The following is a 72,089-nucleotide window of genomic DNA, read 5'->3' on the forward strand; positions in this document are numbered from 1 at the left end:
CAAACTGAAATTGACCCGACCGGGTTAGGTTGTGAAATTGTTGAACCGAAACCCACCAGAAATACTAGAAAACAAACCAACTTGATTCAAGTTGGGTCATGTTGGCCAGTTTCACCGGTTTGATGAACAACCTAGCTGAAATTAATTATTGTTTTTTTAGTGTTAAAAATTATTAAAAGTAGTATATAAAATATAACTAATTATTAATTATTTAAAATGTTAAAATATAAAACAATTGTATACTCTTATGTGCTTTAATTGTTTAGCTTTTGCTTAACAAAGCTTGCACATCACACGGGTCCCTACTAGGTACAACTTGAGTGGGTTGGGTCAGGTTGAGGGTTAATCCAATCCAAGTTTCAAACCCCAAGCTTAAGCTTGTCTAATTCAAGGTTAAGCCTAATCTTACCAACCTAGGCCCAACTCACCTTAACTAGGCTTTTCAAGCTTAGGGATGACAATTTCTACCTTACCTGATGGGTATCCACCCCTACCCACATCGACAGGGTGGGTTTTTTTTGTTTGATGGATGGGTTTTGGGATTCTACAACCCGTACGTTATGGGTAGGGTAAGGTATCAGACTAACCCGACCCCCTTAACTTGCATATTATTGGAAAGCATATAAACTTTATGTACTAAGTGTTGAATTTAATAATATTTTGAATTAGATGTAAAGAATAATTGATAGTTTATGTGTTCTTTTACATCACCCGCTAGGCGGGTAGAGTCTAGAATTTACAAACCCTCCCTAAGCCCACTTTGTTTCCATCCTTGATCGGTCTAGGCAAGGCTTGGGCTTGGGCATGTTGGGCAAACTTAAATTGCATCAAATTAACACCCTAGGCCTCAATGTAAGCCCAATTTGAGTTTAGATTAAGCCCGAATTTTTTTTGGCTCATGCTCATCTTAAAGTTCAAAAACTCAAACCCAACATTTACAAAAGATTTGATTGAATCGGGTCGGGCTTGAATTGGGTATACCTAATTAATTTGCACCCTAGCTCCATTGCTTGAAATTATTTTAACAAAGCCCGTGCATCATACGGGTCCCTGCTAGTATATATATACTAAATTAGAGATTGCCATGTCAACAGTCCCCTCCTTGCTCTGTTAAGAAATTCTAGAGGGGGTGCAAGATTTCCTCTACAAGCACTCGGAGTTGCCACCTAAAATGGCTTATCTCCTGTTTTTTCCTCTCATTTTTATTAGGAAACTAACTGTCCTCCACTTTCTCCTAAATTATCTTTATCTCTCCCTAATTCCTATTTATCTCCTAAATTATCTCCAATTCCTATTTATCCTCTCCCCCACTTTTTATCTATATATATCTAAAGAAAAGTTTCAATTAAAAGATTTAACAATTATTTAAATATCATAATGAAATTATGTAATAACTTTAAAATATTTATTAAAAACATAAAAAAAATAATTATAATAGGTTTAATAATATTCATATCATTAATAATTTTATATTTTTATGAAATTCATAATGAAATTATGTAATAACAATATAAATTATATTTTTATGGATTATTCAATTTAATAACTAAATAATATGTTAAAAACATAAATAAAAATTATCTAAATAATAAATTATTAAAAATAGCTAAATAACTATGTAACAAAATATTTAAAATTAAATAATAACTTTAAATAAATAAAATTTAAATAACGAAAAAGATTAAAGATCTTACATATTATTTAAATATTTAAATAATGAAATATTTAACATAACTAAATTTTAAATAGTTAAAATAACGAAATTATGTAACAAATTTCTGTACCATTTATAAAAATGAGGATGGTAACAATTGTTTAGTCAAAAATCCTAATTTTACTTTCACTTTTCACCCTCTACCAGTTTTGTTTTTCAGTATTTAACTATCATGAGGTCATATGATGTCCATCAAAGTTTTTCCAACATAAAAAAAATGGGAATGCAAACTATTAACATGGTTGTATATCTTATAACCAATTACACACATGACACATAAGGACTGCTAAATGGTGGTTGGAGATCCATAACCAATAATTTATCATTATTTCTGTTTTTGCTAAAATCATATATCAATCAATTATTCTATAAATTCACCCTAATATTTAGAATAAAAATTAAAAAATCATGAACCTCACTTAGGATTAACATAGTGCATGTGAAATAATCTAAACACCAAAACTTGAAAAGAATACAAAAGACACCTCTTATTGAATTAATGTTAATTTTAGTTAGATAATAAGAATCCTATTATGGGCTTAATATTAATTTAGGGTTTGTTTGGATATATTTTTCTAGCTATGGGTGAAAGATAGCAGTAGACTCAGTAAAAAGGATTCAATTATATATTATAGTCATGTTATGGTTTTCTAGTAAGGGGTTTCCTTCTTCTCCAAAGAAGAAATCATAATTAAAATTATATGAATGTTTAATTTTTTATCAAAAGTGAAATATAGAAAAGAAAAGCAAGAACTACTTACAGGAAGAAACTTTCATATGCTTTTGGAAGAAAATAAAATAATTTAAAAATCTTAAAAACAGGACCTAACCCTCTCCCTCTCCTTACCACGGTAGCAGAATCATCGGTGAAGAGGAAGATAACAAACAACTAAGAAGACGAAGGTGTGAATAGTGTGGCGGGATGGTTTTGGAGCAAAAAGCAAGATTAAATTTTGATCTGTTGTTTAGTTACCAAAAAGAATAAAAGTTCAGATCTGTTTTATGATCCTTTGTTAAAAAATATCAAATCGTTTTCTTAAACTGATGATATCCTAGAAGATGAATACCATGCCTAACCAATGGTATAAATTGGAAAGACATACCCTATTTCTTCACCTAAACCCAAATGGTCTAAGTTATAATCTGTTAAGAACATTCATCATTAACTTGTTGGTCTTGAAGATAGAAAAAAACTAATCAAAGACATTTTCGTTTGAGTGAGGGAAAGAGATAAATAGAGAAGTGAATTTGAAAGTGAAGATCATAACTAATCTTTGGAGGGAGAGGAATGGTGATGAGTGTTTTGAGGAAGAGGACAGAAGATATTCCGAAGACCATAGCTAATACAATTCAATAGCCTAGACATTGTATTAACTATTAAGGTTGGATTTTTTTTTCAAGTTGACATATAAATTTATTACATGTTTATAAGTTGAATACTGAGAAAGTGAACTCCCATAACAATATTCTACGTTAAAAATGGTTAGGTAGAATAAAGAAATGTTTTTGGCCCTCTAATAGTATCAACTTAAATATAGATGGGGAAGTTTCCACGAGGTTAAAAGTTCCATAGTGCCCCAATCAAATGTGAAAATATTATATTCACTAAAAAAGTCAAAATATTATTATACTATAGTGTCTCCATCTTGTTACCAAAACCATTGATTAAAAGTTTTTTTTTCTTATGTTTCATAGGGCTACACAAATGGGGGTAGCCCATCCCCCATCCCTTAACCCCTAACCCTGGGGGCAATGGGATATGATCATCAAAAAGTGAGACAATTGACAAGGTATAGGATGCCAAATGCCAATATGGGTTTGGATTAGATTGTAACTACTAAAGACCTAAATCTAAGTCCTTCCCAAGTTGAGGTTAATACCATATTTTCATCCCAAATTAGATTTTTGTTATCATACTTGATTTGCATTAGTGAATTTAATTATATTTTTAATTATTGATTTTTGCATTTATTTTCACCCATGCATCGCATGGGCTTCTCAACTAGTTTTTTTAAAAAAGCTTATGAGTAGAATAATAATTACAATAGATTTCACAAGTTTTGAATTAATAATAATTTTATATTTTAATTATAATTTCTTAGGAGTAGAATAATAATTATAATTCATGGATTATTCAATTTAATAAATAATTAATATTTTAAAATTTTAAATAATGGTATTACTTAAATAATTAAATAAAATTATAAATAACTAAATTTTAAATACTTTAAATATCATAATATTAATAACTAAATCATATCTTATATATTATTTCAAAAACAAAAAAAAAATAGATTAAATAAAAAGTTATGTTATAACTTAAAAAAAAACATTATCAAAAGCACAAGAGTAATTATAACTAATGAGGCCCCATGTGTTGTAAAGGATGTGGCACCCCTCCCTTTCCCTTGCCCCCGTAATCAAGACATTCTACCCCATCCCTAGTCGCAGGGCGGGTTTGAGGTGAGGCACCTAGGGAATCCCTAAATTTTCCCACCCAAGGCAACAAACTAAAAATAATCTAATTTGTGGGATCCCAGGATTATAAAAATATTAGGAAAAACTTAGAGATATTTTAAAAGTCAATATTAAATCTATTGATATTTTACTAATTTACCATCGGGTTTGGGGAGTTATTTGCAAACTTTGTCCCTTCCCCATCCCTAATTTGTAGAAAAAATATTTTCCCCATCGCCACCCTGTCTCTTCCCTATCCTTATTTAAGATTTGAGAAAACATGCCCCATTCGGGGTGGGGCAAGGTATTATTTATGTTTTATATACTATTATCAAATAAAACATAAATATTTTCAATATAAAAAATTGAATACTAAATCATATTTTAAACATTATTTAAAAAACAAAAAAATATTAAATAAAAAAATCTATTTTAACTTTAATTAGAATATAAGATATAAATAAATGAAAAAATAAATATTATTGAAATAGTGGAAGTAGATTAAATAACTTAGATGTATTAAATATTTTTATTAGTTATTTATTGTATTTTCTTTATAAATATTTTTCAACAAGTGTGTATTTTCACAATAATTTTTTTAATAATTATTGGAGATTAAATCAGTGTTATTTGATAGAGATTAGACTATTAATTTAGCTGAAATCTGGAGTGCTCATGAGGCAATTCAGTTTAGTTGGAGATTGTTTGGCAAGCCAAACTGATTTGGTCGGGTTAAGGAGTTGGTCACTCGAAACTGACCAACCATTAGTGAAAACTAACCATTGGTTAATTAATAAATGTTCAAATTTTTAATATTTAGCGTAATTTAATAAATTTTTATAACAATTATTTATTCATAAAAGATATCACCAATTAGCATAATTTACTAATTTCTATAAAATCAATAGTTCACAATTTAAATAATAGTTCATTATTATTTAGGGGAACTCTTTAAATAATAGTTCATAAGTTTTTAAATAAATAATAATTAAAAAATTAGGAAAATAATCTACCAAAAACTATTTAAATAATAGTTCATTATTATTATTCAACTAAATATTTTTTAAAAATTTTAGGAAAATTAAATCAGGAAATTTATCTATGAGAAATTATTTCATATTTATTTAAATAACAATCCATTATTATTGTTTTAATGAACAATTATGAAATAATTTAGGAAAATTATTAAATCTATCTACATTGATCTAGACCACTTGGTTGACTTCAACTGTACTTGGTTTTACATTAACTAACTATAAATAATATACTTTTAATTAAAATTAATGTAATTTACCATAATTACATTAATTTACTATAATTACATCACTTTGACTAATAGTAAATAATTTAGGCTTAAAAAGTAAATAATTTACATTAATTTATTATTGTTATAAAGAAATAATTTAAACAACAATTTCAATAATTTTTGGAAATTATCATAAAAAATTGTAATTCATTTTTATTTAATTTACTGTTAGTTAATTAGTTATAGAAAATTATTAGAATTGTAGGGATGGAAATTTTTCTTGTAAAACTAGGGCCCTACTCTACCCCACCACAAATGGGGCAAGTTTTCTCGAATTTTAAATAGGGATGGGGGAAGAGAGAGGGTGCGAACAAGGAAAAAAATTTTGCTCCAAATCAGGAATATCCACAAATTAGATTATTTTTAGGTGGTTGCCTTGGGTGGGGAAAATTTGGGGATTCCCCATCCCTGATAGGGAATGGGTGCCTCGCCTCAAACCCGCCCCACCACAGGGGACGGGGCAAGGATGGGGTAGTGTGTCTTGACTACAAGGGCGAGGGATAGAGAGGAATGCCCCATCCCATGCATTGCATGGGCCCCACTAGTTTTTTCTAAACTAAACCATATTTCTCTGTAAGCAGCTTCATAATAGAAAGAGAAGTGGTGTATGGCGTTGGTGTGTTAAATCCCTAGAGATAACAGTCCACAACAAGACCTGCATAGAATGGTACAAAGAATGCAAATGGAAAGGAGATGAATAATTTGTTAAGCACTTGTATTGTTTCATGCTATCATGCAAGATGATATCCAAGGTGAATTGGTTCGTTCGTGTATTGGCTAGTTTGTTCCAGATTCAACTCGGAATCGAATCCTGAAACTAACACTTTGGGGGAAAAGGGGTAATGGGGGAAGTTATTAATGGTGAATCGAATCCCACAACCAACACTTTGGGGGAAAAGGAGTGAAGGGGGGAGTTATTAATGGTGCAGGGCACTGAATACCAAAAAAATGTCGATCAGTGTGAGACATGTCATACCATACACTGATAGATTGACAGTCCTCGAGAAAATCCTCATTGAATCTTCTAGGGAGATCATAAACATAAACACAGCGACCTGAACACTTATTAGTGACATCAAGTTTTCCTATGTGCAATGTGATGGGCAGTTGATTAACGAGCTCCTCTTTGTTCTTAATTGCAAATGTTAAGTTAATACGTTCAGCCTTTGTAATGATAAAAGCCACGAGCTACTGGTCCATTATTAGTAGAGAATGATTGTTGATTAACCGCTACTTTCTCACTTCCCTCATCAGACAATCCCTACTGATTTCTTCCTAGTTTTGTATCACAATTATTCCATTGGCATATTCAAACTCATTTGTCATGACAACTTCTTGTCTGACAAGTTGTTGGAGGGAGATTCAAAAATTCAAGAATCTCTCCTCCCTTCCTTGTGCTCATTTAGTTTTGTCTTTTTCCTCTTCCCACCTTTGAATGCATGGGAAGACTCCTTGTTCCACATTGCTTGGGAATGGAGTTGAGTTTTAGTATATCCATAGATTTGCTCTCTCTATGGGTAGGGACCCATAGGAGAAAAGTACTATAGATATTTCCATGCATGTGAGGGGGGGTTGGGGTGCTTTTCACACATACGCATCAGGCCGAGCCGAGTCGGGTTGGGTCGGGTTGAGGTGCAAGTTAACTACAATTAGAGTAATTAGAGTCTTATTTGCTATAAATTCATTTACAAACTAGTAAGTCATCAAATGGATGTAAAAACAACTTTCTTAAATGGAGAATTAGAGGAAGAAATATATATTAAGCAACCCGAGGTCTTCATAATGTCCGGACAAGAAAATAAAGTATGCAAACTAATTAAGTCTCTATATGGCTTAAAACAAGCTCCCAAACAATGGCATGAAAAATTTGATAATGTGTTAGTAACTAATCGATATAAGAAAAATGATACTGATAGATGCGTCTATAGCAAGTTTGTAAATGATAAAGGAGTCATGATCTGTTTATATGTTGATGATATGCTAATAATGGGAACAAATTTAGAGGTAGTAAAAGAAACAAAACAATTTCTAATGTCTAAATTTGATACCAAGGACTTGGGTGAGGCTGATGTAATCTTGGGGATTAAAATCCATAAACAACAAGGAAATTTTATTCTCTTCCAATCACATTATGTAGAGAGTATTCTTAGAAAATTTGGACACTATGACTGCAAACCTATTAAAACACAGACCATTGGACCTTGTTGGATTGCAAAACTGAGCCTTTTTTTCATTAAAGAACTACCAACCATACCAAAACTGAACCAATCCATGCTCATTCCTATTAGAAACCCAATTTGTAATTAAGGTTGCATTTGGTTGCAATGCAAATAAAATTTTACTGATGTAAAACCATGGCAACACAAATAATTTGAGTGTAAATTCTGACCTATTTTTGTTTCAAATTTTAGCTTATTTTGTTTGATTTTAGTACAAATGAAGTAAATTAAGACATGAAGCAGAATAAAATAATATCCAAAACAAAATTAAACAAGAATTTGCATTCCGATGCATTTGTACTAGTGCAAATAGATTTGTATTGCAACCAAATACAACCTAAAAAATATCTATGATGTAACAGACATGATACACGAAGAGCTTTGACCAATTGAAAGCCTCACACAATTTTTTAAGGCTATGTTTTGTTTAAAGGAAAATGTAAAGAAAGGAAGGGAAAGGTAGGGAAGCCTTTACAAACCTTGTATTGATTTCCTTGTCTTTCCCTTCCTTTCCCTACTTTTTCCTTCAAACCAAAAATAGCCTAAAAGTAGCACATGGCTGGTTACCACCTTTTGTGATACCAGTTGATTAGTTACAAGTTTTGTTGATATCATAGTCAAACCCATTCAGTGCCATTTATTTTCTTCTCTCTCCCCATTGGATTAATATTTCTAATTTCTCATATAAATTCATGTGCTACCCAATTACTCCCTATCAAGTTTATGAGGTATTAACATTATCAATATCAAATTTTAAGAATAAAAAAACAAATATTTTCGATTTAACCTTTATTATCATCCTCGATGCTGTTTGAAGGTCTAAAAATGCCAATGACAAGAAGTAAAATTTCAATACTTGAGTAGTGATAAAAAAAAGTTCGATGCATGATGTGTTTGTGGAACTTTATTTCTTGGCTAAACCACTCCTATCTAAAATTTGGTCTCTCATATTTTTAACTTGCCTCTTTTGCCCAAGCAAGCTTGGAGAATTATGTCCAAGCCTTCTCCCCTACTTTAATTTATAAAGTGAAGTACATGAAGAATAAAATACACTATAATTGCCCATGGCTGCTCTTGGGGTGAAGAAGTGTTTGTGGTAGAAGGGAGTTAACTTTGAAGGAGTGCTTTTGGAAAATAGAAAACGATGAAAGTGTGGATATAGAGAGACCGGTGGCTTTCCTCCCTAGTTGTCAATGGAAGGGGGTTATTGATCTTATCTCTAACATTGGTAGACCCTAGAATTTCGAAGTTCTTAGAGAGATCTTCTCATCTAACGTAATTTCAGAAATTATATGCTTTCCCATGGCCAACTTAGACAAAACATATTGAGCTTTTTGACAAGAAGGGTTTCTTGTCAATTAAATAAGTGTATAGAGTTTGGGAATAGGATAGATTCCTATAATGATTCTCTCTTCCATATATTGATCTAAAAGTTGTTATGGCAACTAGGGCAATGTTTGGTTCATTGCTCTGTGTCTCATTCTTTTAATTCTTTCTCATTCTAGGCAAGAATGAATAACATTAGTGTTTGGTTACAAAATTCTTATCATGGCTACATTCCTTTTAGAATGAAAAATCAGCCCCATAGTATAAAAATTGAGTAGCCTACAACATGAAAAATAATCATGTCCCATCTTGCTCATTTTCGTTCTTTGAGGAAACTTTTCCTATAAAATTATTGCCATAGATGTTTACTTTTGCAAAATCACTTTTACAAAAGTACTTTTATGGAAGCACTTTTTAAGAGACACTTTTACGAAACACTTTTATAAAAGTACTTTTACATTAAAGCACTTTTAAAAAAATACTTTTATTTAAGCACTTTATGAAAGTACTTTTATGAAAGCACTTTATGGATGTACTTTTATGAAAGTACTTTTATAAAAGCACTTTACAAAAGCACTTTTGCGAAAAGTACTTAGGGTCCATTTGGTTCACAGTTGGAATCGGAATCGGAATTGGAATGGGAATGGGAATCCTTCGGAATCGGAATGAGAATGGTCTATTCCCATAGTTTGTTTGGTTCAAACAGAAATGAGAAGGAGAATTGGAATAAGTAGGAATGGGATTTCATTCCCAAGGGAGGGGTAGGGAATGGCCATTCCCTCAAGTGGGGGAGTGCCATTCCAGCACGAATGGGAATGGGATTCTAATTCCACCCAACCAAACAGTTGGAATCGAAATAACCCATTTCGATTCCGATTCCAGACCCCTATTCCCACAAACCAAATGGAGCCTTAGTCTGAAAATAATTCATTTTTAGGAAAAAAAAGTGTGTGGTTCATGGCAATATTTTCTCATTCTGCCTATTTTTACCCATTCTTGTCCATTTTAGAATTTCATCTTGGGTAAGAATGAGAATTGAACCAAACATGGCCTACTTGTGCCAAAAAAAAAATCAAGTTATTCCTTTATAAATATCTTCATAATGGTCTTCTTATTAAGGAGGGTCTTTCGAAAAGAATCCAAGGTCTAGATGGCCTTTACCATCTATACCGTTTAGAAACAAGGCCATATCTCATGCTCTGCTCTATTGTTCAAAAGTTAAGCTCATTTGGTTTGCCTCTCTTTAGGGTGGTGACTAAACTCAAATACTCTTGAATCTATTGAAGATTGGACCACAAGTTGGCAAGAAACTCTTCTATTAGTAAAGAAGATTCTAAAAATACATGTTCTTTATTTATCTTTACTTTTTTATTTATTTGGATTACAAGAAATATTAAAACCTTTGAAATAAGTCTGTTTTTTTTTTGGGTTGCAATCGAATTGCACTCTAATCGAATAATTTGGGTTCAAGTTTGAATGTCGAGGTAAACTCCATTAGTTATTTGAATTCGAGCTTGACCAATAAAAAGTTCGGCTTGAAAGGTCGTGATCCTAGCTTGATTAACACATACATACATTATAAAAATATAATTTCTAATATATTTTATGAACTATATATTTTTTATATTCTATATCTATCAATCGTTCTATATATATAGCAAGATGGTCCATGTCACCTTGCTTCTCCTTGCTCCATTACCCCAACCCTGCATTCTCCTTGACTCTTTCTCCTCTCCCCCTTCCCACCACTCCCAATTTGCCATCTCAACACCCTCTCTCTTCATTCCTCTCCTTTCTCATTGGGTTCTCTCTCTCTCCCCCCCCCCCCCCCCCCGAACTCATGTCTCTCACTTTTTATAACAACCTAACTTCTCTCCTTAATTAGCTCAATATATGTTTTGTCCTCCTCTTCACTTCTATTCTCTCCACTCTCCCATAAAAAATAGGGCCATAATTTATTAAGATTTGGTTTTCCAAATCAAACAATATTTATATCTATAAATGTGATTTCAAGAAAAGAGAGGGAAATAAGGGGAACTCGATGTTTCCTATATATTCATGGCATCTTCCATTATTGTTAAATAATATATTCTTAAATAATAATCTATTTTTAAATAATCCATCAATTATGAAAATTATTAAAAAATTTTGGAAAATATTCTACCAAAAATTATGAAATAGTTATTTCAGAAATAATCCATTATTTAACAAATGTTAAATAATTTAATAATCTACCAAAAATTAATAAACAATCCATTATTTAATAATTTTGTGTTATTACTAATGTTTAGAATTTCAACGTTTAGTGTATTTTACATTAATCATTGTAATTTAATAAACTTTCATTAAATTTTTACAATAATAATTTATTGATAAAAGATATTACTAATTAATGTAATTTACTAATTTCTATAAAATCAATAATTGTAGGTAACAATTATCAAATAATTTAGGGAAACTCTTTAACTAATAATCCATAATTATTTTATTAATAAGTAATTAAAAAATTAAGAAATTAATATATGAAAAATTCTCCAAAACTGTTTAAATAATAATCCATTATTATTTAACTAAATAATTATTATACAATTTAGGAAAATTAAATTCGGAAATTAATCTATCAGAAATTATTCCATAATTATTTAAATAACAATCCATTATTATTATTATTTCAATAAATAATTATTAAATAATTTAGGAAATTATTAAGTCTATCCAAACTGATCTAGACCACTTGGTTGACTTCAATCATACCTGGTTTTACAGTAATTAACAACAAATGGTTTACTTTTAATTAAAAACAATGTAATTTACGATAATTATATTTACTTTGATTAATAATAAATAATTTAGGCTTAATGTATTGTAAATAATTTACTATACATTACTACTAATCAACAATAATTTTCAATATTTTTTTGGAAATTATCATAAAACATTTTAATTTATTGTTATTTAATTTACTATTAGTTAATTAGTTATAGAAAATTATTAGAATTATAGGGATGGCAATTTTCCCTATAAAACTGGAGCCCTACTCTGCCCCACCTCGAATGGGGTAAATTTTCTCAAATCTTAAAAGGGGACGGGGTAGAGATGGGGTGAAGGACACAGAAAATATTTTTGCCCCAAATTATGGATGGGGTTTGCATATAATTCCTTGAGCCCGATGGTAAATTAGTAAAATATCTGTAGATTTAATATTGATCTTTGAAATATGTGTAAGTTTCCCTCATATTTTTACTATCCTAGGATCCCATGATTTCATTTATAAAATACTCCCAAATTGTCACAATCCAATTCTTAAAATACCCCCAAATTCCCATAATCCTATTTGTAAAATATCAATAAATTAGATTTTTTTAGGAGGTTGCCTCAAGGTGGGGAAAATTTGGGGATTCCCCATCCCCAACAGGGATTCGGTGCCTCACCCCAAACTCATCCTGCCACTAGGGATTGGGGCGGGGATGGAGTAGTGTCTTGACTTACAGGGGGGGGGGGGGGGGGGTTCCCCGCTAGTATAATATAAAGATATTTTAAAAGTATATTCATTTTCGAGCTTTCGAGCCAAACTCAGACTCATCAAATATTTAATTGAACCAAACTTGATCCATAAAATAGAGTTTGAGTCAAACTTGAACTTAAACTCAAGCCTAATAATGGTATAGTCAAACCGTTGGCTCAATTGCACCCCTAGTTTCTTTTAACTCATATGAAGTCCTTGGTTATGCTTCCAGGATATTGCAAGACATGCACTAGTTGGAAGCACTAAAGATCCCTCGACAAGGGGTACTAAGTATTGCTAGAACCCTAATTGCTATCAATGATGCTCCTTATGTATGTTTTGCTCAAGCTTGGATAGATGGAAACTTTTTTAGTCAATGGTCATGCTGGTTTTGGTATTTGGACTATAGGTTTTGATGCACTCACCTGCTGTTAGTGCATCGTTAATGTTTCTTAACAGAAATGGCCATGTCAGCATAAATAACAATTTTCATGACCAAATTACCCTTGAATGGTGAGTTAGAGGAAAAGGGTCATTTAGGTTAGGGTTAGACCGAAATTCTCTCTCTCTCTCTCTCTCTAGCTGCTCTGTTTTGCCTCTCTCGCTCAAATCTGGCCACTGCACCAACTACTCTCGCTTAGATCTTGAAGGTAGTCGTTGCATCACCCTCTCTCTTGCTCAGATATTGTTGTCGCCATAGCACATTCTCTCTCGTTCTTGAAGGTAGCCACACCACCCTCTCTCTTGCTCAGATCTTGCAGCCATCATACCACCCTCTTTGGATCTTGTCGTCGTTGTAGCACCTTCTCTCTCACTTAGATCTTGAAGATAGCCATTGCACCCCCCCCCTCTCTCTCTCGTTTGAAGGTCGATGCTGCACAAATCTACTATTTGTAGATCTATTGGTTTGAAGATTTGAAAGAAGACGATGTTTTGAAACATTTGCAATGCATTCTTTTGAATCTAGAATGTAAATCCCCATCGAGGGTTCTACAAATTTATGCAAAAAAATTATTTTTGTAAATTTTTATTTGATTGTCTGAAATATTTTTTGAAAATTTGTTGTAATAATCTTTGGATTCAATGTCTACTTTTTTTTTTGAAAAATTTTATCATTTTATTAGTTTGTTTGTAATTTTTTATTTTTTTAAATATATAGTTTAAAAAATATCATTTTTTTAATTTTTGTTTTTTTAGTCTGTATTTTTATATTTTTATCATTTTATGTATTTTTGTGTAGGTTTTTATTATCTTTTTTGAAAATTTTATCACTTTCTTGTGTATTGTACAGTTTTTTACTTTTTTTCTATAATATATAATTTTTGAATTTTTATCATCTTATGTATATTTGCAATTTCTGTTTTTATCCAATCTTTATATTTTTTGAGTTTTTTTTTTGTCTTTTTCAGTTTTCATTTTTCTTGTTTTTTTTTTGCAATTTTAGTGTTTTATTATAATTTCAAATGTTTTTTTTCACAATTTTTGTTTTTTTTACATTTTCTATTTTCTACATTCTATAAATTTTTCTGTATTTTTTGTTATTTATTTGCAATTTCTATATTTTTTCTATAATTTTAGGCATTTTATCTACAATTCTTATTTTCTAATTTTGTTTTTCAATTTCTATAGTTTTTTTTTTATTTTTCGTAATTTACGTGTTTTTATGTATTTTATATTTGAAAATATTTTTTCAACATTTTCCTTTTTTCATGTTTTTGTAGTTAAAATATTAAAATATATAGGTACATATTTTATATTTTTCTATGAAGGGTAAAATGGTAATATATTAACTCCCGTTAGTCTGTTTAACGTAAAGTTAGTGACATGGTGAGTTTTAGGCTTTATGAAAAGTTACGTTAAATTAAAAAAATGCTAAAAACTCATGGTAAATTTTAGACAATTTCCCTAAAAAATAAAGAAATTTCAAAAGATCTATTTTTTTTAATTTATATATATAATATATAATATAAATATAAAAATTAAATTTCCCAATTATAAGTCATAGAAATATATTTATCACTTATAAACATTATATAATTATTCATAATATCAATAAATACATAATTATAGTATATATTCCAGCATTAACGCGGAATCGAATCCCGCAACCAGCACTTTGGGGGTTATCAATGATGCATGGCACCGAATACAAAAAAAGGATCTTGTTATAACTTATAAGTTATAACATCTAATCCGGAATAAATCGGATTCGGAGTCGAATCAGTTACTGGACTTCCAAGTCCATTGAAGCATTGACAGCCCTACCGCCGCCCTTGACTCTTCTCTGTATCATAGTCGATTCCTGTGTGTTATTGAATCGCCGGTTTACCATCGTAGTCTGTTAAACTTGAATCGCCGGTTCGCCACTAGGTTTTCAGGGTTTTGCGCAGAAAGAGAAGCGCACTTCTGAAACTTCTTCTTCTGGATTCCATGGCGTCTTCTCCGACAAAACGCCGCCGTAAAAGCCAGAGTGAAAACGATTCAATCGACGCTTATCTACAAAAGAGCTCGCCTATCGTGGTCTTCGCTCACAGCTGTGGATCTCCCTCCACTTCAGATTTTATGATAAAGTATTTATTCTTTCTCTCCACCGGTTCACTATCAAATGGATTTACTATTAGTCGGATTGTATTGGTCAAACTAGATATCGTTTTTACGCCTGTAGTTTGTTAGCTCTTTGTTTTTTTTATGAAACTTCAGTCGTGGAAAAATGGATATTGAATTCAGTCGAAGAAATAGCGTCATTTGGTTGTAATTTTCATCCTCAGTATTTAATTCTCAAGCTAAGAAATAGCGTCATCTATGCAGATGGAGGAACATGCTACGTAAGGCGTTGCATGCTGTCGAAGTAATTACTTTTGACTACCCTTGTGAGTTTATTTACCTATAAACATCTATTTTAGTTTGTTTTAGAATCTTTTTCTGTGTATGTTTGCTTTTGTTTTTTGTTTTTTACCAGCCTTAGGGTTGAACTGTATTCCCCAAACCAAGTATGTCATGTTTAGTAGTCTAATTTAGTATACTTATACATCAGAAGGGCTTATGTTGGAGATTGCTATCTTTCTGTTATAAACTTGTGGCAGATATCCATGGCGCGAAATGGAAGACACCTCCTCCTAAGGCAGAGGAATTAGTTGACTATCACTTGGATGTTGTAAAAAAGGCTGTGTCAAAACATCCCAACCATCCGCTGATTTTGGCAGGAAAATCAATGGGCTCAAGGTATTAGCCATCTTGCCGTTTACAATGCTGCAGCTGAAGGGATCCTGTATGCTGACTGTGCTTTTAAAGTTTTAATACATTATTTTGTGTGGCTTTCTATCTGTCTCTTGGTTTTATTTGCAGAGTGAGCTGCATGGTAGCATGTAATGAAGACATCAATGTTTCAGCAATAGTTTGCTTGGGCTACCCGTTGAAGGTTTGCAATCTAATGTGATTTTTCTTTTGTGTTTTTGGTGTTCTAGCTATGCTATTTTTCACCAGCCATGGTTGATACAAGGATTATCAAGTATGAACATGTCGTGGAACTGAAAACTTACGCCATATATTTTAATATCTTAATATAGAAAATCAATGTTTACCAAAACATTTCTACCTCATGTAGTTTGCCTTCAAATTTCTCACCAAATAATCTTGGAGCAATGCCTTAGTAGAACTATTTTTTTTTCTTTTTGAAAAAGATAAAGTATAAGTTCATTAACAAAAAGCAGCACCCATGTGCAACAAGAGACTGTACATTGGGATAATATACAAGGAACATATTACCTTGTGCTGGAGTTGACATTTCCCTACTGTCAACCACATTTTAGATTCTCCCTAAAGGGACTGTAAAAAGAGGTCTTAAAAAGACTGTATATCTCTGCTGGTGGATTCCCCCTTACTCCAAGGAGAGAAAAATACACCTAAATACTAGTGAAAAAGGAGTAAAAGGCAAGCAAATGATGAGTAGTTTTGTAAGCATTTCTTACAGAGGATACATCCACGGGGAGGAAGGGAATACTGCAGCGTCCATCTTTTATGCCTTGATGGAAATTCTCAGATGTGCAATACACCCCTACAAGGATTATTTCTTCTTCTGGATTGATTTGATTAGACGCTAAGGCCCCGTTCACTTTTTGGTACGTTACTTACCCGGGTAAATGCAATTACCTGGGTAAGTTTTTCCTGAGAAACACTTATCCAGGTAAGTGCATTTACCCATGTTCTTTTATTTCCCAGGTAAATAAGGCAATGCCCATTTGAGCCATAGAAATCCGTTATTAAAAGGGGCATTTTGTCCCATTCAAGTGTTGGCAACTTTCCCCCATGTGAGAAAGCTATTTACCCACCTAGGAGATGGGTATCACTTAGGTAAGTGATACCCAAGAAAATAAACTTTCCCTGGTCCCCACATAAAGCTGAAATGGTCAATGGGAACCAAAATCCCATTGACCAACTTTCCCCCTCTCCAAATCCAAAAAAAGAACGTCTCCTAAAGGAGATGTACCTTGATTTTTCTTTTGATGGAAAGTACTTGTAGATAATAATTGAATTAAAGGTATTACTAGGTTTCTTCAATAGGAATGTTTGTTTCTTTTTTCCTTTTATATTTTATTTGTAATCTGCAGGGAAAGAGGGGTGGGGAGATATTGGAATCCTAAATAGAGATTAGAAGAAAAAACATTTCATTTTCTTTCATATTTTTGGGGATCCTAATAATGAGAAGAGTCAAGTGGAAAAGATTTTTGTTTTTTTTTTTTTCTGGGAAACCATGCAAATAGGTTTAATACATTTTTAAAGCTTAGGGAAATAAATATTTTATTTATTTTTTTCCAAGGGGCTACTAAATTTTCTTGAAAACTTTTTTTGGGGTGATATTAAGATTTTACATTTATATTTATATTTGTGAAGGGCATTTAAATAAACCCAACTTGACCTCCCATAATTTTGGGTGTTCCCTCACTCCCCTGGCTTCATTCCTGCCCATACTGTCAAATAATGGGAATTGTTATAAAATTCAGTTAACCAATACAGTGACCATGGCCGTTTTTTCAATCACATGGCTCCCCAAAATGTCACTAAAAATTTTAACTATAATAGTCTAAACTCTTCATGCAGTGGGAATAAGACCAATTTCTGATTCTTGGGTGGAGAGTTGATTATTTCCTACTCCCAGCATGCTGTATTCCTCGTTGTGTAGGCTTTCTCTGATACTAGTAAAATACCTAGTTCTTATTGGAGTTGTATTTTGTTCCAGGGTAAAAATGGAACTTTGCGAGATGAGACATTGTTGCAACTCAAGATTCCTGTCATCTTTGTACAGGTAAAAGTTACGTTTGTTTGTGCATTTTTTCAAGTTATACAAGCAGCCATTATGCCCTATAGTTTTCCTATGATAGGTCTTTCTGGCGTGTATGCATGTGAATGGTGCTTCCATCCCATGATGCCTCCTGCCAATACCCTATGGCTTGGTGGTTGCAGAACTCCTCCAGGGTCACTTCCCAAGTGGTGGTACCAATGAGAACAATCTTAGATTTCTAAGTAGATTGCTCATTACTGGAGGTTCTATACAGTTCGGTGGTAACAGAAAGGGTTGCCCTTTCTTTACTTAAAGTGAAAAATATGTAATATCCAACACACCAGAATTCTGCCCTTACTGGATTATGATCATATAGTATATTACCTTCTTATCCTTCATGTACGATACATGCACTAAACCAACAACTTTGTATATCAGAAAATAATATCATTAACTGACTCGTGGAGTCCAAGATTTCTATGCACTCTGTTATTTAAGACTGCATTTGGCAACCTGCATGTGTGCCTCGTGTTTCCCTGGGTTGCTGACAGGACATCCTCACATACTAATGTGTTTTTAGAAAAATTATTATTCCTCACTAGCATTCATTTTATTGGATGACACAGCACTGCAGTTGAATAATTAATTTTCTTTTCCTTCTCTCATCTATTTCTACTTACATGATATGCTTGTTTGATGAAGGGTAGCAAAGATGGGAACTGTCCACTAGATAAGCTTGCTGTAGTTCGAAAGAAGATGAAATCTGCCAATGACTTGCATGTGATTGATGGTGGAGATCACTCCTTCAGGATTGGAAAGAAGCACCTGGAGTTGCACCACTCAACCCAAGATGAAGCCGAGGATCAGGCAGTCAAGGCAATTGCAATGTTTATTGGTAAAACTCTGAAGGTAAGGTGATATTCTGTCCATGGGAGGAATGTGCTGTATTTTGTATCACTTGGCTCTTTTTTTTTTTTATTTAGTAGCGTGTTTTCTCTGTATGTATTTTTATGAATCATCTCCAAGTGTTATGCTGTATCAATGCTGAGTGAATCTGCTATTAGTCAAGTGCAACCATTTCTTCTTTGTTCTGTTTTCTTACCCTACCTAGCACAAGAAACATATAGTTGAATAGGATTAGGAATGGGGTGATTGTTCATAGCTGGCCTGTCCAGCCCATAAATTTTTAGCCCTGGGGCTGAGCCCAAAACATCTAGGTCTGGTAGACACAGACCCATATATATGAAAGAATGTGCCGGTTCTTTTAAATGTGATAGAGATATGGAAGAGAGAATATTCCAGTGTGTTTATTGTAGAGAAAATAGGAGAAAACAAACATATGAAAGGATTTGGCATTGATATGGAGGAAAAAAATGTAAAAGTATTTTAATTATAGAGAAATGAGAAAAAAAAGAAAGGGCAGACACCTTATTCTAGTAAGAGAGTTAGAAGAAAACAAAGGAGTGATTTAAAGAAAAGAACAAAATATGAGACGAAACCCATTTTATTGGCTATCTAAGTTGAACATTGGACTGTTATGATGTCCTTTTACATTCCATAAACACCATGGTCACAATTAGAAAGATAGAAAGGAGTAATTAAAGGGGATTTAAAGAAAACCCCATTTTATTGGCTCTCTAAGTTGAAAATTGGTCTTTTTATGATGTCCTTTTCCATCCCTTTACCTTGTTTATACAATATGATATGGTTTAACTGCACTATACATTAAATTATTGCATCTCCCATATGGAAACACCATGGCAATGTACAAGGCGATTCCAGAAAAATGCCTTGTCACCTAGGCATCACTCTAAAGACTATGTTGGGAATATGTGTGGTTTGAGACCAGTGTTTTAAAACGTGGAGGTGTGGCGTGAGGCGTTCCACTACTTGGAGGTGTGAGGCGTAAGCCTCAAGTTTGTATTTTTTTTTAATTATAGTGGGTATATTAATAAAAAATAGATATTTTAAGCATAAAAACATATATAACACTAAAATGACTTAATTTCAATCAATATTTGAGTTCTAAATCTCAACTTTTCAACACCAACTAACAATATAACATAGTGAAAATGTGAAATACAATTCTTGATTCAAGTATGCAACATAGATCACAAAAAAAAAAAAGAAACAAAAAACTATAAGGACTGAAACTCAGTCAAAAGACTTTAAATCATCTTCCTCTAGAATAACAAAGGCATCATCATCTGCTTCAAGAGTTGCATCCACATCATATGGTTCATTTCTCTCTATTTCATCATCTTCATCCTCATCAATCAAATTTAGTTCAGCACTCTTGCCTCTCCTTGTCCCTACAAACAAAATCCATTTGTAATTATCACCTCACTCAATAATCCTCAACTAGAAAATTAATTGGATCACTAGAAGAATAGAATCAATCAATATACACTAATTATTACTTACTTTGAGATTTAGTAGCTTGAGCCTTTTGATTTCTACGATCAAATGTCTTGTTGCCACTATCACTTGAGCCCCTCTTTCTTCCACTTGATCATTCTTTGTTGGTAGGGGCTGTTACCTCTACTAAATTTGTATCTGCATCTTCAACCACCTCAACTGTGACAATTTCAAGGCCCAAAAAGTCATTATCCACCCAAGAAGGATTAGTTGGAAGAACTGGATCCTCAATTTCAGTAGTCCATTCATCATCCTCTTCCACATGTTGTGTCAAAATGGGATCAATACTTGCACTTGCCCTCCTTTTCATGTTTCTTTCCCTCAACTTCATATTATATATCGCAAAAACTAAAGCATTTAACCTTTGTTGCTCCAATTTGTTTCTCTTTTTTGTGTGTATCTAGTACAAAGACAAAATATATATTATTAATAACATTGTCAAAACACAACTATTACATAAAAACCTAAAAAGTAAATAAGAAAATAAATAATAACCTGCTCGAAGGTGCTCCAATTTCTTTCACAACCGGAAGCACTACATGTAAGACTCATAACTCGAATAGAAAATTTTGTTAATTCTGGTGTTTGGGTTCCAAACCGTGCCCACCAATCAGCTACAAAAATATCATTTAACAAGACATTAGTAAAGCTTTAAAATATCCAAAAATAGAATTGTGCATAGTTGCATACTAATTATCAAACAAATAAACCACTTACTAGGAGATCGCCTCTTCCTCGTATCAATTGCCATGTCACAACCAAAATCTCTTAGTGCTTTATCATACATATCCAATTGGCAATCTGCTAGGGCATGCTCGTGCCTATCAGGAATCATCCTTTTCATGCATTCAAATAATCCCTCTCTTATTTCACGATCATTCAAAAAATTTGGTTCATAGTGTAGTTGTGGGTTTAAATAATAACCTATTGCATGAAGGGGGAAATGAAGTTGAGGGGTCCATCTTTCATCAATCTTATTCCAAATAGGCATATGGTTTCTCTTTATTCCACTACAAGCAAATACAATTTGCTCTTTTGCTGAATCCATTATTTCATATAAATAAGGCATTGAGGGTCTTACTTTAGAATCAACTTCTCTCAACACTGCAACAATTGGCAAAGTGGTCTTTACACAAAATGCCACCTGTGGCCAAAATCTGCTATCAAACATTATAGTTTGTTTTGCCTTGACACCCTCAGGATGCTTACTCCTATGGCTTCCATTCCACTTTTCAGAAGCAAACATTGATTGAAGAGGTTGCTTCTATTTATAAATGCTTTGCAATGTCAAGTAAGCAGTGGCAAACCGAGTAATTGCTGGACGTAAAAGCTCTCGGTTTTTTGTGAAACTCCTCATTAAGTTTAAAACCCATCCATGGCGGTAAATAAATTTTGTGGCCTGCTTTGCCTTCTCAATTGTTTCATTAAAAATTTTCATCTTCCCAATGGACTTTAACATTAAATCTATACAATGTGTAGCCATGGTTCAAAGTATCGATACGATACGCCCGATACGGGGCGTATCGTATCGTATCTTTTGAAAACGATACAGTTCGAAACGCCTTCTTCCAGGTGTTTCAGACCCCCAATTTTTTTAACAATAAAAAACTCATTTTAAGTTTCCTAAAAAACCAAACTTTGAAAAAAAAACTAAAAAAAAATATATGTTTCGACCATTTCTAAGTACCGATACGATATGACCGAAATGCGTATCGTATCGATTCTTTGAACCTTGTGTGCAGCACAAGGAGTCCAATACAATTTTTTCATCTTTTCCATCAACTTTTTTCCAGCAAGCACATAACTTGAATGATTATCTGTGATTACTTGAACCACCTTATCCTCTCCTACTTCAACAACATCATCAAGATATTTAAAAAGAAGCTCACCATCTTTAATTGAATCTGATGCATCAATAGATTTCAAAAACATTGTCCCACTTGGACTATTAACAAGAAAATTGATAATGGACCTATTTTTTCCATTAGTCCATCCATTAGACATAATCGTGCAACCATAGTCCTTCTATGATTTTCTATACTTCATCAATTTATCTATATTCTCCACTTCTTCTTTCAAGATCCTAGTGCGAAGATCATGCATGGATGGAGGCTTATAACCTAGACCAAAATTTGCAATTGCCTCACACATACTCTTGAAATAAGGACTATTTGTCATGTTAAAAGACAATGCATTGGCATAAAAGCATCTTCCAATAGACCTATCAACATCTTTTTTTTTTTTTTTTTATCTTTTTTCCATTATGAATTTAAAGTTCGTTGGCGTGGCTCAGATGAAACAAATTGATCCATTGGGCCTGCTGGTCGTGGTGAAAATGATTGTGGAGTGACTGGAGTCCCACTTTCACTCTGGCTTCCACTTCCACTTCCCACAATAGACTCATCAAATCTAGGATTAGGAGCTATACAACTCCCATGTTGAGAAGTCATAGGTGTACAATTAAACCTCCCAACACTAGCCACAAAATCAGACTTTTTCTCCACCTTAAATTCGGTAAGTGCATTTCGACATCTTAATTTTACCTCTTCAGGGCATTATTTGCACACACTCATTCCATGTTTAGTACTAGCCAAATGATGTTTTAATCAGTTTATGCCTCCTGTGCACAATTTACTACAAAATGCACAGTAAATGTAACCTTTTTCCCATCCTCTTCTTTAACTTATTCCCAAGCAAAATCCTTTCTAGACATTCTAGGTTCTTGATGAAATAGGGATCAAAGAGATCAAAATATCAAATTGCAGCACCTAATTAAATAAAAAAAGAGTATTAGTTAAAATTCACAAATTATAATTTCTATCATTTAATTCAGATTTCTACTTTCTATAAGACTATAAGCATTCAGTTTCTACAATTCACAAGCAAAATCAATAAATCATTTATCAAATTCAAAAGAAGCAAAATCAATAAATGGCTGAATTGATGAAGCTACAGCCAACAGTTGGGTCTTGGGCCTCTTGGCCTATTCGGATGTGTTCAAAAAAAAAAAAAAAAAGAAAAGAAAAAAATAGGAAGAACAGAATCAACAAATTACATAATTTATTCATGCAGCTTTGTTCAAGAAGGCTGAAACAAAACTACTAAAATCAAGAAAAAAAAAGAAACAAATAAACAAAGAAACAACAGAATACAGAAATGAAGAACATGACTATTAAGTACTAAGTTACTAACCGTTGAAGCTTATTTCCAAAAAAAAAAACCGTTGCAGCTTTGTCACAGGTTCACAGCCGCCCAGGTTGGTCGGTTACTTGGTTGGCCCAGCAGCAACCTCTCTTCAATAGTTCGATTGCAAGTGAAAATAGAATAAAAAAATAAGATCACATCTGAGAAATTTCAGGTTGCTCGAAGAAGAAGAAGTTGCAGGTTGCAAAGTGCAAAAGAAAGAAAGAAGTTGCCGCCTTGCAGGTTGCTCGAAGTTGTTGCAAAGTGCGAAAGAAGAAGAAGAAAGGAAAAGAAAAAAAAACACATACCAGACCAGATTTCTCGAACTCGAAGTTGCAGGTTGAACATTGGAACAAAGTAGAGGTTCTTCGCAGTTCGCACTTAGCAGCAGGTTTCACAGTTCAGAGTTCTTTCGAGCCCTAAAGTTTGGGTTCGAAAGAGGGATGTTTCCCCCAATAGTTGCATACAATGGGGGCCATGATATAATCGTGGCCCCACCAATTAGAACATAAAAAAATTAAAACAAATAATCGGTTAAATGTTTAAATACATCACACATGGGAGGCGTAAGCCTCTTTCCAAAGGCATGCCACAAGCGCGCGCCTCCTTGGAAGTGTATGCCTCTGCCCACGCCTCTATACATGAGGCATACGCCTTAATGGTCTGGGCGCTTCTGTCGTGCACTTCCGGGCTTTTTGGAGGCGCCTCGCCTAGAGGTGTACGCCTTCCATGCCTTTTAAAACATTGTTTGAGACTGGTGATTTTTAGTGATTTCTTGTTATGAGGTTCATGGGAAAGGTAAAGAGTCTTTTGGACCTTTTGAGAAGATTTGTCTTTATTTTTTTTCCTTTTTTATTGTTAAATGTGATTGTGATTTTGAACCTAATTGTTTCACATATATAGCAATTCTGGCTAGTTTTTCTCCATTCACTCATCTTCCTATTCCCTTGTTTGTGGTGGTTTTCATGTTCCATTGAGAGTTTTGGGCTCAATTTTCCATGCATTTATTAGATTGTTGCTTGCTTCATGTGGTTTCTACTAACTGCTATGCTTCCCCCACCTGTGTTTACCACATTTTTAGTGTTTCTTTTTCTTTATTTGTTCATTTATGAACTGTATACACTTCTATGAAAATTTAAGATAAAAGGTTCTAGTTAATTTAGAGCATTCAGAACATTAAGAAACTTGATGATGCGCGATTTGGTGCTCCTTACTGGCAGACGGTTTGGACGTCGGACTGAGTAGGTAGCCTAGTCGAGCTATAAGAAAGTGATTATCAGAGTATCCGGGTAGCTTGACTCGAGGTGGGCACTCTGATACTTAAGTCAGCGAACTGGTAATTGTTTGCAAGAAAGCAAGAGAGCTAGAGAATTGTGAGACCTAAATTGCGTGTACCTTGTGCGGTTGGAGGAGAGGCCTTTATGTAGGAGAGCTGCCGTGAGCCTCACGAAATGCGTCTGGGATCTCTGACCCGTCTGGTTCGGAGGTGGACTCTGTGTAAGTGGGTAACGTCAGTCATGTCGTTAACCGGAGTTGGGTCAGATCTATGGAAGTAGGTTGCCTCTTATGTCGATTTGTGGTCTTGCCTAACTGTTCACAGTTCAGCTTATCGGGGTGGTGCCGAGGTAGTTGTGAAGTGTCCAAAGTGCTCTCGGGGTCTACTTACGTGGTGTCGAGATGTTGCCCTACTGTTCTGCAATGCCATGTGTTGTGATATCATTGGAAGACCAAATTACCCTTCATCAATTGCCCCCACTCCCGATTCCGATGCGATTAGTCGATGAGGGAGTAGTATTAACCCGAGGTGATTTGGTCCAAGTTTATTCCTCGGTCGTGATCCGACCAATGGCTCGGGATAGGGTTGGTTCGATTGGTCTGGCCTAGGCATGAGGTAGCATTTCGGGGATGCGTGGACCCCACACAACCATTAGTTTGCGTGGATGTAAAAAATACGCTAAACTAATTTTGCCTCAGAATACGAACCGTTGCGTCCTTGCGAACCGTTGGATCTAACGGATCTCAACCGTCCATAGTTCAGTTCAACTATCTATAAATAGGACTCTTAAGGGACCATTTCACTCGTCCCTAACCTTGGAGTTCTAGTGCATAGTGAGGTCGCGGAGCTTGGCATTATCAAAGTCATCGGTATAGTCGACAAGGTCGGTCTATTCATTCTAGGTGAGTCATCTTCCCTTGATTTGTTTTTTGTTTTTATCATGTTAGGTGTCGAGTCTGGGGAAGAGAGGGATCCATCCTACCAGATTGAGGAGGGGTCCTTGTCCCAGGAATGGCGAGGTTCCAACAAGGGAGCCTCATCCTCCCGTCGTCGTCCCAAAAATAAAATTGAGTTCGGTCCCACCGAATTGGCTGTTGAGGATGTTTACGAGCTTGTAGACCGTTATAGGATACTAGACCAGTTCGAATATTCCCTTTCCCTTGGGCAGTTCCCATGGGAGAATGACGATGATGAGATCGCTATCTTTGAGGAGGCCTTGAAAGTGGGTCTTTGGATCCCCCTTCACCCTCTTATTCTCGAGGTTGCTGGACTACTACAATGTTAGCCTAGATTAGTTTTACCCCAATTCTATTAGGACTCTTGTTGGCACCATCTCCTTCTGTGGCTTCCCCCTAGATCTCAAGACCTTCGCCGGCATATGCCACATAAAGCGAAATCCCTCTAGTACTCCCGAAATGTATAACTACTACTTGTCCTACTAGCCTAGGTGTAAATTGCTGCACGACTTCTCTTCCAAGGTACCGGATTGGAAGAGGAGGTATTTCTTTCTTGAACAAAGTGGTGGATGGCCATTCTCAATGGCCTGGAGAGTGGGGACTAGGGACTTCGGGGAGGATGCGTTGAGTGAACGGATGCAGCTTAGGGTGCATCTCTTAGTGGACAGGAGTTCGGAGCTGAGTGAATTCTTGGTCGAGGAGAAGCTGATCTAGACCGGGGCTAAGTCCTCCGGGTAGGTCGTCATTTCAAGTTGGGTGTGCCAACTTTCAGGTTGTTCCAAGCTATGAGGAGGAAGAAGAGGAAGGTGACTCCCCAAGAAGCTCCTCAGGTCATAACTTTCGAGCTTGCTGGACAGAAAAGTCGTGTCGGTGGTTGGCCTCGTCAAAGAGGAACGACTAGAGGGGACCTTGCTCGAATCCGAGGCCGCCCGAACTTCCGAGGAGCCCCTTCCATAACTCAGGGCCAAGGCAACCACTAATTCGAATGTTGGGGCCACTTCCAAGGAGAAGCGCACCATCATGGACTTCCGAACTACCCTAGTAAAGAGCAAGGAGGCCGTCTTTCTAGAGGAGGTTGTAGAGCTCTGTGAGTCGCGTCCCGATGAACTAGGCGGGAAGCTTATGTGTTGTCGCCTAGTCACCTAGGTGAGGCTAGGCGACAGGGGGCGCCTTGTCGCCTAGTTGCCTAGGTCAGCGCCTAGGCGATGGATTTTTTTAAGTAAAACCATTATCCTAGGGTAGTTCCCTAGGTTTTATAACCATCTTTCCTTAATAATTATTCATAATTTTCATAAGCAAAGTATACATTTCATGTTTAAGTCTAGAAAATCAACATTTTGTGAGAAGAAAAAGAAAAAAGGAAAGAAAATTCATAAAATATAGGGGCTGAACCCCTACTTTTGTTATAGGAAAGAAGAAAAGAAAAGGTGGAAGAAGATGTGGAAGAAGAAAATGTGTTGTTGATTAGACAATATTTTAAGTTCTTCCCTTGCTTATTGGTTTAGGTTTTGAAAATTTTGAGGGTTCAATCAAGGATCAAAATTTCGATATGATACACCCCGTATTGGGTGTATGGGGTCCCGATACCTATTTATAGGTGTTTTTGGAGACCCGTTTTTTTAAATAATATATATATATATATATATTTAAAAATGAAGTTGAAAACCAATGAAATAAAAAAATAGGGGGAGTATCGTTATAAGTAGACCTGTTCATGGGTCGGGCCGGGCTTTGACTCTTTATTAACAGAAAACTATTAGGCCCGAGCCCGAGCCCGGCCCGACCAACGGGCCTATAACTTGGGCCCGAGCCCGGCCCTGATAAGAAGCCCGAAGCCCGACCTAATAAAAGAAATTCAAAATTTTCCCTATTCAAATGGACCTTTTTTATTTTAATTTAGATGTTTTTCCCCTATTTAAATGAACAATGAGCCTACAAGTGAATCAATGACCTTCTCAAATCAAAAAATTTATTCAAATAGACATCACATAGGGTTTTTACTTAGGTTTAACTATAGGTCGGGCCGGGTTTACTTAGGTTTAACTATAGGTCGGGTCGGGCTATTTTGGCAAAGCCCGAGCCTGGCTCGAATTTTATGCGGGCGGGCTTTTTGGCCCGAGGTTAAGCCCGTGGGCCAAAAAGCCTGTTCAAGCCCGTCTGGGGGTCGGGCCGGCCTGTCGGGCCACCTCTGTCAATACATAGTGTATCGATACTTTGGACCATGGGTTCAATACAACAGTTTGCAATTTTTGTGTTGATTAAACCCTAACAAAATAAGAAATTAATAAAAAGGAATTAGTATATAAACACATAAAATGAATATTCTAGTTTAATAATGTCTATTTTATAATTTTAATGTCAAAAAACTGCTTGGGGACTAGGCGAGGTGAGCCTCCAAGGGCGCCTTCCTTGACAACTATGTGCATTGCCTCTTGGTGGTATGTACCCGCCCTCTTCCTTCATACTTAGCCAAATTTTAGCTTGCTGTTGATACACCGTTTCTTTTTCCTCAAGCGAACACCATGGCCAATGCATTGTTGGGGCAAGCCGAGAGGGGAGCTGCTAGAACCCAAGTTCTTGAGGAGGTGACGGAGCACTGATCTCGCCTGGAACGAGCTAGCTATCTTGTCCATGACTTGAAGGCCGAGATTGTCCAAGAGCGAAGTCACAGTGCCGACTTGGCGAGCACCATTGAGAAGTTGACCAACGAGTTGGAAGCCAAAGGTTGCGAGTTACGAGAGGAGGCCGAGCTTGCTGAGCTTCAAGGGAAACTCCTTGACGACATCCATGCTGTCGAGGTCTGATTTGTCAAGGACTTCAAGATTTCACTCGGCTTTCTGAAGGAGAGAGAGGAGTTGGGGATAGGCGCCTTTTATCAGTGTTTCAAGCTATGCCAGATACTGGTGGCCTTGGTGTGCCCCGACTTTGACCTGGCCAAGCTGAAGTGTTCGACGTGCACCGACAAGATGATGACCCGAGTTGATCAGGAGCCTGACTTTGAGGAGGAAGACGAGGTTGACGGGAGCATTGAAGGTGGCGCAGACGGCAGAGCCAGTACTGGCAACATTGGAGTTGACGATGTGGGCGTTGAAGAGCATGAAAACATTTGAACTTCTTGCCTCTTTTCTTGGACCCCCCTATATATATGTTATACGTCGAGACTCTGAGCTTGCATTACTCAATGAAATTGACTTTTTTTTGCATATACTGTGCCCCCTTTCTCACCTACTTTTTGTCACTAGAAAATAGGCTAAGTGTTAAAACACGATCCGAGGTTGCTGACGTGCACCTGTGCCTAGATCTCAAAGCAACCAGGCTTACGGTTTTGGCTAAGCCAAAATGTTGCCAATGTCCTGAGTTGTCGACATCTTTCAGGTTGGCATAGGGGGCCTTAGAGCTGAAAGCGGTTTGGCTTCCCCTTGTTCATTTGACCAAGTCGTCGTAGCGGTCGATCTATACTTTTGTTCTCACGGACGTAGCTCAAAACTCTCGAACTCCTCATAAGTAGTATCTCCTTAAGTTATCAACGTTCCACGCATGGGTACCTGCCTCACCTCTAACGTTTTGAGCTCATACGTGCCTTCGCCGATCACCTTGAGTACTCTATAGGTGCCTTCCTTGTTCGGACCTAGCTTTTCTACATTGGGTTTAGGTACCATAACCTTCATGAGTACCAGGCCACCAACTCGAAATTGGCGTCTCTTAACTCGGGCGTTGTAGTACTGAGCTACCCATTGTTGGTACGCCATAGTTCAAATGTAGGCTAAGTCATGGACCTCCTCCACTAAGTGGAGGTTAGTTCACAACTCGTCCTCGTTAGCCTCCTTGTCGTACGTCTCAAACCACAAGGTCGACACTTAGATCTTGGTTGGGATGACAGCTTCTGTCCCATACGTTAGGTTGAAAGGAGTCCCACTGGCCTTCATCTTGATAGTAGTTCGGTAGGCCCCGAGAACACTAGACAACTCGTCCACCCACAAACCCTTAGCTCGGGAAACCCGAGCTTTTAGTCCATGGAGGACGCCTTGTTCGTCACTTCGGCTTGACTGTTTTCCTGGGGGTGGGCCACCAAGGTGAAGATATATTGGATTCCCATCTCGGCAAACTAGTTCTGGAACTTGATATCTTCGAACTACTTCCCGTTGTTTGATATTAACACCTTGGGGAGTTTGAATCTACAGAAGATGTTCCTCCAAAATAAATTTTGGACATTGTGAGTTATGATAGACACCAGTGGCTCAGCTTCCACCCACTTGGTAAAATAGTCCACCGCGACCACTAAGAACCTCCTCCGCGCAGTCACAGGTGGGAAGGGACCGAGGATATCTTTCCTCCACTTTGCGAATGGCCACGGGCTAGTGAGGTACCTCAGGTTGGCAGTGGGCTGATGTGGTATGTTAGTGTGCCGCTGACATTTGTCGCACTTATGAACTAACTCCACTGCGTCCGCTTTCATTGTGGGCTAGTAGTAGCCTTGTCTTAGATTTTTATGGGCCAATGCCTTGCCCCCCCCCAAGTGTCCTCCGTAGAGACCTTCGTAGATCTCGCGTAGCACCTAGTTCCCTTATGTTGGTCGCAAGCAGTGCAAGTAAGGGAGTGTGAACAACCAGCGATATAGTTGCTCTCCAATGATAACATAGCAAGCTGACTACCCCTTTATCCTCCGAGCTGCGTTGCGTTGCGTTGGTAGGGTCCCGTGGCACATATAGTCAACGAGCGGGTTGATCCAGCTCGGTTCCACAACCAAAATGGGAGCAACCTCTTCTGCCACTCTTTCTATGCTAGGTCGTGATAGGTCTTCAATGTAGACCGTTTTCTTCATGATGTTCGTTCCATTGATAAGTTTCGAGAGCGCATTGGCCTTGGTGTTCTCGAACCTTAGAACTTGTTGGATGTACCAAGAGTTGAAGTCGGGCAGGAGCTCTCTAACCTTGGCCAGGTAAACCAACATGGTGGGCTCCCAAGCCTCATACTACCCATTCTCTTGGTTCACCACTAATTGAGAGGCACTACACAACACAAGATGTTTCGCGCCGACCTCCTTTGCTAGCGATAGCCTGGTTATCAACGCCTCATGCTCAACTTCATTGTTCGAAGCTCGGAACGCGAATCAGAGAATGTACGTCAGCTTCACCTCCATAGGTCCATAGAGGATTAATCCAACTCTACTTCCGCACTGGTTGGATGAGCAGTCCACATGGAGGATCCAAGGCTCCTTGTCCCAAGTTGGGTCAGGTGCTGCATTGGTAGATGCCTTCGAGATGGTCACGGGCTCGACTACTTCAGGGGATGACGTGTTGAACGTGCACTTGGTGACGAAGTCTGCCAGGACCTGGGCCTTGATCGCTGGGTGTGGATCAAACCGGATGTCATACTCGCTGAGTTCAATTGCTCATTTTGTTAACCTTCCCAAGACCTCAGACTTCTGAAGGACTTGCCTCAGAGGTCGATCGGTCATGAACACAATGGTATAGGCATGAAAGTAAGGGCACAGTTTACGGGATGCTAGCACTAGCGAATAGGCCAACTTTTTGATATTCTGGTACCTTGTCTCGGCAACATGTAGGACTTTGTTTACGTAGTAGACATGTCATTGCACCCTACCCACCTCGCGAATTAAAACCGAGTTGACTACCTCATCACTCGCTAAGAGGTAGAGTTTTAGCTCGTCTCCAGGAATTGGTCTAGTTAGCAAGGGTGGTGAACTCAAGTACCTTTTCAGCTCATCAAACGTGAGCTGGCACTCTTCCGTCCACTCAAAATCTTGGTTCCTTTTTTATGGCTTTAAAGAATGGAAGGCACGATTTAGGGAAGCTATCCGACTTGTTAGCCTTTGGACCTCTTTAATCGATCAAGGGGGTCTCATATCTAGGATGGCCTGGATTTTGTCCGGGTTAGCTTCAATGCCACGTTGGTTCACCATGTACCCAAGGAACATGCCCGATGTAACCCCAAAGACGCATTTGTTCGGGTTGAGCTTCATGTTGTATTTTCTTAAAATATCAAAATCGTAATTTAGATCGAAAATTAAAGATTCTGAAAACTGGGTTTTCACAACCATATCATCAACATAAGCTTCTATTTTATTTCCAATTAAATCGGAAAACACTTTGTTTGCAAGGCGCTGGTAGGTCGCTCTAGCGTTTTTTAAACCAATGGACATTATTTTATAGCAGTACAAGCCTATTTCAGTAACAAAGGCGGTTTATTCCTGGTCAGCTGGATCAATTTGGATTTGGTTGTAGCCGGAATAAGCATCCATAAAGCTCAACAGCTCGAACCCTGAGGTCGCGTCTACTAGGCGGTCTATCCTAGGGAGTGGGAAGCTATCATTTGGGCAAGCTCTGTTGAGGTTGGTGTAGTCGACGCACATGCGCCATTTACTGTTAGCCTTCTTCACAAGCACTAGGTTTGTAATCCAACTCGGGTATTGGACCTCTCTAACAAAGTCTACTATGAGGAGCTTCCCTACCTCCTCGTCCACCATCCTCCATCGCTCCTGGGCGAGGGTCCTTTTCCTTTACAAGATTGGTCTTGCTAAAGGGTGAACATTCAGCCTATGAGTTATGATAGAGGGGTCTATGTTGGGCATTTCTGTTGTCGACCAAAAACATCTAAATTATTAATTAAAAAACTTACTAGTTCAGAGCGTAATGGTTCCTTGAGGCGGGCTCCAATCTACACCGCCTTTACAGGTTTGGTATCTAAGATCGGCACCAGGACGGTGTCCTCCATGGGGCGAGCTCTCCCGTTGCTGCTCTTTGGGGGTGGCTCCAAGTTGATGTCGGTGACCTGCATCCTACCACAATGGACCCACCCGTGATCATGTTGATCACACCACGGATGGACCGCTTACAAGTGATGGGTCTTTGGGAGGCTAGTCCCTGTTTTGATCCCTTCTCGATTGTGGCACTTCTCTGGCTGGTTGGCAGGTTGGTGGCGGTCTTCATGCTTGATGAACTGCTTCAAGTAACCTTGGTGAATCAGCTCCTCGATCTCGTTCTTTAGATTACGACAATTTTCTATATCATGGCCAATGTCCTGGTGGAAGTGGCAGTACTTATTCATTCGGGTTCCTGTTGGCAGGGTCTCCTCTCATCCTAGGTGGCCATCTAACGTACTTGGGCATCTTTATTTGCATCAAGATTTCTCCCCTCTTCGCATTTAAAGCAGTGTAGTTGCGATTATGGATGGGAGGGGTGCAAGAACGCCGGCCTGAGGATTTGCTGCCTCTGTAAGGTGACCTGCTTCTTCTCAATGGTGACCTACTACGTTGGTTACAGGGGACCTACTGTGCCTCGATGACCTGCTCTTCTTCCTCTGTTTGCTACTCCTCTATTCATGCTCTGACCTCTTCCATTTTTTGCTCAACTCTAACTGGGATCCGAGCACTTCCTCAACCTTTGTGAATTTGGCCGCTTGGTTGAGAAACTCCTCCATGGAGGCTAGAGGGTTCAACTCAACCTTCTAGTGCAAGTTAGGGTGCCAGATGCCTTTAACTGTCGTGGTGAGCTGGATGGCTGGGTTGAGGTTCGGGATCTGTAGCCCCTCTAGGTTGAAGCGCTTGATGTAATGCCTGAGCTTCTCGTCAGGTCGTTGGACTACGTTTAGGAGGTAGGTTGTTGACTTTGGGCACCACTTGCTCATTGAGAAATGGGTGGTGAAGAGGTCGGCGAACTGGCTCCAGCTTATAATCGAGCCCAGTCTTGAATTCCATATCCGAGCTGTGCCCCGAAAGGTGGTTGGGAAGTCTATGTAGAGGCTCGCATTGTTGTCCCCGTGTGGCTGCATCAAGGCCTGGAAGCTATTGAGGTGGTTGACTGGGTCAGTTGTTCGTTGTATGATTCCAGGCTAGGGGCCTTAAAGTCCTTAGGCCATGGGGAATGAGGATTTATGCGGCCAGTGGTGAGGTGTGGTCATCAGTTGCACTGACGAGGTGGCGATTTGGCTCGCCTCTTTCTTGTCTTCTTTCTTTTCCGCCTCCTTGTTGTCACTTGGAGTGAGGCGGCTCCTTCCTGCAGTGTGGCGTGTACATCTGCAACGCCTTCTTCGAGACCCCTCAATTGAGTTGGTGGCCTCATACGTCATGGCTTGAGTTGACTCCACGACGGGAACCTGGTTCTGGTTGTCGTGACAGCAAGGTGGGTCTAGTACTTGGTTCTAATTTTGGTCGCCAGGCTGTTGGTTCTGATTGACGTTCTACCTGGCAGCTTGGTGTTGGTGTTGTTATTGTTGTTGTTGTTGCATCTCTGCTAATGCGGCAAAACGACCTTCCCACGTTCTCATCTGCAAGTCAGTCCCGCGGACGAACTGCACCAACTTGTTGAATTGGTGACCATCAATTCCAATGGGAACCACTGAGGGCTCAAGCCGCTCGACCAGTGGAAGAGGCGCGTTCACGGTGGGCAGAGGGCGGTTAGGGTTCTACGTGATAGGGCACCAGGTAAGGTTAGGGGCACAATTTGCCTGATGGTAACAAAGGGGACGTCAGCGTGCACGGCATGCTGGTCTTGCCCCCCTTGTGATTGCTCCATCAACACGCACGTTGTTGACAGGGGTGTTGTTGGAAGATGCCATTGAAGATGTAGCTATAGAGAGACTGTGAGAATATGCCTTTTGTGTAGCGATTCCACAAATGACGCCAATTGATGATGCACGATCTAGTGCTCCCTGTTGGCCGACAGCTCTAACGTTGGACTAAGTAGGTTGCCGGGTCGAGCTGCAAGAAAGTGATTATCAAAGTGTCTGGGTGGCTTGACCAGGGGTGGGCACTCTGATGCTTAAGCTAGTGAATTGGTAATAGTTTGCAAGAAAGCAAGAGAGCTAGAGAATTGCGAGAGCCAAATTGCGCGTACCTTGTGAGGTTGGAGTTGAGGCTTTTATATAGGCAAGTTGTTGTGAGCCTCATGAAACGCGTTTGGGATCTTCGGCCCATCTGGTTTGGAGGTGGTTTCACGCTTGGAGGTGGACTCCGCGTTAGCGGGTAACGTTTATCCAATCCCGCCCGAAACGGGTGGGGTGATAATCGGCTCTTTTTACGTGGTGTTGTGATCTCTGGGAATTCGGTGGCGATAGCCTGCTTAAGGGGGAGGTCACTCGACACGTCAGTTAGGTCACTGACCGGAGTCGGGTCAGATTGGTGGAAGCAGGTCGCCTCTTACGCTGACCTGAGGTCTTGCTTGGCTGTTTGTAGTTTGGCCTACTGGAGTGGTGCCGAGGTTGTCGAGGCGGTTGTAAAGTGTCCAAACTCCAAATTACTCCTGGTGTCTGCTTACGTGATGCTGAGTTGTCACCCTACTATTCTGCAATGCCATGTGTCATGATATCATTGGAGGACCAAATTACCGTCATGAAAACCTGAGCAAGGTGTGATCGGTAAATGAAAAAAATTGAGAAAAAAGAGTTATCAGTAAATCTTAGCATGAAATGATCTGTTGAAGGTCATCTTATAATCTCTGTTGTGGATATGCTGTACCAATTTGCATTGCACCCTTGTATTGTAGTGGTTATAAGAGCTTATTTAGTGTGTGGAATGTAAGGCTTATTTAAAATGTTGGTGTCAGTGGAAATGTCAACCACTTGAGCCTTTCTCTTTAATGCGATGTTTTTTTTTTTTTTTCAGGTGGCAATTGCGATGTTCTTTCTTTTTTTTTTCTTTAGCCTTTCTCTTTAATGCAGTTATGACTCAATATGTAAAATCTCCTTGTTCTCATAGGAGTCCATCCTGTTTTCTGTTTCATGTTATTGGGTCAATACTCTTGATTCATGGCAAATTCAATGATGAGAAACTGATGGTATTATTGGAAAATGGGGAGAGGTGGCCAGAACATCTGCAAGAAAGAGTTCAACTCAAGGGATATGGGGGACACCGTCTATGGGATTTATAAAACTCAACTTTGACTGTATCAATATGGAAAATTCAGGACCATTTGGAATTGTAGGTGTTGGGAATGAAGAAGGTCATATCATTGCTTTGTTTTTTAGCTGTATTGGAGTATGAGACTCTTTGAGCACAGAATTGAGGGCAGTATTACAGGGAGTGCAGTGAGCAACCAATATGCAAATGTAAAAGTTAATTGTTAAGGGGGACTCCAAGGTGATAATTACTTGGCTACTTAATAATGCGCAGAAATATGTAGTTAAAAGTCCATTGGGCAAAAATATCTTTAAATGAAATGGCTGATGCAGTTAAATGGCTGGGTTGGGAACAATTTTCTAGGCACAGTTGTAAGATATACATACAAACATATAGGGGGGGATGGTTTTCCATTCTATCTGACCTATGATTATATATGTATATATGTATATATATATATAATGAAGTAAAGTGTTATTATTCCCCTTATCTTGAATTAATTGATTTAACTGCTTTTATTTGATGTATTCTTTATTATATGCTCCAAGTTTCTTTGGTTAAGCATTTATTGAATGTCTTCCAATATCAGATTTGAGTATCTGATTGCATTTATCTAACGTCAGTAGTGCAACTTGGGCGAGCTTGGGCTGGGCTTTTGTCAAAATTTGAATGAGCCCGGCCCAATGGCCCAAGCCCAATGCTATGTAAAATGCAAACTTTGGGCTAACCTGAGTTGCACTCTTATCTAATATTTGATGTTTAAATGGGTTACTGGTATTTCAGTGCCTTAACGACCTCATCCACGATTATCTTAGGGCGTCTTGGGACAAACAATATGTTTGTGGTGGTGGTATATTTTGATGTTTGTAACTTTGATTTTGGTTTATTATTTAATGTTTTCTATAAATTAAGATTATATTATGATTGATGTGTGCCTATTTATGATGTGTCCGGATTTTTTGCTTTGTTTTAATGGTAGATAGTAGAGCTAGAGGCTGTTGCCAAGGACACACTTACTGTCTTCGGAAAATGTCTTACAAGGTAATTATTTCATGGTAGTTTTTTTTAATATTTCGTTTTTGTATGAATACCATAAGTGGGTAGCCAGGAGGGCCAGATGCTTTATTTAATGGTAGTCTCTCTTTCTCTAATAGATGAATGGTGGGTGATGCCTTGGTCTGAATAATAAATGAAGGTATCTCTATCATAAAATTTTCTACAAAATGTGTCATTTTACAAGCTTTGTTACCTTGGAAATAATACCTCTGCAATCTCTAAATGGTTAGCTCAAGGTTTAAAATGCCTGTAGTCCAAATATAGGAAGCATGTCAGAAATGTTGGAAATATGTAAAAATTATAGACATGGTGGAAACATCCTAAAATATGCAAAATATAGAATAAATATTTTATGAAATGATGAAAGGAGCTTAGGAACACCTTTTTAAATTATTATTTCATTCCAAATCATTAAACAAAGCTAAGAAACTAATGTATAGACAAAAGAATACATTCTGACTTCTGAAGTTGTGCTATAAACCTTAAGTTTCAAAGCTTCATGATAGAATGAGTTAAAGCAAAATTTAAACTCAGAAAATGTAAATGGTTGTAATAGACCAACCAAATAATCTTTTTCTTTGATAATTGAAAATTGATTTCATTAATCAAGCATAATAAAACTTTACAAGCATCCCTCAGAGAGGCACGAGAAGCAACCTCCCCTTAACATTAGAAGTGGTCAAAGAGAAAAAATTAAAAAGCTACCCAAAATAACCAATCCCTAGCAGACCCCTGTTTAGCAAGATAATCAGCCAAGGCATTTGCCTCCCTGCCCACCCATTGGTATCTACACGAAATGTGCCTTGTTATCCATTTAAGTTTTTTTAATACCAACCGAATAATCTATTACACAAACAAAAACTAATATCTAACTTCATGTTTGAAATGATTATTGAGCTAGCTCAAAGCGGTAATCATGTAAGTTAGGCAGGTAAATAACATTGTTACTCCACATATCTAACTTCATGTTTGAAATGATTATTGAGCTAGCTCAAAGTGGTAATCATGTAAGTTAGGCAGGTAATAACATTGTTATTCCACATATCTACAATATTGTCACCAACTTATGTTATAGTACTACCTCTTGTAATTCACATAGTGAGGGTGGGCCTTGGTGCAACAGTTGGGTTGCTCCATTGCAACTTGAGTCACTAAGGTTCAAATCTTGGAAACAACCTCTCTGTATGTGTAGGGGTAAGGCTGTGTACATCTGTCCCTCCCCAGATCCAGCATTGGCGAGAGCCTTTGCATTGGGCTGCCCGTTTTTCTTGTACTCCACATAATGCTGGTAATGTTCACTGGGGAATATGTTGATTCCAATAAAATTTCATGTTGTTACCCATGGAAGCGGAAATTGAAATATGCCGTGGAAACTATCTCTTGTACTTCACATAATGCTGGTAGTGTTTATTGGGGAATATGTCAATTCTGGCAAATTTTCATGTTGCTACCCGTGGAAATGGAAATATGTCATGGAAATATTAAGGAAATTAGGGACATTTTAAACCATGGTTTAGCTTAGTGCAAGTATTATTGGGAATGGCATTTTTCTATACAAGTATACGGGAATTCCTTTTTGCGGTGTTCTCAAAAATAGCAGCTGGCTTTGATGGACTAGCGTCTTGTATACCTTTGTATAATGACATGGTTTAAAGTCACTTAAGCTCAGTTTGGAAGGAGTACAAATATATACAAAATAATACAAAATACAAAGTTTTGCACTCTACATATTTGTATCTGTACTCTTCCAAATTGAGCTTTAGTGTCAAACTTGAAAAGGTCCAAACTTTGGGAGCATTGATGAAACACATACATGTATGTTTGTGTATAGCTATTTGCAAATGACAGAATATCTTGTCATTATCTATGAATATATTTTATATGTTATGCATATTTTAATTTGAGCTCATAGGTTTTCTAAAACATTTTGTTTAAAATTAAAATTTGCATTTTTAGGCTAAAGCATGTTTTTTTTTTGATCAATAACAGAAATAATTCATTGATAATGAAGCAAGTTAAGCATAAATACAACATGGAGAGATAGCCTCTCTTATCTCTCCCAAAAACGACAGAAAGAAAAAAATTACAGAACAGGCCAAAACAGATGGCTTCTTCCCATGCCTTGGCTAACACATTTTGTTTAGAATTTAAGCACATAGGCTTTCTTTTCTTTCTTAATCAAGTTAGCCTTTTTCTCAAAAAAAAAAAGCATTTTTAATTAATATTGTTTTTATTTATTTTGTTTTTTTTTCCATTTCTTGAATTTTTAAAAAATTTGCACCTTGCTTCAAAAAGACACTTGTCCTTGCACCTTGCACCTTGCCCTTCAGTTGTAGATAGCTCTTTGCACAGGCGCAAAACTCCCTTTGGGTTTTTTTCCTTTCTTTTTTTTTTCACCTTGTAGTTTTAAAATACTGGTTTGCCTTCCAACAGTACATACAATAATGGTATAATTTATAAGGGCATGTGTTTTTTTTTCACCCACCTTATCTAATATTTTTAATCATCTGGTGATGCTGTTTTTTGTTGGGATGACAGTTTTTGATAGAATAGTAATTGTCATACCTCTAGCACTTCCCTTGGTAATGGAGGTAGATCATTCAGATGCTACCAAGTTTGACAGGAATGGAGGTTACACGTCCAGTTTTCGAATTCTGTTTTACCTTATTATGTCTTTATGCTTTAATGTCTTGAAAATTAATGTTTTTTTATAAACATGGACAAATGTCCTTATTTTATGCTTGTTTGTGGTGGTTGTCTAAACAATTATGTTTTATTGACCATGTAAATTTCTTCATTCTTAAGGGCATCTGCACTAGAGGATTTTGCCACGAGGCACAGTGGACATTGGCTTAGGTCTTCTGTAGGCTCCAGGTTTGGCAGCAATAGCCAGTCAGAGATGCCCCAATCATCTGCCTCCCAGCCGCATCTGATCCAGCAAGGCACACAAGTCCAAATGAAATCCAACCAGCACTTGAGCTCCAGCTATCCATGTCTTCAACGGCAGGTCCATATGGGAACTGACCATTTTCAGTCAAGCTCCTACCACCCACATATACAGCAGCAGGGCCACATAGAACCGAGCCAGATACAGTCAAGCTCTGACGAGACACATCTATCCCAGCAGGGTCAGCCAAGCTCCAGTTACCCACAGTCGCCTGATTCAGTCAATTCCCAGAGTTCTGTAGATATTGATACTAGTATGCTATATATCATTATATTTGTTGAAAATTCATGTGTTTGTATGCTTAGGATATATATATTATGTCCTTATTCTTGCTATCCTCTTTTTTTTGTCTTTTATAGATCCTGTTAGCATCCCTAAGACTCGAGGCCCTACAAGGTGCCTCGATGTATGGACTATGCCTGAAGGCCAACACATATCTGTTGCAATCAACAAATATAAACAGCCCATTGGGTTTGGGGGAAGAAAGCTAACAACTTTCTTGGGCACAATAGCACGGGATGGGCGAATTGCACCTCTAACTTATCTTGACTGGAGGGCAATGCCACTTAAGCGCAAGGAGAATATGTGGCAGCTTGTTATGGTACCAGTGAAAAATATATTGCTCAATGTTTTCTTTGTTATTATTATTATTATTATGTGATTGATTGCTTTGAACATGTGAGGCAGGCCAAATTTGACATTGACCCAAGCAGTAAATCTTGGGTCTTGAAGTCCATTGGCAAAAAATGGAAGGACTGGAAGAGTGAACTGAAAAAATACCACTATTTGCCACACGAGTCTGATCGGGAGCGGCTTGCTGACCGTGATGGACGTGTTCTTCCTAAACAGTGGAAACTTCTTGTTGAGTTTTGGAACTCCGAAGAGGGGAAGGTATGCACTGAACATTGATTGGATCTTTTGCATTACATTATTGCATTATCACAGTTCTTTAAGTATTTATTCTTTAACATTTATTTTTATTTTCTTTTTCTGTCTACTCTTTGGTGTGCCACATTGTAGGCCCGTAGTGCTACAAACAAGAGTAACCGTGCGAAGCAAATGATTAGTCACACTGCAGGTGGAAAGAGCTTTGCAAGGGTACGTGAAGAGGAGGTAAGTTTTGTTATTCACTTGGACATGTTTATAATTTCATTTGTGATGTATATTTTGACAATCAAATCATACTGCATTGAATTATTATTTTCACATGACAATTAGCGGGCAAAGAGGGGGGAAGAGCTGACACGAGCTGAGCTGTTCATATTGACCCATACACGCAAAGATGGGACACCCGTGGATAAAGCCTCATCACTAGCAATTGTATGTTTAAGTATTTACTTGTTATGGTACATAATTTTATATCTTTCCCATATATGGAGTGAGGGACATTATTTTATGAATTGTAAAATCTAACTGATTGTTTTCTGTATTGTAGTTACAACTCAAAGAACAGCACTCTCAACAGTCTCAGGGAAGCAATACTAGGAATGACTTCTTCTCTCAAGTAATGGGAGAAGAACGACGTGGCCGTGTTCGGACTTTTGGGTTAGGTCCCACTCCTTCTGATTTATGGGGCCCAACACCCAACCCTGCTGAGGCCTTAAAGATAGCCTCTGCTGCTCAAAAGTCGGCTGATGAGAAGGTACAGCAAATGGAGGAGAAAATGCAGGATATGCAGGCTACTGTTTCACGCTTACAAGTGACTGTGACAACACTGATGTCCACCTTGAGCGCAAATTTTCCCAACATTAACATGGCTGATATATTAGGTGCATCAACTAATCCTTTAAACACAACGCAGGTAAATTTTACTTAATCTTGCTTTTGGGTACACTTGGATTTAGTTATGAGGTTCTTACTATAAATATCATATTTCATTGTTTGTTTATTCTTTATAGGCTCCTGTAAATGCTGATATTCCTGTGGATTTGCCTTCACTGTGTGTGCAGTCTTTGTCATCAAGCCACGAGGGTTCATCTCCCTAGGTAACTAAATCTAACATATGCCTTTTATAAGTATGCTTTTTATGTTTTTTTAGTTAAATAATTAAAAGAACATTGTGCTCTCTTAACTATCCTAAAGTCAACCCCAAACATACTCATTTTGTCAACACTTGAACACATGGGATGTACTAAAAATCTATTGCAGATATTGACCCAATATTTTAGGGTAAACTATAGAACATCAAAGCATTTTCTAATGTTCAAGATTCTTGAACGTACATAATGAATGGACTATGAATCAGATGGCTGTCAACCACATAAATCAATGGGATGCAGGTATAGAAACAAAGAAAGAAACCACTGAAGAAAAATGATTCTTTATATTCTTGCACCAGTGACAAATTTCATAAATTTTGGATGATTTGGACTATGAGACTGGGACCCATCATAAAATAGGTATTCAAAATATGTGGGGCATGCCTCCCGGGCCTCCCCATTTCTTCCAAGAATGAAGCCAGCTCTTCCCCAAGTGCAGAAGACTTTTGGGATGGCGGCATGCCATACTTGGACAATAAATGAGCCTAAATTCTTGCTCATTTCTAGATAGAAATTGAACAGCTGTCTATCCCAAACATTTCTAGATAGATATTGATCCAAATGGGCTCTCAGATGTGATGTTAGCCAACTTATTATTACTTTTGAGTCCCTTTCTATTTGCAAGTTTTCATTGCCTGCTTTTCTTGCCATTTTTAATCCTTGGAGGACTGCTCCCCTTGTTATTACCCAGTGACAGACTAGTCAGTTGAGGGCCTACTGATTGCCTCACAATTAGTCAGTGTACAAAGTTGCCACAAACAGAGGACACATCGAATAATCAAAGTTGCTCTCTTTCTTTGACATTGAGTGGGTGAACACCAAATGGAAAACAAGGGATAGGGGAGAGTAGGAAGATAGCAAACTAGAGAATTTTTTGAAGGAGATGAATGTCAAGCAATTAAATACACATCAGCTAGTTGAATGGAGGACCAAGATAGTATGCTATGGAAGAGAACAAAGAATGTGAAGCTGTCTATAAATCACTTTTATATAGGCAGCCTTGCTCCACGCCACAAGAGGATAAATAGAATACATATATGGAGAATTAAAGCACCATTTAGGTTTCAGTTGTTTATGTAGAAGCTGTTATGGGATAGAGTACCAACTAAAATTGAACTAAAAAGTTGATCATGCAAAGAGGAGCTATGTGCAATCTGTAAAATGGAGCAAGAGACAGAGCTGCATTTATTTTTCAAATGTGCTTCTGCAAGAGCTTTGTGGATGACTTCGCAGGTAGGCATCGACCCAAACAGGATAATGGATGCGGACTTTTAGATATATTGCAGAGGAGTAGATAAGGAGCATATGCTGGCAACATATCTGCCACCCTCAGACTCATGGGATTAGACCTGTTCACAGGCCAGGTTTTGGGCTTGGCCCATGAACATTTTACACTGCTTTGGGCTTGGGCTTCGGGCTGGGCCATTCAAAATTTGGCAAAAGATCAGCTCAAGCCTGGCCCATGAACAAGTCTGTAGGATATGAAACAAGGCACTTTTCTAACAGATTCCAAGACCTGAAGATCTCATGCCATTAATTGCATGGATACACGTTGGGTTGTAGATAGAGGTGTCAATTGGACTGGATTTGGTCCAACCTGATCAAGTTCAATGTAAGCCCACTTGCAAATGGACTGGACCTAATCCAGTCCAAATCCAATCCAATCCATTAAAATGTAAATGGATTGGATTGGATCCAATCCAAATCGAATGAAATATAAAAAATTATATAAAAAACAGAACATATAAAAAATTAAAAAATATATATTAAAATGAAGAAAATATGAAAATTACAAAAATATACCCTTTGGCATTGAAAAGCACTTTTTAAAAGTGCATTGATAAAAGTACTTTCAAAAAGTGCTTTTACAAAAGTATTTCGTAAAAGTATTTTTATAAAAGTACTTCTATAGAAGGCTTTCGCAAAAGTACTTTTATATAAGTGCTTTTGTAAAAGTACTTCCATTAAAGTGCTTTCGTAAAAATGTTTTTATAAAAGTACTTTCATAAAAGTGCTTTCGTAAAAATGCTTTCATAAAAGTACTTCCACAAAAGTGCTTTCATAAAAGTAGTTTGATTAAAGTACTTATGTAAAAGTGATTTCATAAAAGTACTTTCGTGTAAAAGTATTTTTATAAAAGTGCTTTCATAAAAGTATTTTTGCAAAAGTGCTTTTATAAAATTGTTTTCATAAAAGTACTTTTGTAAAAGTGCTTTCGTAAAAGTATTTTTCATAAAATTACTTTTATAAAAGTGCTTTTGTAAAAGTGTTTCGTAAAAGAGCTTTTGTAAAAGTACTTTCATAAAAGTGATTTTATGCCGACTTCAATTTTGATCAATTTCAAATTGGACAAGGGTTTGGTCTCGTGATCGGATTATTGAAAATTTGGTTTAGGTCCAATTCAGACCTAATAAGAATATGGACTAATTTATTTTGAATTGGCCCAATCTAATAAATATAATGGACCGTTCATATCCGATTTGATAAGGTTTGGATTGGATTGAATCTAATCCAAAACCGGTCAATTGACACCCCTAGTTGTAGAAACATGCAGGAAAATGTAATTTGGAACCAGCATGTGATGGGCTCGGAGCAACCATTGCTTGAAACAGATAAATATATCAAATTATCAACCGTTTAAATTTTTTTGGATGGGTGGTATGATTACTGTTTCTACTTGAAACGTTTTGGGTTGCTCAATATAAATTGACGTACAATTGTTATTTGAGGCTATTTATGATTGAAATAGGCATACCTTAAAAACCTACAAAATGCATGTGCAAGAGGCTGACCAAAGTAGGAGAATGTGAATTGATGCCAAATTCATGGTTTATAGGGGGAGAGGGCTGGAATTCAGAATTCTTCATCGTGTGTATCCGTATTTCTCCGAATTTTTATTGACCAACCCAAAACACGAGCCATATTTGTACAATTGTTAGGTTTCAGTTGGAAGATTATTCCTCAGTCATAATGATATGTTTTTGGCAGCAATAGGGCGGCAGTGTCATGCAAAGAAGCTGAATCGAGCTGAATGGTGAGCAGTTATTGTTGCCCTCGAGGTTGAAATCCCCTTCAATATTCCAAAATGTGCAAGCTCATGCTGTTGCAAGGAGCATTGTGAACCATCTTTTCTGGGTGTACAGATTTGTTGATTTGAACTCAACTTCTATGTAATAAGTTTCTTTTTCGTAAATTCGACTTTCAGCAGGCAAACTTATGTATTGGCCAATGAATTAGCAGTGCATTATATGGCAGGATAAAACTTATGTATTGGCCAATGAATTAGCAGTGCATTATATGGCAAGCAAACAAGTTTCTAAGGTTTTTATGCATGCTTCACCTGAAGGGGTGAAAATTATTATTATTATTATTTTTTGCATCGCCCAGTCAGGATAAAACTATTTGCAATATTTTTTCTGAAGGGGTGTAAATGCTTGATACCATTATTTTCTTGCTCAGTTGTAGTTTATATTCACTTGGAGTATGCATCAATATCGGAAATTGTCTTTTTTATCAACTAGTCTCCACATCGATTAATGAGGCCTCTGATTATCATTTCACTGTATTGAATAACATTGTTATTTATTATTATTATATTTTTTGAAAGATAAAAAACTAACATTATCTCACGAAAACAAAATACAAGACGTTCAAACCAATTTGGTGGGGAATAACATTGTTATTTCATCCGTATATTAGCCCTTTTACGAACTGGAGACACGGCCAGGTCAGGTAGAAATTAAGGACACCAAGTTGAGATCTTCTCATGCATGTGATTTCAAAACATCAAAGATAAGCTCTTTTCTGGTTAAAAATTAAAGTAGTCTTAGGATGTGTGGCAATTGGAATCGTTAATATGGGGGTCAAAGAATCTAATTCAAACCTAAAAAGTTAAGTGAGGTGCCATTTGGCAAGTCTTTGAGAAACTCTTGCATACACTCTTGATCTCATACCAAGAAGAGTCGTAGAATTGGCCTTTGTAAACATCTGGAAGCCATTCAAGAGGTAGCAAGCAAAGGAGAAGAAAATGCAGACAAGTGGAACAAGGACAAGGCTGGCAACAATGATGACAACAGTAGCGAGACTGAGGGTGATGATGAGAAACTAGAGACCTATGGTCATATCATACAGTGTGGCCCCTCTTTTTCCTTGGGAAAATTATAGGGAGATACCTCATATTTTGGGGGGTAGGGACTGCTAAGGGCCTCACTTTCGCTTGCAAGAACAAGATATCCTTACTTTTAGAAATCAACACTCGAGTCCAATTATTAGCATTATGTTAGTTATGGATCATCCGATGTCATTTAGGGGTGCAACTTGGGCGGGCCCAGCCCAACCCCCAACTGGCCCAACCCAGAATTTTACACGGGTTGAGCTTGGATTTTTGGTCCTCGGTCTGGGACTGGGCCCAAGAAGTTGGGGTCTTTTTATTTTTTGGGTTGGGCTCGGGCCTAACCCTTAGGTAGCCCGAACCTAGCCCAATTATATACATACATATATATATGTATGTAAATGTTGTATACATATTTACATATATATACATACGTATTTGTATATATAACATGTATATAGATATTTACATACACATTTACATACATACATAAATATATGTATATATATTTGTATAAATACATTTATCTATCTATAAAGCCTAGCTCAGGCCTGAGCCCAACACGAATGCATCAAATTACAGGGTGGGCTGGGCTCGGATTGGAAAAATCGGGTTTGACCTTGGGCTCAGGCCGGGCTTGGGTTTTTAGCCCAAATTTTAGGGCCAAGCCTGGATTGACCATAAACCCAGCCCAACCCGCCTGACTTGCACTCCCAATGTTATTTGCCCTTCTCCTTTATTGAGTCTCTTAAACCATAGTTCTTCTTAGAGTGGAATAAATAGGGCATTGAAGGCTTTGAAGCAACACAATGATTTGCTCATTAATCAAGCCATTTCTATCATTTTGCAATTTTATTCTCTTATAGCCATAAATGGGCATTTAGGTAAATTTACCACTTATCATAACGTCCATAGTGTTGATTTCTGAAAATATAAGATACCTTATTATTGCAAGTGAAAGTTGAGGCCCTACAAAAGTATCAGAAAATTAGGGTCTAGAGTGGAAAAATAAGCCTCATATAATGCAATTTGTAGAAACACATGGCATTCTATGCTTTTAAGAAACGGTATTCAAAAAGTGGATATTTTCCACTTTCAAATGGAAGATTTCTTCTTTAGATATATGTTTATCCACCCTTGGAAAAACTGAGAATAGTTAATTTTATTCTTAGAAAATTAATGCTAACTTTAGACACATGATTATTTATAAAAAAAGTATCTATTCCAATCATTTCTTGAAAAAATGTAAGAATAATTAACTCCATTCTAAAAAAAAATGTTAAATTTAAACATGTAACTACCTTTAAAAAAATGTGTATTTCATAGGATCCATATTAATCTTTAGGGCAAATTTTTAAACTACTTTTATGGTTTAACTAATTAATTAACTCTATCTTTACTGTTTGCATATTGTCTTAAAATACCCTTAATTTTTCTGACATTGATTTCATCGTCAGGAAAAATTGTAATGTTTTGAAATTGCCCTCCACCATTCATCAAATTCTCAAAATAAAACAAAATTGATGAAAAAAAAATCAGAGGACCAACTTCTAATCCACTCTATCTTTGTCTCCATCCCAACAGTTCCTTCACTGATTAGAGTTACCTCAACAAGAGACGGGATCTGCTCCTCACAAATGGGCATTTCACATGCATATCCACCGTGCATTGGGAATATCTCCCATGAATAATAATTAATAAGTACGGGAAATATTCCCAATGCATGATAGGATGTGCATGTGAGGCACCAGGTGTGAGGAATAGATCCGGTCTCCCTCAACAAGGCCATCCACCCTAGACTCTCCCACCCGCATGACAACGTAGTGTGCCAAGTTGGCACCCGCACCATTGCATCTCTGAATTATGTTGAACTGATATGAGCATTACCTTAGTGAAAGAGGTTGCGAGTTGTGACTTCATCAATGAAAAAACTGAAAAAGCATGAAGAGACCACCACTATCGCCACCGCTACCATTCCCACCTTTACCTCTGAAAAGAAAATGTTTAATGCCTTGTCTCCTTCTGATAACCTTTTTAAGATTTGGGTTTTTACTGTTCAGTACACCCTTAAAAAATCCTAACTCCACCATAGGAATGGCAATGGAGTGGGTTCGGGGTAGGGATCATATTCTCCGTCCCCGACCTCGATTATAAAAGTAATCCTGTCCTTGATCCCCGTTGAGGATAAATTTTGTCTTCCATCCCCAATCTCTGACAGGGATAGGCTCTCTGTGGGGACCCGAATCCCCAGAATTTTTTATATATAATAGTATTTATTTGAAAAACAAATTTACTTAAAATAAATAAATATTTTAAATTATAAATAATTTTTTTAAATATATTTTGATATATATAATATAAATAATATAATAATATATATTTAATATATATATATATAATATAAATAATATGATAATAAATATATATACATAATCGGGGTCGAGGCGGGTGGGGACCTCAATCCCCATCCCCATCCTTGACCCCATCGGGTCGAAGAAGTCGGGTCCCCACTGGGGATGGGGAAAATTGCCATCCCTATTCCACCATACAGTTAGGGGTGGATGTCAGCTTGAATTTGATGCCAATTCAAGGGCGGGTATAAGTATTATTAGTGGAGGTATTTATAATTTTGAATTGGTGTAAGTATTTTAATTCAGAATTCTGAGATGGAGTGCAGTGTATTTATCCCTTTAAATTTTTTGTAGGTATTCCTTTTTCCCGTACGTTTTCTATTAATATCAGCCTTTCGTGTTGGACCATCCTTAGGTCAGATTCCGACTAACTCACCATATTCCAGAATTGAATGTTCTAGTGGATCGGAGTAGCTCTGTAATTCCAACACAAGAAATTGATCAATCTTGTCCATGGTTTTTAAAAACGAGTTGGTGATTTAACCGGTTAGGGGTTCGGTTATCAGTTTGAACGGTCTGATCGTTCGATCTGAACGACTGGCCCATTCTGACAAAAAAAAATAAAAAATTGGAAAACGGTCAAAACTGTTCAAACAGTTTGAATGGTTTGAACGATTAATCGGCCAATTCAATGGTTTACTGACCAAAATCAATGATTTTGGAGAAAAACAGATCTAATCAGGTGATCGGTTCCCAATTTGTTTTGAAAACAGTGACCTTGTCATCTTTAACGGGCAAGTGGCTTACGTTTAGATGGACTTGATAAGTAGATTGGCGATTCCGATGTGCACATTGCAGTAAGGCCCTCATTGCGGCATCTAGATCGATCCTTGAACATTACAAAATCGTATCCGTTAGGCTATGTTTGGTTTAAAGGAAAATGTAAGAAAAGAAAGGAAAAGAAAAAGAAAGCTATATAAAATTTGTAAAGGTTTCTCTTTTTCTTCATTTCCCTGCTTTTTCCTTCAAACCAAACATAACCTTAGATTTTCAGGAGTTATTATCGGTGATCGACACAACTTTTTGGGATCTCTCCAAACTGCTCAAAATAGCATCTCCCAATTGCCCACCATAAAACTTCCCTTGTCGTTTGGGAGTAGAATTCATGTCGGAATCACTTCCACCATTCTCCTGAGTTTGGGATTGCAAAAAGTGGTATTATCATGGGTGGTAGTTCCAACTATGGTTTTCAAAATCGGACCAGAATAACTGGGATTGGTCACTTGACCAGTTCTGTTTTTTCCAAAAACTCGATTTTCCTCAAAATCATTGATTTTGGTCAGTAAATCGCTGAATCAAATAATTAATCATTTAAATGGTTCAAATAGTTTTGACCATTTATTATTTTTTTATTTTTTTTATCAGAACGAATCGAACGTTCAGTTTGAATAGTCAAACTGTTTGACCCGATAACCGAATCAGTGACCGATTCGATCATCAGATCGGTTTTAAAAAACATGATTGCAACGACGACGAAAACAGGGACATGCTCTCTCACAAAGACAAAGAACAACTTTAGGGGAGGAGGGGAAAGCAATGTACGTATCATGAACTTTATTTTGAAAATTTATCGAGAGAAAATATTTTAAAAATTTGGGAGGCTGAATAATCAGTTCAGATCAAAATTTTATAACCCCAAAGTACATGGGGAATGGATCTGACCGTGAATTAATGGGCAGGGTGTAGTTTATAGGGGGAAGAGGGCGGTGGCTGGAATTCAGAATTCTGCATCGTTTGTATCCGTAGTTCTCCGTAAGAATTTTTAGAAAATATATCAATAGCGTGTTGTCACATTGTAACGGAAATTTAACGATAAGAAAGGTTTTAAATTAGTGTAGTTGCCCCGTCGTACTTAGTACGGGGTCATTCTTGTTTTTGGATTTCATGCAGAAGGACACGTATCCGATTTCATCATTATACACATTTCTTTTTACGCCCTCTCCGCTAGTTATTTCTCTCCCACCACACGCAGAAACGGTATTTACTATTTAGTTTTTGAGATCTTCCTCCACTTTCCGATCATTTCCTCTCAAACTTCCGGCAAATTTAGCCAATAAATCAGCAGAGAAAAGAAAATTTCATCTGTATACTTCTACGGGACAGAACAGGGTAGGCATCTTGGATACACAGGGGGGAAAGAGGAATGGTAAAGCTTGCGTCGGCACGAGAGAACCGATTATATGGTCCACGGCTGGGTCGAAACAGATTAGAGTTTATAAATGCAGGGTTATATGTTTTTGCATCGTTACTCCTGGTTGGTGGATTCTTGTCTCAGTTTTCCAGGGATGCTAAGTCGGGTCTCGTCATCCTCCTCATAGCATTAGCACTTATATCCCTGGTCAATGTTCACGATCTCCTTGCACATCTGGCCGGAATCGATTACCAATTGGGGCTGATGGGGTTCGATAGGCAGCTTGCGCTCGTCGAGTTTGCAGTTCCGATCGTGCAGGTTTTAGGTTCCGTGCTTAATTTCTTACCCATTCTCTTTTTCTTAATTCAGGTATGTATGTATGTATGTATCATGTCTGAACAATCAAACAACTTCTATTATATTATATGAGCTTTATATATGCATTATGCAAGGCATTAACGCACCCATTTGGAGAACATTTCCAATAAACTGAAATAACTCTCATCTGATCTGTGCATAACGATAGATAGAGAATGTTGTTTACTTTTAAATAATTAATTATATTCCTGTTAAACTGCAATTATATTCCTTTGAGTTTTGTGCGTTTACTACTATGAGCAATAAAATGTAGAGTATGATTTTTAAGCTTATGTGGGAGGCTTGTTTTCCTTCTCATGTGTTTCTGTTACTAAACATACTTCCTATACTTTGCGGTGAAATGCAGGCGGAGAAAGGGCGTTATTATTATTTTAGACTGGAGAAGTATGCATTGAACATGCTTATTGTGGGCTCAGTTCTATGGCTTATTGGTTCAATAAACAACTCATGCCAGATTTATGAGAGAGCTGATGGTCATGTTCAAATTTTGCAACAAAGCGTTTATCTCCCATTCCTGATGGGAAGCCTCTTATTCTTGGTTGGCGCAATTCTCAACTGTCATGAGCAAAGTGGGATGATCCACCATGGCTTGATGCTCCTGGTAATAACTTGTGCCTAAGACCACAAAATTGGTAAACTACCTTCAAATGGTTGTATATTCTGGTGTAGTGGTTGGAGAATTAATTAAATATCCCCAGCCTTAAATATAGTTCATTTGGTTTGTCCTGCTCGTACATACAGTCTCGTAATTTATCAAATGGAATTATCAAACTTATTTCAACATCCCAGACCTAGACCCTTGTGCCAGGCCCAACAACAATCATATTGCTCATTAATTCCGACTCGATTACCTCTGCTCATGTAAATGGGTCCTTTGCATGCTAACTGAATTGCTGATTAAGAACACAAAAGAGATTATATTTTAGGTAGAAACAGGTGCAAATGTATAACAGAGATGAGAGAACAATCTGTGATTTCATATTGTTGATTGCTCATTTGCCCTTGTTGATTGGTTACATCACATGAGCAGCTAGCATATGTTGGACAGACGAGGATTTCATCCTTGTGGTTTTCCTATCTCACCCTTATACAGATATAAACAACATCAAAATAATGTAGAAGCAGAACTAATATAAACTAAATATGAAAATTCTTTTGTTGTTTAATGCTTGTGCAGGGGAAGAGTTGGGTTTGGCTGGGAATCTTTGGAAGTTTGCTCTTCCTAATAGGGGGATTGGTTAACTTGGCAAAGGTGTTCAAGATGCAACAAGTGGGTGGAGTGAGGCTTGAAAAACTGCGAGGTGGAGCACAAGAGCAACTCAATCGAGAGAGGGAAGGTGAAGTGCCTCTCATATTAGAAGAGCAGACAAGGAGGAAGCAGAATGAGGCAAAGCCAATTGTTTTTCCCACTCCTTACAAAGATGCTCTACTTGGTCGCTCCTAAAGCGGAAAATCAGTGTAGAATTTCTTCTAATTTGTTGGATTTGATTTCGCTATGCAAGTATCTAATCTAACCTAATCTACTTAAATTTGTAATCTGTTTGCATTTGAAATTTGTAATCTAGCATTAACTATACTATTCTACTGTAAGTTTTGAACTCGGCAGTTGTTTGGATAATCTGCTATGGAGGATCACCAGGGGGTTAACTTTTTCCTGAATTATTTGCTCCTTTTTTTTTCATATTCTCTCTTTTTGAATTTCTTATTGCCTTTCTGTTTTAGGTAGGATTGCTATGGTAATGCAAATCTTTCTTCGTCGTTCTAATTTCTAAAAGCATCCATCAAGACGTTTTGACAATAAACCAAGGACTAAGTTTGGTAGACAGGATTACAAAACTTTTCAGATGAGTCCATCCTCCTTTTCTTTCCAGCTTCTGTCAAAGCTTATCAGAAACAGAAATTAAGCCGGTCACTGGAAAGAACATGACTCTCTTACTTATTACTGATAATAACAAATTAAAAGAAATCAACTTAGTTGGAACTTGGATGATTTTAGAATTTCATCTACTTCGTGAGGAATTCAACAACGTATAACAATCACATTTGATTTTTACCCTAGTTAACCACATCAAAACCAAGGTGGGCTTCATTGATGATTATGAATTATGGGTTCTCAGAAACTTCAGCAGCAACGCTACCTGGCTGTAAGACGACTGCTAGCGTGCTACCTGCCAGGATTAAGGATTTATCATCTGTTTAACACTTGAACTAGGATTGTTAAATGAGAGCTCTCACCTCTCAGCTCTGTTTACAATTTAACCGTTTTGACTTCTGAGGTGCGGTGACAGGGGGAACGCAGAGCCCAAAAGCTTGCACCTTCAGAAAAGGATCTATAATCCATTAATTACTAGACACAACAATTCAGTACTACTCATTACCCAATACTCACTGAGAGTGCTGACTCGATGGGAATGATCCCACCGGTAACCTCTGTTAAGTGTCAAGTGTTAACCACCACCAGCTATAGGCAGGTACCCTTCGTTTCCTAAAAAACAAATAAGAAAATTTAACCCAGATTTACTGTTTCTATCGGGAACGAAATTAGATGAGGATAAATCGAAACACCTAGGGAAAGTACTAGGTTATACCCAAAATTGCTATTTCCTGGCCCAAGACCCAAGGTTGATCTGGGGTCTTTACTGTTGTTGGAAAGCTGATCTCCCTTTCTACATAGAAGAAATTTCTGAAAGATGGATTATTCTGCATACAAATCTGACTTAAACATCTCTTGCATGGGACATTTGCTTAGTCTATGGTCACCCTGTGAAACAAAAAAGACCTCAATGTTAGAATACAGTAAATGAGAAAATGAGGAGTACCAATAATTGGTTGTTATTAGGAGATTTGAATGACATAATCCACCCATCTGAATACAGTGGTTCTAGAGTGGTGATCAACAGAATATCCAACTCACTAAATGCTTTGATAGCTGACCACTATCTCCTAGAGATTGAACTAATTGGGTCGAAGTTTACATGGTTCAATAAAAAATGGGGTCCAAAAGGGTTAAGGAAAAGCTTGATCGCGGAATGGATACAAACTCCCAAACTATTTTTTCAGACCATGCATTGTTGGTCTTGGACACAAACTTCCAAACTATCTTAGGCCCTAAACAATTTCACTTTATACCTATGTGGGTAGAAGAAGAACGCAAGCAAATTTTAGAAACCCAATGGTCTTTTCCACCATATTCTGAAACAATCCCAACTAAGCGTGCAAATGCATCCTCAAAGTCTGGAATTCCCAAAGATTCGGGAAAATTGAATTGAAACTGAGAGAAGTAGAGCTCCAACTAGTCAAACTAGAGGAGGAAGAGACCTCAAGCTCTCAACAAGCTCTCAACAGACGAAACTACAACTCAGGAGAGAATATGAGAAATGGTTGAAGAGAGAAGAAATGTTGTGGAAAGTGAAGTCCCGGGAATTGTGGCTCCAAGAAAGTGATCGTAACACTAGGTATTTTATTCAATTCACCAATTTTAATAGGAGAAGAAATGCTCTCGAGTTCCTGAAATCTTCTGAAGGGGATATGATGTCCCTTGAAGAAGTTTCAGAAGCTTTCAAAAATCGAGCTAAGAATGTTAGTAATTCTAATTACTCTGAAACTCCTTCAATACAAAACTTGATCTCTGAAAAACTTTCGGAGGAAGTACAAGAAATCTTGAGTCCACCTTCAGAAAGATGGTTGTAAAATCCATGAGGGCTCATTCGGCCCTAGGTCCAGATGGATTCACTCCAATTTTCTACCAAAGATACTGGAGTTTACTCAAAAATGATGTCTATAGATTGGTTTGAGAATTTTTTGAGACAGACCAATTTCCTCCAAAAATAAATTCTATGAACTTAGTTTATATTCCAAAAGTGAAGATCCCAGAAACAGTTAGCCAATTTAGGCCAATTAGTGTTTGCAATTTAATATATAAGATTTTGTCCAAATGTTTGGTGCTTAGAATGCAAAATTACTTAAACAGACTTATTGATCCAAATCAAGCGGCATTCATAAAAGGATGATAGTGTGTGGACAATGTCATTCTAACTCAAGAGATTGTACATAAAATGAAAAAGCAGGAAAAAGGGAAAGGGTGGGTTCTTTTGAAAATTGATATGTCCAACACGTATGATAGAATGACAAGAGAATTAATTCTCCAAATTCTCAAGGAGATGGGTTTTCCATAAAAATGGTGTGGGATGACCAAATGATGTATAGAAACTCCAAGATTCTCAGTTAAAATAAATGGAACACAGAAGGAATTCTTCTCCCTCAAAAAAATGGTTTAAGGCAAGGGGACCCATTTTCCCCTTATTTGTTCATAATTGGGATGCAAATCCTAACATGTTTGCTCTCAAAAGCTCAAGTAACAGAATTCAAGGCATAAAACTCAGTAGGGGTGGACCATAAATCACACACTTTTTATTTGCAGATGATTGCCTACTGATCTGCAAAGTGGACATCAGTCAAGTTCAAATGATGATGAATGAACTGAAGCAATTTGAGAAGATGTCTGGTCGAAAAATAAACAAAACAAAATCTGGTGTTCACTTCAGCTCTGGGGTTCATAGAAGAAAAAGGGAATGTTTTTGTCACCTCTTCACATGAAACTATTGAAACAAGTGGAGAAATATCTAGGAGTACAGCTTAACCTTGGAAATGCTCGCCGAAATAATTAGGAAAAAATGAACTCAAGGCTAGGTCTATGGAAAGAAAAATTGCTTTCTTAAGCGAGTAGGACCACCATGATAAAGTTCACACTTCCAAGCCATGCCTACATACATCATGGGAGTGTCTATCTTCCCAAACTCTACTCTAAAAAAGTTAAAGCAAACATAGAGGAATTTCTGGTGGAATGACTATAAATAACAGATCTGTTCATACAATAGCATGGAATTTACTGTGTAAAGCAAGAAGTATGGGTGGCCTAGGTTTCAGGGGGATGAAAGAGTTTAACCAAGCTCTATTTTCCAATCAAATTTGGAGGTTGTTTACTGGAGAACATGGATTATGGAGGAAAGAAATAAAAGAAAATTATTTTAGGAATAAATCTCTGTTTTCCTTTAAAAAAAGACAGACTCTAAATGGTGGAAACAATTATTATCTTTGTGGGACAAAATAAAAGCAAACACTAATTGGAAAATAAAAGATGGCTCCTCAATATACATATCAGATCCTTGGGTTCCGCCTTTTCCAAATGGAACTCCTAAAGTTCAAAGAAAAGCTCAGAACCAGAATATTGGCTTGACTGTAAAAGACCTCATTTCTGATTCCAATACATGGGAGGTACAGAAAATTGCATCTTTATTTATAGAAAACTGCAGACTGTACATTCTGCAAACATTGATTTTGCATCATCTCCCATCGAACAAGCTCCTATGGAAATCCTCTAAATATGGGGAGTATGATGTAAAGTTAGGGTACAGATTCTTCACGGCTACACAAGCATCATCTTCTGGACACCAAAGAAAGTGGAGTCTCATATGGAAGTGTAAAGTCCCTATGAGATTCCAAATCTTTATGTGAAAAGCTTGATGGAATGGCATTAAGACAAAAGACATACTACATTTCCTTAATGAGGAAGAGAAGAAATGTTCTATGTGTCACATGAATATGGAGGCATGGCAACATGTTTTCTTTGAATGTGCTTATTCTCATGCTCTTTGGATCTCAACTTCTTTGGGCATCAATCTAGAGAGATTTCAGAATAAAGCAATTCATGAATTTGTATCTGAGTGGATTGAATCAAAGCTGAATGTGTTAAATAGGGATGAAAGGCAGATCTTTATGGCTAAGTTTTTTTATCCTTTTTAGACTGCTATGGGATGTGAGGAATTCAGCTCTGCACAATAAGTCTGTACTGAATCCACTTAAACTGCTAGAAGATATGCACTACTTACCTTCGAGCACAGTTGTTCAAGACTGTCACCCAAGCTTTATACACTCACATATAAATGCCTCGATAGAATATAAATTGTTCACTGATGGTTCTTTAATATCCTCATCTATATTGGCAGGAGCAAGAGTTGCAATCTTCTCAGTAGATAATGGTACAATATTCACAAGAAGTAACAGAGTTGCAACAACAAACCCTCTCCAAGATGAATGGGGGGCTCTCCTTCACGGCATATAATATGCTCACCGACTGAGACTAAAGTCTCTCTCTGTTATGAATAACTCTCTCTCATGATAAGGCTTATCTCTCTACTCCCGTTTTTGTTGGGATTTGTTTACATTAAAATTCTATACAGCCATATCATCTTATCATGTAAAATCTTCTCTATAAATATTCCAACACAATATGCTCAAAATGCAGAGCAAGTTCTTCAAACCGTTAATCACTTTATGGTATTAGAGCATCATAGACCTGTGTCTTCTTTGAGCACCATGGACAACAGTGCAGCTATTCTTCTTTCCAACATCTCCACAACAATACAGACCTCAACCATTACTCCACCCGTGGTTTCTGCTAGTAGTTTCTCTTAGCTCATCACTGTGAAGCTCACCAAAGATAGTTATATTCTTTGGATAGCCCAATTCGAACCAGCACTCAAAGGACTTCGGATACATGGGTATGTTGATGGTAGCTTCCCCTGCCCTTCAGTTTTTGAATGAATTGTCTTCCTCTAGGAGAGAAAACCCAAAGTATATCTCCTGGCATGAACAAGATCAATTGATCCTTAGTTAGATTCTTTCAACACTCGCAGAACCAGTCCTAGCCCAAGTTGTAGGCTGCAAATTCTCTTGCTCTATTTGGAAAACACTACATGACCTGTACTCATCATCTAACAAATCATGCATTCATGATCTCAAAATTGAGTTAGCTCATATTCAGAAAGGAGGCATTGTTAAACAGTGTAGGCCCTTAGCTCCAATCAGAATGATGTACATTATGACATTTAATGTAAATGAATAAAAACATATTTGATTCATGTTATTATGGTGTATTTCTGTGTAATACCCTTAAACATGACACATATGAAACTTGGGTTTGTTTAAAATCTTCACAGCCGTTGGATAGATCTGGGCAGATTTATCCTGTCAAGGCTGACACTGATGTGCTGCCAAGTTGATTGGGTGGCCTGTCTCAGCCGCCAGGGTGAGACCTGAGGTACATGCAGTGTGGGTTTTCTTGAAACCTTGAACCGGACTAGAATTCCAGTATTGCTTTGGACCTTGGAGATAGATGGGCAAAACTGGAATGTTACACCTGACCCCTAGACTCGATTATGATACTGCACTAGGTGTCGGATTGGGCTATCTTTGATATGCCAATCAGTGAGATCCTTAGAGGGGGTCAAAACCTAGGTATGTTGGGACAGTCCGAGAATTCATCTGAGTGGGTGATCATAGTGACAGGATCAACCCCTTTGCCGGACAAAGTGAATGATCAGGGATGCACTCTCTCCGATGGAAACCAAAGCTGCCGGCAGCCGTTTTCAACCGTTGAAATTTGTTTTGCAAAATATATATATATATATATATATATATATATATATATATATATATATATATATATATACATATATTATGGTTTCAAAATGTTTGCAAAAAGTTTTAATTCCCAGGAACTATGTGAGTAGAGAGTGTAGCGCTATACCTTGCAGTCGAGGGAGAGGTCCTCTCTTGTCGAGTAGTGTTTGATCATTATGGGCTGAGAGGTCAAATGTAAGACCATTGAGGGTAATACCTGATAGGCTAATCTTGCATCTGCCCACAGTCCTTGGGTTTTATATGGTGGCTTGACCCAATGACCATTTAGTGTAAATGTTGGCCCCATTAAGAGCCCATGGTGATGGGCTCAGGGGTTCACTGTCACCTACAGTGAATTCGGCTAGGCCTTGTAACAAAGGATAGGCTGAACCCATGTGATTGATGTGTAGATCAATGTTTGGGTCCCATGTCATACAAGGATATCCAACTGGGCAGTAGTTTGGAGGATAAGTGAGCACATGGACTTAATGGGCCTAAAGCCCAATTCGAACTGGTTTAATTAGATTAATTAAAGAGTGGAGGTTCTAGGATTTAGATTAGCAGATAGGACAAGCGATTGTCCCTATCCACTCAGAGAGTCCATATCCAAATAAAGATTTGGATCAGGAAACTCCTAATTAGATTAGGAGGGCTGATCTTTATCTACTGATAAGATAAGGGATTATCCTTATCTCTTAAAGAGAGTCCAGATCCAAATACAAGATTTGGATTAGGAAACTCCTAATGGGGTTAGGAGAACCTCTCTTTAAGGCTATAAATAGAGGATGAGGGTGAACCCCAATTCATCCATCAGTATTACTGATACAAGAGAGAAGATAGCATACAATTGGACTGACGCCATCTTCTACTCTTGTCTTCTCCTACTATTGCCGTTATTGCCAGTTCGATCTCCACCTGTAGGAGCGATCAAGAAGGGTTCTTGATATCACCTTTTGGCAGAAAAGGTGATCTGAAGTCATGCTCACTTGCCCTCCATCAGATTCTTGGTGAAGAATCAGGTTCTTGCTAAAGAGCCATCTTGTTGATTCTGCTCCACCCTGCGCTGTGTCATCTTCACTAGGAACAGTCTTTGGTAACCTCCTTGGGCGTAAACACCTTCGTTGGGAGTTACTGTTACTCCGTATCAGGTATATCCCTTTCCTACCTTTTGGTTTCAGATCTGGTTCGGTTCAGGTTCAAGATTGATCATTGAAAATGCAATTTTCTAAAATAGGGAATGTGATTCCCACATGGAAGAGAGAAATTTTTGAAATTTCGCCCAACCTACCTACAGGGTTCGGCCATCAATATGATGAAGCTCTCATCCCTTCAGTGGTATCAGAGCCAGGTTTAAATCTTGAACCAAAATTGGCCAGATCTGAAACTGCGCAAATAGGCAGAAGGCGTTCTACCCGATTTGCGCAGATTATTGATTTTCTGGGAAATCGATTCCCAGATTAAGGGCGATTGATCTGAAATTAAATCTTTTTAAATCTGATACATATTTAGAATTGCTCTTTATATTTATCTTGATTTATGGGTTGTTCGTACGGTGGAGTTCGTAATCTTGATTGGCGCAAGAAATCAGCGTTTTGCAATTTTTTTTTTACATTCTTGTCTGTAATTAATTTTTTTTTTAAATTTTCAGACTGAATGTACAGGAATTCGATTTGATGTAATATTAATAGAAATTATGGTTTTCTATTTTATTCCATTCAAATTCGAAGTTGATTGCGCATAAGGAAGGAGTTTCGCAGATTAGGGTTCGACTATCTACGATTTGAAGTTTGAGAAAGTGTAAACTATGAACTAACCTCTGTTTTGCAGGGTAGCAGATCTACGAACAGCCCCTATACTGATTCTTGAATGTCTTTTATCAGTAATTTAATTTCAGATCATAATCTTGAATTAAAGATCAAACCCTAGACCCATTCAAACCAGATTGGACCAAACTAGTTGGACCAAACTGGTTGGACCTAATCTGTGGTTCGATGGGGGCTGTTCTCAGCCCCAATTTTTCATTCTTGGGTCCAGGGGTTGATGGTTAATTACAAGATGTAATTCGGCCCTCACCTGTAAAACCCAGTTTTAATGTGTTAAAACTGCTTTAGCCCATTAACTGCATAAAAGCTATATGGGCCGAACTTCTCTTTGCAATTCAGCCCATATACCTAGACAATATTAATTAGTAATATTATGGATTATTATGGGCTTTAATAATGGGTTTTACAGATATTAATTGATTGGATCGATTTTGTTCTTGCATGTGATGTATGGACGTGTGATGTGCAACGTTCATGGGCCATAAGTACTTGGCCCATGCTGATACGACAGTAGCTCTTGCGCATACCATGGATGAATGCACATCATTGCCATGGTGTCCCTAAAGATCATTGGATGATCTCCCTTCGTGGTGGGCCCCAAACCTCTCCAAGAGGAGCCGTGCGGAACCCTAGCCATTTAGGGCCCACCTAAATCTGGCTTTATGAAAGTCAGTGGGAGCCACTTTGGTTTGACCTAAATTAAACTAGGGCATAATTTCTGTTCCCTCCGCTGAAATATGAGTGCATGTGAAAGGGAGATTCATATGTTGAATTCTCTAAAGGCCTTCCATCATTAGCATGAAGATGGGTCCTTCAGTAATGAGGAAACGCACCATAAAATTGGGCTATCTATTTGCTGTTGGATCTATTGGAATGTTTCATAAAATGATAGGGGTGTCATAGACCGATGTGGGAGGGGCCTATCCTAAAATGGAAGACTTTCTCACGGTACCTTGGCATTCACAAATATGATGGGTGAGCACTCACTGGACAAAAAAGTTTAACCTAAAATGGCAATGAACCTTGTTTGACAGAGGCCAAAGGGAAATCTCATAAGATGAGTGGATATGATCCTTCACAGAAAGGTGGTGGGGTTATGCAGCTGAAACAGTTGGCTCCATGCACCCTATGTGATTTCCCCCATTTCCAGAGACATAATTTGCAGTCTTCGTCACTTAGATAGGAGGTAAATCTCAGAGATGAACAAATGGAAATGGAACATAGATTAAAATCCATTACTATGTAAATAACATGAATCAAATAAGATTGTGGACTAATATTTGCTTTTTATCAGAAATGGCAAACAGACAATTCGCTAAATTGTTGGATGACAACAAACTAAAAAGCCCAAACTATGTTGACTGGTACCGTAATCTTATGCTGGTCCTGACATAAGAAAATTTGGACAAAGTAGCTAAAAATCCTGCCCCGGAGCGTCTGGGTGATAGGGCTTCTGAGGCCCGTAGGAGGGACTACTAGGAATGGGAAGAGAAAAATTCCCTAGCCCATTGCTACATCATAGCATCCTTAGAAATTCCGATACAGCAACAATTCGATCAGATCGAATTGTACAAGGATATCCTGGACAGTCTAAGGACGATGTACGAAGAGAAGAAGCGTTCTACTCGGCAGAAGGTTTTGAAGCAGTTCATGACCATGCAGATGTCCAAGAACCAACAGGTTCAAGACCATTATCTTAAGATGATGGGTTATATCAATAAACTTGAGGCTCTTGGATCCGGGCTTGACCATGCCACGAAGGTGGACACCATCCTAAATTCTTTGCCTCCTTCCTTCAATCAATTCATCATGAACAATAACATGAACAAGCTAAATGTTAGCATCCAACAACTCAGCAATATGTTACAGAGGGCCGAGGAACTGATTAAGAAGGATGAACCCATTTCCATGCTTGTTGAACCTAGCAAATCGGGCAAGAAGAAGAGGAAGGCAAAAAGAAAGCCTCAGAAAAAAGTTACTAAGTCCAAAAGGCAAAAGAAGGACAGAGCATCAGATGCTTGTCACTACTGCAAGCAGGCCAACCAATGAAAGAGGAACTGTCCTCAGTACCTGGAATCCAAGAAACAAGGTAATTTCGAATCCTTTGTCATTAACTCACTGCAATGGTTCAGGACAAGTAGAAAACTGAGTGACGGAGAGGTGACTCTTTACTTAGGGACTTCTGCAAGTGTTGCAGCTACAGCCATAGGATCTGTAGAGTTAATTTTCAGAGAAGGAATTATTGTACTTAAAGATTGTCTTTATGTACCTAATTTGAAAAGAAATCTGATTTCTGTTTCAAAATTGTGTGCGGATGGATATTCTGTTCTCTTTATTAATATGATCACTATTAAAAGAAATAACAAATTCCTCGCATACGGAGAACTTGAGAATGGTCTCTATGTTCTCCATCCTTCTCTTGAAACTAATATAATCAAAACTACATCGGATGATGTTCCCAAGAAAAGAACCCGTGATACAGTTAATCCCACGTGTCTGTGGCATTACCGACTTGACCATATTAACATAGATCGTATCACAAGGTTGGTAAAGGATGGTCTTTTGGATTTTCTAACTGTAGAAGATCTTCCAACCTATGAACCTTGCCTTCAGGGTAAGATGACGAAACGACCATTTAACAGAAAGCCTGAAAGATGTATATGCACGCTTGACCTTATACATACTGATGTATGTGGTCCCATGAGTGTTAGGACACGTAACCAGCACATTTATTTTATAACATTTACCGATGATTACTCACGGTATGGTTACGTGTACCTAATGAGACACAAGTCTGAATCCTTTGAAAAGTTCAAAGAGTTCAGACAAGAGGTCGAGAAGCAGTTAGGGAGAGAAATTAAGACCCTTCGATTGGATCGAGGTGGTGAGTATCTCTCTGACGAAGTCAATGACTACTTAAAGGTCAATGGGATAGTATCACAGCTAGCTCCTCCTACTACACCACAACTAAACGGTGTGTCAAAGAGGAGGAACCAGACTTTTTTGGATATGGTCCGATCACTTCTCGTACACTCAGAGCTACCCACATCCTTTTGGGGTTACGGATTAGAAACTGCGATATACGTGCTGAATTGGGTTCCAACCAAATCAATTCCGAAGAAACCAAGTGTGAGACATTTGAAGATTTGGGGTTATCCGGCACATGTTAAAAGAACGAGTGCAGACAAATTGAAATCCAAGACCAACCGTTGCCTATTTGTAGGCTACCCCAAAGGCTCTGTGGGTTACCTATTCTATGACCCAGGAAAACAGAAGGTGTTTTGTAGTCGAAATGCCCATTTCTTGGAAGATGATTACATCATGAACAATCATCATCAAGAAGTTGTTCTTGATGAGGAGAGCTCAGGGCAGTGGGAGATGTCCCACAAGCTCCATGTATTGACCAACCTAGAAGATCTATCCGGGTTACAGGCCTCCAATTCATTTCGACTATGACCAGGATAGTTACTTGGTGGAAGCCACGACAAGTGAGGAGGATCCCGTGACTTATACGGAAGCTATGTTGGACATAGATTCCTTGAAGTGGGTAGATTCCATGAGAGCTGAGAAGAACTCAATGGAGAACAATGGAGTTTGGACTCTGGTAGATCCGCCCCATGGGGTAAAAGCAATTGGTTGCAAATGGATCTATAAGAGGAAGAAGGGCCCCGATGGTAAGGTTGAGACCTACAAGGCTCGTCTTGTAGCGAAAGGGTATACTCAGAAAGAGGGAATCGATTATGAGGAAACCTTTTCGGCGGTGGCCATGCTTAAATCCATTAGGATCCTGATAGTTGTAGTAGCGTACCATGATTATGAGATTTGGCAAATGGATGTCAAAACTGCATTCCTGAATGGAGATCTTACTGAAAATATCTATATGCAGCAATCGCAAGGTTTTATAGCTACAGGTCAGGAACACATGATATGTAAATTAAATCGATCCATATATGGACTCAAGCAAGCTTCTAGGAGTTGGAACATTCGGTTTGCCTCTACCGCCAAAAGGTTTGACTTTGAGCAAAATCCGGATGAGCCTTGTGTTTACCGGAAATCTAGTGAGGATAAGGTTACGTTCCTGGTTCTGTATGTTGATGGCATTCTACTCATTGGGATTGATGTAGGAATGTTGACTATGGTAAAAGTATGGCTTTCACAACAATTCTCCATGAAAGATCTTGGAGAAGCCTCCTACATACTAGGTCTTCGGCTCTATAGAGATAGATCAAAGAGGATAATAGGATTATCCCAATCTGCTTACATTGGCAAAATAGTCAAGAGATACAGCCTGGAGAACTCCAAAAAAGAAAATATTCCTTTCAGGCATGGAATTACTCTCTCCAAGGAAATGTCTCCCAAGACTCCCGAGAAGATTGGAGGCATGAATGACGTTCCTTATGCCTCAGCCGTAAAGAGCATCACGTATGCCATGTTGTGCACTCGTCTTGACATCGCTCAGGCAGTGAGTATGGTAAGAAGATTTCCGTCAAACCCAGGGCAAGAGCATTGGATTGTTGTGAAAAACATACTCAAGTACCTTCGAAGGACAAAACAGTTTTGTCTAGTATTTGATGGTAGTTCACTACAGATCCAGGGGTATACTGATGCCAGCTTCCAGTCAGATCCAGATGGTTGAATGTCTACATCTGATTATATCTTCACGATAGGATCGTGTGTTGTTTGTTGGAAAGTCAGCAAACAGGGGTGCTAAGTAGTAAGAATAACAGTCCACAACCCAAGCCGAACACATTGCCGTAAGTGAGGCTGCCTAATGAATAAAGGTGTTCATTCTAGAATTTGGAATTCAGCACATCACCCATTCCACTATTGTGTGACAACACAGGATCTACGGGAGATTAATGTTAAAAGGTGGCATCAGCGAAAATGTGCCAGACCCATTGACTAAGCTACTGACACAGAAAGTGTTTGAGAAACAGGTGGAAAGTCTAGGACTCTGACTTGTACCCGATTGGACCTAAGTGCAAGCGGGAGCTATTAGACAGTGTATGCCCTTAGCTCCAATTAGAATGATGTACATTATGACATTTAATGTAAATGAATAAACTACATATTTGATTCATGTTATTATGGTGTGTTTTTGTTTAATACCCTTAAACTGGACACATATGAGACTCGTGTTAGTTTAGAATCTTCACAGCCGTTGGATAGATCTGGGGAGATCTATCCTACCAAGGCTGACACTGATGTGCTACCAAGTTGATTGGGTGGCTTGTCTCAGTTGCCAGGGTGAGACTTGAGGTACATGTAGTGTGGGTTTTCTTGAAATCCTGAACCGGACCAGAATTCCAGTATTGCCCTAGACCTTGGAGATAGATGGGCAAAACTGGAATATTACACCTAACCCCTACACTCGATTATGATACTGCACTAGGTGTCGGATTGGGCTATTTTTGATATGCCAATCAGTGAGATCCTTAGAGGGGGTCAAAACCCAGGTATGTTGGGACAGTCCGAGAATTCATCTGAGTGGGTGATCATAGTGACAGGATCATCCCCTTTGTCGGATAAAGTGAATAATCAGGGATGCACTCTCTCTGATGGAAACCAAAGCTGCCGGCAACTAATTTCAACCGTTGAAATTTGTTTTGCAAAATATATTTATATAGAAATATACATATATATATTATGGTTTCAAAATGTTTGCAAAAAGTTTTAATTCCCAGGAACAGTGAGTAGATAGTGCAGCGCTATACCTTGCAATCGAGGGAGAGGTCCTCTCTTGTCGAGTAGTGTTTGATCATTATGGGCTGAGAGGTCAAATGTAAGACCATTGAGGGTAATACCTGATGGGCTAATCTTGCATTTGCCCACAGTCATTGGGTTTTATATGGTGGTTTGACCCAATGACCATTTAGTGTAAATGTTGGCCCCATTAAGAGCCCATGGTGATGGGCTCAGGGATTCACTGTCACCTACAGTGAATTCGGCCAGGCCTTGTAACAAAGAATAGGCTGAACCCATGTGGTTGATGTGTAGATCAATGTTTGGGTCCCATGTCATACAAGGATATCCAACTGGGCAGTAGTTTGGAGGATAAGTGAGCACATGGACTTAATGGGCCTAAAGCCCAATTCGAACTGATTTAATTAGATTAATTAAAGAGGGGAGGTTCTAGGATTTAGATCAGCAGATAGGATAAGCGATTGTCCCTATCCACTCAGAGAGTCCAAATCCAAATAAAGATTTGGATCAGGAAATTCCTAATTAGATTAGGAGGGCTGATCTTTATCTGCTAATAAGATAAGGGATTATCCTTATCTCTTAAAGAGAGTCTTGATCCAAATACAAGATTTGGATTAGGAAACTCCTAATGGGGTTAGGAGAACCTCTCTTTAAGGCTATAAATAGAGGATGAGGGTGAACCCCAATTCATCCATCAGTATTACTGATACAAGAGAGAAGATAGCATACAATTGGACTGACGCCATCTTCTGCTCTTGTCTTCTCCTGCTATTGCCGCCATTGCTAGTTCGATCTCCACCTGTAGGAGCGATCAAGAAGGGTTCTTGATATCACCTTTTGGCAGAAAAGGTGATCTGAAGTCATGCTCACTCGCCCTCCATCAGATTTTTGGTGAAGAATCATGTTCTTGTTGAAGAGCCATCCTACTGATTCTGCTCCACTCTACGTTGTGTCATTTTCAGTGGGAGCAGTCTTTGGTAATCTCCTTGGGCGTAAACACCTTCGTTGGGAGTTACTATTACTCCGTATCAGGTATATCCGTTTCCACCTTTTGGTTTCAGATCTGGTTCAGTTCAAGTTCAAGATTAATTCTTGAACATGTAGTTTTGTAAAATAGGAAATGTGATTCTTACATGGGAGAGAGAGAAATTCTTGAAATTTCGCCCAACCTACCTGTTGAGTTCAGCCTTCCATATGATGGATCTCTCATCCCTTCAGGCATAGCAATGGCTGAGTACATTCAAAAAATTAAGGGTCTTGTAGACTCTTTGGTAGCTTCAAGTTATCTAATCTCAGATGCTGACCTAATTCAGTATATGTTAGGTGGTTTTGGATTAGAGTATGATCTTTTTGTTATATCTATCATGACCAAACTTTGCAATCTCTCTATAGTTGATGTTCAAAGCCTTCTCATGAGTTTTGAAAAATGCATGGAACGCCATATTCAATCTTCATCAATGACTGCAAACATTGCAAGCAAGGGAACAAAGGAGCAACATGGCCATCACTCTAATAAATATAACAACTACAACAATAGAGTAACAACAAACCCGGAAATTACAACAATAGTAACCAAAGAAGCAATCAAGGTGGCAATTCTCATCGTTCTCCTTCCAATTATCAGAAAGGCAACAGTGTAATTTGTCAACTGTGTAACTATTGTAGCCACAGTGTTCTTACCTACAGGCATTTATTTGATCTATTTGGTGGTCATTCCAATGGTTCTGCTATGATTGCTTCCTCCTCTGCTAGCAGTCATGATCTCAATTGGTACCCAAATTTGAGTGCCACAAATCACATGACATCAAATCTTGAAAATTTATCTCTGCACCAAGAATACCGTGGGAATGATCAGATCTCTGTTGGTAATGACCAAGGTTTCAAAATTTCACATATTGGTCATGCTATTTTACTTACTTTACATGGTTCTCTTACTTTTAGAAATACTCTTCATGTGCCTCAAATTAGGAAGAATTTGATTTCTATTTCTCAATTTGTACTATGACAATAATGAAACATTTGTTTTTAATTCTTCTGGTTTTTGTGCTAAGGCCAATGCCACGGGAGAGAATTTTCTCTAGGGACTGATTAAAAATGGCTTGTATCAGGTGTAAAGCTAGCATGCCACTCACTCACCATGTAGACCAAGAGTTTTCATTGAAGAATGCACCAGTCTTTCTATCTGGCATCAAAGGCTTGGCCACCCAAGTCCTAAAATTACTCAGCATCTCATCACCAAGTTTCAATTACCTATCACAAATAAGTGGCTTGCTCCCTATCACCACTGTCAACTCGAAAAAAGCCATAGGCTTCCCTTCTCTCATAGCTCTACTACTGTTACTAGACCATTGGAAATTATTTGCTCTTATGTATGGGGCCCCACTCCTTGTTCTTCAATCAATGGATTTCATTATTATTTGTACTTCGTTGATGCTTTTAGTAAATACACATGGATCTATCATGACATGCAAGTTAGATGTGCCACTCATGTTCACTCAATTTAAATCTATGGTGGAAAATCAATTTGATTGCAAAATTAAAATGCTTCAAACTGATGGTGGTACTGAGTATAGCCAACTTGCTCATCTTCTTCTCTCTTTAGGAATAATTCATCGCCTTTCTTGCTTACACACGCCGGAGCAAAATGGCTTTATTGAGAGAAAACACTGACATATCGTCGAAACTAGTCTCACATTACTTGCAAATGCCCATGCTCCTTCCAAATTCTGGCCTGAAGAATTTGAGACTGCAGTATATCTCACAAATCACCTACCTTCCTCGGTTATTGGCATGCTATCTCCGTTCGAGAAATTGTATCATCAACCTGATTTCACCACTCTTCATACTTTCAGATGTGCTTGCTACTCGTATCTTCGACCTTAAAATAGCAACAAGTTGGAGTCTAGGTCGATGTGTTGTATTTTTCTAGGTTATGGTACCAATCGTTATGGCTACAAGTGCATGCACCTAACAAGTGGGCATATCTATTACTCACAACATGTTGTCTTTCATGAAGAAGTGTTTCTGTTCCTACATCATGAGAACAATTCCTCTCTAGATATCACGCTTACTCTTGCCATTGGATCTCCACCAATCGTTCATCCTTGTCCTTCGAAGCCCATTACTAGTTCACCTTTAGGTATCACTTCCATGCCTTCCACTACTTTATCAAGTACTCACGTTCAATCTCCTGCTTCTAGTGAGCCACCAAACCTGTCCCTGTTATCTCAAGCTACTTTTGTTTCTCCACCATCCATCAGCCAGCATAGTCCAACACCGTCATTATCTTTATCAAATCCCGTGAGCACTCATCCTATGACTACTAGACTCAAATCTAGCATTGTTAAACCTAAGCCAAAATATGCAATGTTAGCCAGCCCTTTACCTAAAACCAAGCCCACATCCTATACCTAGGCCCATAAGGACCCTAGGTGGCAGGTTGCAATAGCGGTAGAATTTCAGGCTCTAGTCAAGAATAACACATGGGTTCTTGTTCCTCCACCTACTAACAAGAATATCATTGGTAATAAGTGGGTTTTTCTTATCAAGAGGAATCCTGATGGTTATGTGGCTCACCTACAAGGCCCGCCTAGTGGCCAAAGGCTATAGCCAACAAGATAGGTTGGATTATGATGAAACCTTTAGCCTGGTTGTAATTAAAGCCCACAACCATTTGACTCGTATTGTCTTTGGCTCTCACTCATAGATGGTCCATTAAACTTGGCATTAGCAATACCTTTCTTACATGGCTTTCTCACTAAAGATGTTTACATGAGCCAACCAATTGGTTTTGTTGATCCTCGGGCTCCTCATCATGTTTGCAAACTCTAATGCTCTCTATATGGGCTTAAGCAAGCACCTCGTAGTTGGTTCCATCGCCTTCGTGAATTTCTTCTCCTTTATGGCTTCCATGAGTCTAGAGCTGATTCATCTCTTTTCTTCTTCAAAACGTCATCATTCACTCTCATGCTATTCATCTACGTTGATGACATTTTACTAATGGACTCTCACTCTACTATTCTTGACAAATTTCTTCAATCCTTGGGTCCTACCTTTTTCATGCATGATTTAGGCCCCTACACTATTTTCTTGGGATTGAAGCCCAACATCATTGAGATGGCTTACATCTATGTCAACATAAGTATGTCTAAGACCTCCTTAACAAAGAAAATATGCAAGATGCAAAACCAATGTCAACACATGTCTATTGCTTTAAAGCTTTCTATTAACTTAGGGGACCTGCTTCTTGACCCCACCATGTATAGAAGCATTGTGGGAAGTTTGCAATATCTCACTATAACATGGCCTAAAATTTCCTTTGCCGTGAACAAAGTTTGCCAATTTTTAAAATCCCCCACCACTACTCATTGGTCAGTTGTGAAGCACATCCTTCAATATCTCAAGCTCACACCATCTCATGGTCTCTTGATATGACTTCTCAAGGAGCTTCATCTCTCCATGTACTCAGACGTTGATTGGGCTGGCTGCCCCAACGATCATCACTCCCAGCAAGGTTTCTACATCTTCCTTGGCCCCAACCTTATATCATGGAGTTCCAAGAAGCAAATAATAGTTTCTCGATCAAGCACTGAGTCTGAGTGTAGAAGTTCTATTGCCTTGGCTATTGAAGCCTCTTGGATTCATATGTTACTACAGGAGCTTGGCTTCCTCCTAATGGCCCTGCCACACTATGGTGTGATAACCTCGGTGTCATATTCTTAATTGTTAATCTCGTCTTTCATGCAAGAACTAAGCATATAGAATTGGACTTCATTTTGTTTGTGAATGGGTCGCAAACAAGCAATTCCAAGTTCGCTTCATTTGCACCCAAGACCAAAATGCTAACATTCTCATCAAACCTCTCTCTTCTCAGCAATTTCAGTTGCTTCGGGACAAGCTTACTATTCATCCTTCCCCGTTTGGCTTGAAGGGGGGTGTTATGGATAACTCCCTCTTATGATAGGGCTTATCCTCTCTACTCATGTTTTTGTTGTGATTTGTTTACACTCAAATTCTATACAGTTGTATCATCTTATCATGTAAAATATTCTCTATAAATATTCTAATACAATACGCTCAAAATACAAAGCAAGTTCTTCAAACTATGAATCACTTTACTCTATATTTTTTGATTCAGAAAGCCATACAACTGTATCATCTTATCATGTAAAATCTTCTCTATAAATATTCTAATACAATACGCTCAAAATAAAGAGCAAGTTCTTCAAATTATGAATCACTTTACTCTCTATATTTTCTGACTCAAAAAGCATAGTCAACATTTTCTACAAGAATGATGAACATGGTTAGCTTATCTAGCCTATAAAGCAATAAGTTTTACAACTATTATCTCTTTTTGATATAGTATGTGTAAAGCATGTAAATAGAGATATGAACAGGGTTGCACATGAACCGGCTTATAATGCATATAAATATAGTATGATAGTGAAAAACCTATGCAACCAATTTGTATTGATGCTCCTTAATAAATGACAACTTTTTCAGTTTTTTTATTTGGAAAAAAGGGGGTTTTACTATTCAGCCAATCTTAGCTCCACCGTACAGTTAGGGTAGATGTCAACTCGGAATTGATGCCAATTTACATGCGGGTATAGGTGTTATAGGTGGAGGTGTTTATAATTTTGAATAATTGTAGGTATGCAGTTAAATTCAGAATTCTGAGGTGGAGTGCAGTCAAGTTATCCCAAAAAACCAGGTAGGCAGGTAATTTTATTTATTCAATTTTATTTTTTGGGTCATTCTGGTATCTCCATCCTTTTTTTTTGAATAAATCTAGAGAGCACTAAAACAAACAGGGGGTAGTGTGCCCCCAACAATCAACTAAACAAATAGAGGAAAGAGAAGGGGGAAGGGAAGATGAGTTAAAAGATACAAACTCCGAAGTAGTAATCTGGGCTTCACGAGCAATCCAATCTGTGGCCTAGTTCGCTTCTCTGTAGACATGTTGAAAGATAAGTCTTCTAGAAAAGGTGTTCTTCATCCTGATGCAGATCTTGATTGTGTTCTTCATCTTCCATGGGGGCTTAGTCTTCTGGTTGAGGCGCAAAATCACCAACTTTGAGTCTCCTTCAATAATGATCGGAAATTGACGGAACTTTACTGCCATCTTAATGGCCTCCCAGGCTGCTCACACTTCAGCTTGATTGATTATACTCAATCTTGATAGCTTTGGTATTTAGGACACGAGCAAGATGGTTACGGGCAATACAAGCAGCAATACAAGGACCATCTAAGATACGATAAGCATCAAAGTTGATTTTAATGCTATCTTGGGGCGAAGCAGTCCGAACGATGGGCTTCCACAACTTGGGAGGGGAATCAATGTCTACACCTTTTTCACCTTCCAAGAATTCCAAAACAAATGCATGGCACACTCAAGAATTACTTGAGGAGGGCTCGCAATGTTATAAAAAATTTTATGATTTCGATTTTTCCAAATAGCCCACAAAATGAAGGCTATTTTTTCTTTAACAAGGAGCTTTTTGTTATTTTTGTTTGACAGTCTGACCCACTA

The 72,089-nt window shown here is 37.8% G+C and overlaps 3 protein-coding genes across 10 annotated transcripts; all 3 read left to right on the top strand.

Moving 5' to 3' along the window:
- Positions 1-14,629: 14,629 nt before the first annotated feature.
- On the top strand, positions 14,630-44,903 carry LOC104600335 (uncharacterized). Of its 7 annotated transcripts, none has more exons than XM_010263220.3 (15): positions 14,630-15,097; positions 15,336-15,397; positions 15,611-15,749; positions 15,873-15,945; positions 17,764-17,829; positions 18,508-18,714; positions 36,474-36,535; positions 39,356-39,750; positions 39,857-40,098; positions 40,185-40,388; positions 40,518-40,610; positions 40,716-40,817; positions 40,933-41,298; positions 41,396-41,482; positions 44,525-44,903. In XM_010263220.3, the coding sequence occupies exons 1-14, from the start codon at positions 14,958-14,960 to the stop codon at positions 41,480-41,482; spliced, it is 2,238 nt and encodes a 745-aa protein (XP_010261522.1). In that variant the 5' UTR covers positions 14,630-14,957; the 3' UTR covers positions 44,525-44,903. The 7 variants fall into 7 exon arrangements, with proteins under 7 accessions (XP_010261522.1, XP_010261523.1, XP_010261525.1 ...); XM_010263221.3 differs by having other exon boundaries at positions 44,531-44,903; XM_010263223.3 differs by having other exon boundaries at positions 41,447-41,482.
- A 5,039-nt stretch (positions 44,904-49,942) lies between these two features.
- Positions 49,943-52,226, top strand: LOC104600334 (uncharacterized). 2 transcript variants are annotated; one of them, XM_010263219.3, is made up of 3 exons: positions 49,943-50,558; positions 50,914-51,168; positions 51,745-52,226. In XM_010263219.3, the coding sequence occupies exons 1-3, from the start codon at positions 50,202-50,204 to the stop codon at positions 52,009-52,011; spliced, it is 879 nt and encodes a 292-aa protein (XP_010261521.1). In that variant the 5' UTR covers positions 49,943-50,201; the 3' UTR covers positions 52,012-52,226. The 2 variants fall into 2 exon arrangements, with proteins under 2 accessions (XP_010261521.1, XP_088751572.1); XM_088895446.1 differs by having other exon boundaries at positions 50,024-50,507.
- Positions 52,227-66,687: 14,461 nt separating this feature from the next.
- On the top strand, positions 66,688-67,559 carry LOC104600428 (uncharacterized). Its single transcript, XM_010263353.1, has 2 exons — positions 66,688-67,190; positions 67,241-67,559. The coding sequence occupies exons 1-2, from the start codon at positions 66,688-66,690 to the stop codon at positions 67,557-67,559; spliced, it is 822 nt and encodes a 273-aa protein (XP_010261655.1).
- Positions 67,560-72,089: the final 4,530 nt, after the last annotated feature.

The sequence above is a fragment of the Nelumbo nucifera genome, chromosome 1 (assembly GCF_055504915.1).
Source record: "Nelumbo nucifera cultivar China Antique chromosome 1, China Antique-T2T, whole genome shotgun sequence".
NCBI lineage: Eukaryota > Viridiplantae > Streptophyta > Magnoliopsida > Proteales > Nelumbonaceae > Nelumbo > Nelumbo nucifera.

Excerpts from the sequence above, each read along its gene's own strand:
- LOC104600335 (XM_010263220.3), top strand. The coding sequence starts at position 14,958 with ATGGCGTCTTCTCCGACAAAACGCCGCCGTAAAAGCCAGAGTGAAAAC. Across the intron at positions 15,946-17,763 it reads GCTTGGGCTACCCGTTGAAG|GGTAAAAATGGAACTTTGCG; the intron begins GTTTGCAATCTA and ends ATTTTGTTCCAG. Across the intron at positions 40,389-40,517 it reads GGAACTCCGAAGAGGGGAAG|GCCCGTAGTGCTACAAACAA; the intron begins GTATGCACTGAA and ends GCCACATTGTAG.
- LOC104600334 (XM_010263219.3), top strand. The coding sequence starts at position 50,202 with ATGGTAAAGCTTGCGTCGGCACGAGAGAACCGATTATATGGTCCACGG. Across the intron at positions 50,559-50,913 it reads TTCTCTTTTTCTTAATTCAG|GCGGAGAAAGGGCGTTATTA; the intron begins GTATGTATGTAT and ends GGTGAAATGCAG. Across the intron at positions 51,169-51,744 it reads ACCATGGCTTGATGCTCCTG|GGGAAGAGTTGGGTTTGGCT; the intron begins GTAATAACTTGT and ends ATGCTTGTGCAG.
- LOC104600428 (XM_010263353.1), top strand. The coding sequence starts at position 66,688 with ATGGGAGAGAGAGAAATTCTTGAAATTTCGCCCAACCTACCTGTTGAG. Across the intron at positions 67,191-67,240 it reads ATTATCAGAAAGGCAACAGT|GCATTTATTTGATCTATTTG; the intron begins GTAATTTGTCAA and ends TCTTACCTACAG.